Here is a 62237-nt window from a genome sequence, read left to right on the forward strand (position 1 = left end):
GTTTTTTAATGTTTTTTACGATTGACTCTTCAAAAATATGACGTCAGTAAATTATGTAAAACTGTGCACATGTTGATGTTTTATTTCATGTTTACAATACACGGGGAAGATTAGCCACACTCATAGGATTCAAACTGAGATGTAATTGGCCTCCTGTCAGAGTTAAGTGCCGCAGCCATGAGCACCATGGATTTGATTGGTTGTTAAAACGTCAATGGAATTCCTTTCCGTCAGTAGGAAACCCCATTTATATAACAGAGTGAAATGGTTATCGATGTGTTGAGACCCGTCAATCAATCCTCCCCAAAACAGATGGAATCCTAAACTTGTTATCAAAAAGGCATTTTACGCATTGAATAAACTTTAATAATAACAAAGAAAGAAACTTTACTCATTTCTCATTTCCAAATGTCGTCGTTGTCATAACAACATTTTCTTCTCGAGTGATTGATCAAAATAGACGAAAAGTAAACTTTTTGAGTTGGTGTTCGCGAGACTTAACCTTGAACATGATCGTAGGAGTCGTGTACTTAAATGTCTGGCATTTCCGGTGGAGCAGTCTATGTTCCATCAAAGATCCAGGCGGCTAATGGCTAGTTGGTGGGTGGGTAATATATCATTTTATGTGCCATGGAACCAAACTGATTTATATGATACAAGCACATGTATCTTCAAATGTCTTGTGATATTGTCAAATCTTGCTTAATGATTAGAATTAGTCATAACTGATATAACGTCAATATTTAAGCTCTGAAATACCAGTTCAACAACGTATTTTCTTCGACAGTTGAAAGTTACCTGAAATAGGACACATTTCGTGAAATATGATTGATACATTTGTACCTAATAAAAGGTAGGCAAAAAATGTAGCAGCCCGGCTAACGTGATCAGATGATCTAGAAGGCTAGAGGTCTCGTTTGTTTGAGCCCTCATTCTTTAACACATTGAGAGAACTATGACTTCCTCAAAGTATTTACAACTACAAATAATGATAATTCATATCAGGTTTTGTTAGAATTATATAAATTGGACAAAGACCAATTCATTTATGGTATTTTCTAATTATTGGTCACATTAATTAATGACATACGAGTGATATGGGCCAGTAAAATAGGTGAATACCACGGTTTGATGATTCTTGTACGAATGTCAAACATGTTAGAACAAGCAATTAATTCGTGCCTTTCTTATTTTTCAGTTTAATCAGAACTGCTTTTCGGTTCAAATATTATAACTAGTGCTCCACTTCAAACACATACACCTCAAATACCCAGTTAATATCCTTTTTAAATTCATTTGTAGTTAGAACTGTTGCTAGTGAGGCAGACTAATAAGCCACGCTCGGACAAATCAGGCCTTTTAATTAGTAATAACTCCATAAAAAGGGGACATTGCAGAACCCTATATAGCGTTTACTCAACTTCCCTTTATGTCGGGATTCCGTGAACCAAATTTGTCAAAATGTGTCTGGTAGTTTAGCAGGAGTTCGCCGGACGAAGTTGTGTCTGCCGCTCGGGGTAATTAGTAATACATCCATTAAACATTGCAGATCCCTTTATAGTTTACTCAACTCCTAATCATATCAGGGATCTGTGTACCGAGTTTTATTAAAATCTGTCGGGTAGTTTAGGAGGAGTTTGCTGGACAAAGTTGTGTCTACCGAAGGGCTACCCAATTCCAGTAAACCCTGTTAACTTCCTTGCCATGGGAGGGGGAGGGGGTATTGTGTAATTTGGAACACAACAACAAAATCCCCCAAAAATAAAATTACCCAAGGCCAACAAATGGATAATTGCTGTCGATAAAATCTAAGTGCAAACAGAATCATTTAGCATTATGGCATTCGTCATTCATCAGCTCAGCTATAAACTAACCCGAAATGTCAAATTCAATAATGAAATGAACTTTATCAATGTATTTTTGTATATAGCACGCGGGTATATGGGTTATATCTGACCGATATTATCAAGAAATAGTTTGAATACCTAAACTATCTATATTCATTTCCGCCATTAATATAGCCCTGTCGTTCAGTGGAAGTAGTAGCAAGCTGATAGTTCGACAGTTACAGTAATTTGTGGCATTCCTAGCGTCAATCAACATTAGCGAAATACCTTCCCGTGTGATTTTGATATGTATATGTTAAGCTGTGTACATTTATCTGAGTCACTTGTGTATCGGTTGGGCAATTCTCTTTGTGATTCCTCATGAGGTCGGAATGGATAGTGTAAACAACCATTTAAACTGTAGCCCTCATTCATTCAATTTGGCAGTAACTATGTGAATTTCATATCTATGCAATAACTTATGTAACCCATATTAATTTCAGCGCTTTCTAGTTATAGCGTTAATATGTTCATAAAAAATATTGTTAATTAGTTTAAACCTGTATGCTATCAATGCCGTCGCAGTGGTCTATCAGTTAAGGTTGATTGTACAAGCAATCAAACAAATAGCTCACATTTATAGTAGCCACGGATTTCAATTAGCAACAAAACATTACAAATATCATTGTCATTTTTTTTCCATAACGATTTCGGGGACAAAACGTCGTTTACTGCCCGTAGGTCGGTGGCCATCCCCAACATAAACCTGATCTAACCTTAAATAATATCGATGTGTTACGAGACTCAAACACAACAATGCTCAGACAGAATGATCCAGTGAGATGGCATTATAAAAAACGAAAAGAGGTTACCTATTACAACATCACAACTCGAACGTTTCGTTTGGTTTATAATATTAATACCTAATTACCAGACAGTGTCATTAAAGGACACGGCCTCCCTTGTATGTGGTGTCTTTCATGTGTGAAGTGCGAAGTACGTATTTTGGGTAACTAAGGTGTGTTCGTGATGTATTTTCATGTATAGGGGAACGTTTGTTCTTTTAATAGTGCTATATCATGAAAGCAAGACGCCCCACGTGGTCACATTATAATGTCAACAGGCGAATCAGTCGTCCAATACCCTTATTGCTGAGCTCTGAGCAGGAACAGAAACTACAACTTGTATAGACTTTGGTGTCTCGATCAGGGGACAGAGCCTACATCACAGGGGCGAGTGCTCAACCGAAGGCGAAGGCCAAAATGTAGGTGATGCAAAGGGATAGGTAAGTAAGAATAAGGACGACAACACCAACATACCACAGTCTCCCACAACACGCAACGCATTGAAGTCTTTACATACACGAGGCCGTCCTTAATCGACCCCGAATGTTAAAAGAACGCTAAACCTTATAAATCAAATAAACAAGATTTTCTAAGAATAAATAAGGTTACTTTTTAGGGATGGAATGTGATGGTTTGACAATATTCTGGTTGGGAACCACGAAGAATTAGTCCAAGAAGAAGGACACTTGAACTTGAGAGTGATTCACATTAACCAATATTGAAATAGCCTTCTAACATATGTACATATAAGGTGTGTTCTAAAGTTGTCACCGGAACCGTCTATAAAAAGTTCCATCGTAAAAACTGTGATGCTACGCTTTTTACTCACGAGATCATTACGCGTGTTGCCTATCACGATCGGTTTTATAATCAGTAATGAAGAAGTTAATATTTAGCAAAGAAACATCACGATATTGTAGTTGTGCGTAGTCTTAGGGTATCCAAGATTTATCTATTTCAAAGAAGGTTTAATTGTTTTTTTTTTTACTATTTCGCGTAAATTATAATTGGTAGCTAAAACTTCATTTGCAAAATATAACACTAAAAATGTACTCTCAAGGCGATCGCGTTGTCATTCATTGAAGTTTGCCAAGATATTAATTTTAAGAAATTTACAAGATACTTTCTGTAATAATAGCCATCTCTGTTTATTACTGATATCAATAATGATTGAAAATTGACCACCTTTCTTTTATTTTGGATTGGGGTTTTTTGGGAGACAGATTTCATTTTTTTTTGTTTTTATGTTACAGTATGCACTTTAAGGACGATACATGAACAAAACATAGCACAGATATCGCCAAACAGTACATCGTAACCAGGACAACCGTGGACGGCCAGCCAAGGCATTGAGTTGTGATTTGATTCAATGATTTGTCGTAATGAGTTTTCTATGTTTTACAGCACTATAAAAAGGACACGCGTTACTTCACAATAAGACACAACATGAATATACCACGGTCTCCCAACCACACACCTCGCACTTCACACACGCAAGACACCACATACACGGGAGACCGTCCTGAATTGACAAGTGCTGTTGAGAGGGCGTAAATGTAATAAACTAAACAAGTTTTAAATTCTGCCGATCCTGTACATTGTTCAATTATCATGGTGCACCCATTATTTTGTAAAATGAGACACAGATCGGTAACTTAAATAGTCATTCCACAACGTAAAAAAATATTACCAAATATTTTAACACACTTATAGTGTTTGAATAGCAGGACAGAACAGTAAGACTGGCGATTTGGCAATGGCTTCTGCATAGACATGACAAAGCAGCAGAGTTAAGACACACTTCCCTGCCATAGAAGCAGTTATATTGAAAGGGACGTAACTCTTTATTCCTTGACTGTCCGCACCATCAATTTGTACTGTCGTTGAAACGATAATACAATTATTAAGGTATTACCAGGACGTTACAAGGGATCCCTTATGATCTTACTCATACCATCGAATTATTTATATGATAAAACAGAACAAATTATAACTTCTCTGCGTCCCCTATATATGAACCCCCGTACGTGAAACTACAAGCGAAATCTATATCAACAGCGGAATTCAAAATTACTATTAAGTGTATTATCTTGCATCTTTGATGAATTCATTAATAGTAGCTGATTATCTAAAACCTATGATGTTTACAATAAAATTTTAATATCAAAAGAAGGGGTGTCGATTTGGAGCATCCAGTGGCAATGACCAATAATTTCAGGATTTTTGGTTTGTAGATATTTGTTGATTAGGTGAGAATATGACATCAATCTCAAGGAGCATCTAAAGATATGATATTCATATGGCTATTGTTGATTTCATTACATTGAGTAGATTTTAAAATATAGAATATACTAACCTCAAATTTAAACAAGAAATCCTAAAGGGATCTTTTGGAGCACATCTAAGAATGGGGAACCTGTGTATGAAATCGGAAGCAGATATCTCCTATACTTTTTAGGTCAACTGAGACCTTTTCTAATCGCCTTTTATCAGGCGTCGTCCGACGAAAAAAACAGGGGGTCAAGTTTACTAAAGTTTATATAGGAAACACACTTTTAAGCATTATTTGGTCATTTGTAATAGGAAATGAGTCAATTTATTGTGAAGTTTTAGTTGGGATTATTTCCCTTGGATTATACCCCTTTGGTTTGTGTATGTACTGGTAAGGTGAGTCTATATGAGATTGTGTTGTGGGGGTCAGTCTATTGTCGGTGATAATTATATGAAGTTGTCGCTAATTAACAATAGGAGAGATAAGAGTTCATGTAGTGTCCTCAGTATTAATTAGTTGACGCTATAAGTGTTATCAGTAGGTCTGACTGTTATCTTAGACTTTGTTGATTAATGTGTGTATGGGAAGTAAATATATAATTGTCTTTTGTGTATTAGAACATGATATATAGTCTGGGGGACTGTAGTGTATAAACAAATATGAGATCATTGTTAGTGAGTTAGAGTGTCGGGTTCTGATCTAGGCTTAGTTGGTCAAGTTCCCACGGTCTCAACTTTTGGTTTCAAAATAGGTATGAGGTCATTTGTGGAGGGGGTAGTTTGTTGTGTTGGTCATTTCCAGGAAAGGTTCTATATCAAGCATATAATGTCATTCTAAACTTAGAATTCTGTGGTACCTACATATGTATATCTATGGTGTAGCTAAAAGTAGTAAGTGATGTCATAAGTCCAAAATCGGCGATATAAAAAGGGCTGTTGGGCCTTATTTGGGGCTTTTCTCTTGTTAGTAATGTGGAAGTTGTGTCGGGAGTTGTGAACCGGGAGGCTTTTAAGTTGTTGTTAGAGAGATTAGAAGTTTAGTGTAGTGCTTGGATTTTGGATATTATTCGAAACTGTGTTGTGTATAGTTTTGTGTATAGTTATAGTTTAGTTACTGATTTTGTATGAAATCTTATGATTACTGGATATAACCCCATACTTTGATTTTACTTTACTTCAGCTTTTCGGGATTTACATTGAGGAAATGTACAAAATAGTTATTATTCGGAATATATTGGAAATATTACTTGAATTCAAACTCCCGGATTACATACCGGCATTTCGGATTTAGATTGGAATATATTATTTGTGGCAAGAATTGTGAAATAAATCTGTGATTACACTTAATAAAACTTAATTGAATTTTATATTTCTGTGCATGTTGTTTTGTTAAGAATAAGCCGCCTGACAACGAAATACCTGACGACAGAATAATTTTATTTTACAAAGCTGAGAGTAACAAAAACCTTACATTAGTATGAGATGGCGATTGATTTATTTTCCTTGACTGACCCCCAGGGGCCTGAGGAGTTGGGTTGAAAAAGCTAACACTTCAACAATCTTGTTATGAAATTCCGGAACTGATAGAACTGACAATCTTCATAGATGGAAAGGTCTTAAGGTTTTCTTACAAAAAATGTGAATAATATGACCCTTGGGTCTCATGGTTCCCCTGGGGAGGGAATCAAGTTTACTATAGTTTATAAAGGGAAAACACATTTTAAGAATTATTCGATGTTGTCAGTATCAGTATGAGATGGCAGTTGAACCCACAAAAATTCTCTGACCGACACCCAAGGGTCCGAGGGCCGGCACCAAAAAGGGCCAAATAGGTTTTACATTAACCTTTACGTTTAAACTTCAAAAATCTTCTTAAATTCAGGAAACGGTTTAAACAAATACTCTTCATTAATAAAAGGTCTTATGATCCTTCACAGAAAGTGCTTAATATATAACACCAGGGTTCAGTGTTGGCAATAAGGAGGGGATCGAGCATATAATTATAGTTTATGTAGGGAAAACATACCTAAGGTCAAATGTATTATGTGTATCCCTATGCAAGAAGACGCAACATGAATATACCGCAGTCTCCCAAAACACGCAACACATCGCATACATGGGAGGCTGGGGCCGCGGTGGCCGAGTGGTTAAGATGTCCCGACATATTACCACAAGCCCTCCACCTCTGGGATGCGGGTTCGAATCCCATGTGGGGCAGTTGCCAGGTACTGACCGCTGGCCGGTGGTTTTTCTCCGGGTACTCCGGCTTTCCTCCACCAACAAACCTGGCACGTCCTTACATGACCCTGGCTGTTAATAGGACGTAAAACTAAACAAGCATACATGGGAGGCTGTCCTTACATGACCATAGCTGTTAACAGGACGTTTAAATAATCAAACAAACAAAAATATGTGTATTTCCGATATAAAGGAAATCTAATTTTGGTTAATTTTTGTCGCCTCACTCCCTTAATGCTGAGCACCAAGCAGGAACAGAAACTACTTCTCTTTCATAGAATATGATTTGTCTCTGTCAGGTAGACAGAAGCCAGAGCCTACCTCACTGCGAGGCGGAATCAAGGGAGATGTTAGGAAGACGAAAGTTAGTGCCTAGGAAGAAGAAAGAAGATATAATCCTAATTTTAGTCGCCTTTTATCATTAACATGTACAAATTCTACACCCTTCCAGCAGGCAATCATTCCGAATTTGTCTGTGTGGGCGAATATCACGTTACATGAGTGCGTCTAATATCACCGTAACGTTATGACAAGACGAAGGCGTTCAATATCAATATATCACCAACTAATTTCGATTTAATCTATATATTTTTTTTTAATTTTACCATCAATGTTGTCAAAACAAAATGAATTAATTGCTTCTTTATGAACGTAATGCTTGAGTGTCTGTTTTCGCGTCAGCCAAATTAATGAAATGTCATTTCAATGCCAAATCGCGCCTTTCAAACTTATTTGAAGATAAATAATCATTACGAAACAATATAAAATACAATGAACTTTCACTTTACCTTTTAATGGTAGGTTTCATCCAATGAAATATGATGACAACTACATTAAATTTTACCCTCTACATATGAATTTTATCTCCAATTTTCAATGCATTCAACGAACAATATAGGGTGGTCAGTTGTCCAGCTTGACTTGGAAAATACTCCTCTAAAAATAGAGCAACATTTTCTAATACAAGGCCGTATCCGTGCTATCTCCGCATCTTTTGCTGTATGTCACCTCTTAATTGTATTTCCTAGCGACATCCTACGTTGCCGCCGGCTGCATTCCAATAAATTCTTCTTTGTTGCCGATTCTGATACAACTTTTGTGACTTACACGCATTCACTCAGCCACTTTGTTTAGTTCTAGTATTCAACAATGCGCATGCACGCAACTTCGAAAACAGAAACCATCGCAGCTTCATTTGCCTACATCTCAGTCCTCACTTTTGGCCTTGAGTTGAGCGTTCGCCCCTGTGAGGAAGGCTCTGGGCTCTGTCCCCTGGCCGAGACACACCAAAGTCTATAATAGTGGTAGTTTCTGCTCCTGCTTTAGTGGGTCGACCGGTTCGCCCGTTGTCAATATAATGTGACCGGGTGGGGTGTATTGCTTGGAGTCTTCGGCGGCATGCTTAAGTGATATAGTACTATAAATACAATGGTTCCACTATAGAAGAAGACATAACACAAACATACCGCAGTCTCCCAAAACACGCACCTCGTACTATATACACGCAATACACAGCATCCATGGGGAGCCGTCCTTACATCACCCTAGCTGTTATTAGGACGTTAATTGAATTAAACAAACAATGATTTAAAAAGTCAAATTTACAAAACCCCTGACTGATTTCAAGGGCCTGATGGACCAATATATAGTGTCTATATGTCTTTGTTTCATTATGTATCCGAACTCAAATGACCGATAAGGCCCATGGGCCTTTTGTTTTAAATCTCATACGCATTCAGAGAATGAAATGTGGTATTTTTAATATATTTTTAACTTTTTTCTTCATTTATCAGGTTTTACAAAACATATTTATTAATTTGGGCGAAATCTATCTTTAAACCTGTTTGGGTAGTAACGAATCATTATCAAACGATATGAAATATAAACATCGATACTCTTTTGCTTTTAATAACTATAACATTTTCTATTTAATTGTCTTCTATCTGATGGGATAGATAACACAGTATTCGAAAACACGTTACCAATAGCAACATGTAACAGATTATGTACAAAGGAGGTCATCCTAAAATTACCTTAACCGTTAAGGAACGTTACGCCTAATCCAACACCTAACCAAAATAATACTGATTAGTTTTGATAATGGTTATATATGATTGTATTTGCGTTATGACATACGACATAATAATGACACTGTAACGAAGTATGTATTCGTACCAAGGAGAATAAAAAAACATGGGCGCTGTCCATCCACGAGCCACAACTTAGTTTAAACAACGGCTGTTTCATCCTTATTGGCAGAACATGTTTGTCTTTTGGTTCTGTCGTCTATCCGGGACCATTTGTGTATATTTAAACTTGCTAGGCTTGTTCACTATACGCAAGTACTAGCCGATTTGGTTTACCATGGTACTGCATGGTAACATTGAACTTAGAACTCGCGTATGAAAATGTTCTATGTAACGTAAAGGGGCTACTTTTTAAGAAACTGATGGCTTTGTTTACATTTTGACGCAACATTACATGTATATTGTTGTTTTTCATAGAATTTTGGAAAAATGTAAACAATACATATGTTTTATATTTATATATGATAGTAACATTTTTTTTAAATGAACAATGGTATAAAGAAACGGGAAAAATATCCCGACCGGGGCAACGTGCATTGCTTTTATTTTTGTAAAAATTATGCATGGATGTCAAATGTAAACATTACATCTGTGTCTGTATTCGACCTACGATCGAGTCTTTGGGGTGGACGAGCGTGAGACCTTCTGACAGAGGTCAGTTATAAATATATCCTCTCGTTTTTGTTCTTTGAGAATTTAATCGTGTGTATTATAAACATGCGCTGCTAGTAATCCACGTGTTTGCCATGTTTATTTTACACTAAATTATTGAACTTTTTTATCGTCGCGGATGAATAATTATATCTTACGTGACGAGTCATTATTCGCTGTTCAATTGAGTAAGCTCCTCCCACTTTTGGCCGACTTTTATTGAATAATTACGTCATTTTCAAATGACGATTTTATTGCATAAAATATAAATGTAATAAAAGTCGGTCGTGTGAGTGTAAATATAGGGATTGGATTTCGCTTTTATGTTAACCATGCTTGTAATGAGCAATTCACCATAAAAGCGAAATCCAATCCCTATGTGTGTGTTTTTATTTATGAACGTCCTATTAATAGCCAATGCCAAGTAAGGACGGCCACTTATTGTATGCGGCGTGTAGCGTGTGAAATTTGAGGTGCATAATTTGGGAGACTGCGGTATGTTTTTGTTCTGTCTTCAGGTATAGTGGAAGGGTTGCCCTTTTTATAGCACTATTAACACTGAATCATGTTGCCCGAGGACACCCCAACCGGCTATATTATACTGACAACGGGCGAAACCAGTCTTCCTACTCCCTTGGGGGCTAAGCATGAGCAGAAACACCACTTTTAAAGATTCTGGAGCATCCATACAAAAGACGATTGTACATGTGCTAACCCCTTTGGCAGTAAACGACCCACTGAGGTATGTGGTACTACCCTGTATTTTTGTGATACAACTCATTATTTTACATACTTTTATTCTGAAATGAAATAAAAAGCTCCAACCTTTCAACAAGTACGTATATGAGAAGGATAAGTCACACTGGGTTCTGGGGAAGTCCAAGGCAGGCGCTTTTGTGTTTGTGCACTGACCGTGACGTTGGGTGACGACTGATTTTCCTTCGATATCCGCCGGCGCAGCCTTTGATATAGCTTGCGGGTGCGAGGGTTACCGTCTTACTTTCTGAAGCGGGCCGGTATTTCATGAGCTGTCGTATTTTTTTAACGAAAGTTTAAGACATAGCCTCTAAATCTTCCGTCCTTAAAACAAGTTATGAACGTTGTGAAATTTAATAAACTTTACATTGGTGTTTCGTTAGACTCGATTAGATAAGTATTTGTTGAGAAAAACGGTTTGTATTCGCGATTAATAGGCGTCTCGCGTGGTGTTTAGTGATGTAAAGAGACAGACACGAATCCTTCTTACTTATAAATCCTTGCTTTCAATGATGTTACATGTTTATTTGTTGCCGATGTAACACTTATCATAGTTTAAAAATTAAGTTGTTCGTCACATTCTCACCCATTAGTTGTGGATATGTTAATGCTCTCTGTTTATTTATTTAGGTATTTAATTCTCCGTAATCCTAACAAATACCCATTGCATTGCTCTCTTTATATAAAACTGACAGTACTAACATTGCATATGTAATTTGCATGACTGGTATGATTAAGGAAATCAATAAATAAGCAATATTTTCTCTTTCATAATATTGGATTAAAAGAGCAGGGTTTATTTGATATTTGTTGAGATTCCTTCTATCAGTTAAAGATTAGTATCCTGTTTACGCTGTCTGCAAATTAAAATTTCTGCAATTTTTTCCATACGGAGGTGCATGTAATTCTTGGTCATTCAGTGCGGTTGTTCTTGCGTTATCGAATTTCATGACAGAGCTGTCCTTAGCTTACGACGTAATAATTGTACACGACGATGTGTACTGGTATGATCGAATAAGACAATACAATGTCGTTGTAATGTGAGTGGGTGAGATGTGCTGTTTAGTATTTTGATTTTGGCAGCACGCTACTTTTGAAAACAACTATCAAATGGGAATGAGTCCCTAATATCTCAATGAAATATAAACCAAATCTCACAAAACACGAGCAAACATCACAATCAGCAAATTGATGGCGCACTAATATGTTTGCGTCGAATTCCTGATTCGATTAGAAAGATAATGTTGTTGATTGGTATACGATGCATAAAACAATTTGCATAATCCTGTTTTGCACAGGCAAAATGCATATTCGTCGACTATAAACTAGAATAAATATCTGCCTTATATGAATGTAAATGGTGATATTTACCTGTACAGAAGTAAACAGTTCACCCCAGATCTTTATACTTTTTAGTTAAGTAGCAGCTAACGAAGAAAATATGATGATAGATGTAGACGTTCAGCAGAGATACTTCTTCAATACAAATTTTCATTCTATGTATGTTTAAATGCCAAGGTAATATTGACAAATTGTTAACTTGTTCAATTCGTATTTTTGAAATTTCAAAATGTATAGCTATACGATAATTAGTAGATACGATAAATACGCTATACCCATATCCGAGACGGTGTCACATAAGTTAAAAATAGTCAACAACGTGCTAAAAAAGCGCTTTTCAGACATGATCGTACACCTAATAATGTTAACATGCTACTGTAATAGAAGTTCTAACCCAAAGATGCTTTACTCCACAGGCGCGGGTCAAGGTTCAGCATATATGACGTCGAGCCACAATGTGTAATGGCAGACAGCAAGCGAGTCTGAACAGTTTACAAACTGTGACCACAGTGGACATTGTTGGCATATTGCAGGGATGCAAACTATCTCAGCTGTTATTAACTGGTTTGTTTGGTCGTGCTTTTCATGCACTCCTAGACTGAATTATCCATTTGATATCCCCAAGACAATAACGGGGTGACCATGACTTTGATGAAGGTACAGGTGACCTTAGACAACAGTGCGTATTATGAAAAGAAGTCTTTACGAGACAAACGCGTCGGTATCGTTGGAGGGATTAAGATAAGAGGTCACGTCACCATCGTACTTCTCGTTTACACCAAGTGACCCTGCGGTTACATGTTTCATAAGGTTAGGATTACTAATTGGTCTTAGTAGTATTTACTTTGTCCTTTTCCATGTTCACAGCCATAAATATGTTACTTTTGGGAAAGTTGATATCCAAATTATTAAGATATAATTATTTCTCATTCTGTAGCTATATATGGGACCAATATAAAATCGTAGCGAGTACACACCTTCTTCCTGAAATTTAGTTACTTAAAGGAAAAAAAGCTCTCCAGTACATATTTTTTCCTATATCACGAATTAACCCCATTGCGGGGTATTTTCAACATATCGTTTACGGCTGTGTTGGATGGATCTGACATGTTTTACATAATAGTGTTGTTTGTATGACACACTTATTGATTTTTGTCAAAATCTAGAGCGGCGGCAGCCTGATATCACGGGACAAAATACCCCAGTCTCGGGGTTATGAGCCCTTGGAAATGATAGTGGCCGAGCAACAGAAGCGTTGTGTCACAATCTTAGATAAGAGAGACCACAGCTGCATTACCCCGACAATTACACTGACTTACTGTCCCAGAACGGGTAGTCCTGCCCTCGAAACCTAGACCAAGAAGACAAAATGAAGTCCTTTATTCTTGTTTTGGTCTTCGTAAGCCTGTGTGTAGCACAGACACCGGAACCATGTGTGAAGGAAGCGTGCTTGCTACCGGATTGCCGGTGTTTCTCGGATTCGGAGATTCCGGGAGGTCTTACAACTCAGGAAACTCCACAAATCGTCACCATTACGATGGACTACACCCTGAATAGCGAGTACGAGCCTCTCTACGACCAGGTAAGGAAGGTTAAACAATTCATCATCCGTACAAATTGTTGTTTAAGTCCCCATATAGATCCCCCGGTTTGCATTCTGTTCTGGCCCTTAGGGCTTCGTTATGAATTTAAAATTTACCAGAGTGGTCACTGGCAGTGCACAGCAGGGGTCGTCACTTCTTTAAATATCATATCAAAATGGTATTGTGTTATACATTGTAAATAGATCTGTTGATTAATGTATGCGAACGTCTTGTTAAGTTTCCATACAAGTAAAATCCTTCTCCAGCAATTCTGACCTCATATTTCTATGCCATTCTAATGTCGACCGTTAGTTTAGTTATTAGAATTCACGTGTAAACGTCCTCTACAGACCACAGCGGATGAACGGTTATGAGTTCCGGAAATAGCATCTTCGATGAGATAAAGTAAAAATATGTTCAGAAACGCATATGTGTGGTCACTAAAATTACACAATAGATACGACAAATTTAGTGGAGTTTGTCCCTGTAATATTTGTATCCGATACAATAAGATAATAATCTGATTATGAAAAGGATCCAGAACTGTTGACAAAGTGTCCCTGTGTTTGTTTGATTAAATGTTTGTTACCCGCCTAACTTTTGGCCTTGAGTTGAGCGTTCGCCCCTGGGAGAAAGGCTCTGGGTTCGGTCCCCTGGCCGAGACACACCAAAGTCTATAAAACTGGTAGTTTCTGCTCCTGCTTAGCGCTCAGCATACCGGGAGTGGGACGACTGGTTCGCCCGTTGTCAGTATAATGTGACCGGGTGGGGTGTTCCTTGGTGTCTTCGGCGGCATGCTTCAGTGACATAGCAATATAAAAAGCGAAAAAGTTCCACTATACAAGAAGACACAACATAATATACCGCAGTCTCCCAAAACACGCACCTCGCCCAACATACACGCAACACACCGCATACATGGCAGGCCGTCCTTACCTGACCATAGCTGTTAATAGGACGTTAATAAATCAAACCAAACCAAATTGTTACCGACAACCAGTGTCCTTTACATGCGGTCTCTGAATCCTGTGCAAACATATGTTGTTATTGTGTGTGTGGAGTACTTGCGTGTTTTGGAAGACTGTGGTATATATAGTAACTCATGTCTTTTATACAGTTCTCTTCCACTGTATAATGTGACCGGGTGGGGTGTGATGCTTGGTGTCTTCGGAGGCATGCTTCAGTGATATAGCACTATAAAAAGGGCAACTGTTCCACTATACAAGAAGACACAACATGAATATACCGCATTCTCCCAAAACACGCACCTTGCACAACATACACGCAACACACCGCATACATGGAGGCCGTCCTTACATGACCATAGTTGTTAATAGGACGTTAATAAATCAAGCAAACAAACAAACTGAAGGCACGCACACCTCACCTGGTCACATTATACTGACAGGCGAACTAGTCGCCCTATTCCTTTTATGCTGAGCGATGAGCATCAGCAGAAACTATCACTTTAACATACTATGATGTTTCTCGGTCAGAGGGCAGACCCAAGAGCCATCCTGTGTTTTTAGGAAATATACAATCCTAAATTTAGTAACCTCTTACGACCATGCAATAGGAGCTGCAGTAAAAAATAAAACGAAGAGATAAGACATACAGGTGAAGTTGATGCCTTTATTGTATATAGCTTTAAATCCCAGGGACCTGTATGGTTTCTTGCAAAAAACGATTTTTTTTGTTTCATTAATAAACGTCATTTTAAAGAGCAGGGTCATTTAATGACGACAGGCTCCCATGTATGTGGTGTGTGCTCTGGATACTGTGGTGTACTCGTGTTTTGTCTTCATGTATAGTGGAACTATTACCCTTTCTATAGTGCTGTATTACTGAAACATGCTACCGAAAGACACATCCCACCCGGTCACATCATCCTGACAACGGGCGAAGCAGTCGTCCTACTCCCTTACGCTGAGCGTAAAGCAGGAGCAGGCGGTGTCAATGGGAAACGTTAGTTAGGAAGGGAAGCGTTAGGAAGTAGAGAAAAGATAATATAAATTTAGTCGCCTTTTCCGATCATGCAATAGGGCCGGCATGTACAGTTCAAACCCCTACCTGTAGGGCAGGTGATTGATATCAACCTACCGACTAGTCGCTTTCAACCATACCATAGCATGTCCAAGACAACTATTTTAAAGTTCGACTTACATTACATATCAAGAATTGATAGTATCTTTGACTACGTGTGTTGTATCATTTATAATAATTTTATAGAGAAAAAATCAATCAAACTCTAAAGATTGCCGACAGAGCATAAATGATATTCATCAATTGAACATTAATTGGTGTTTAATCGTGTATATATATGTCTAATTAACAAAAAAATAATATAAAATAATTCATTTTGCCTTTGGTGCATGCGCACTGAGTACTTCATTCCATATAGGATATAATGCCACGGATTTTTTTCGGGATGCCATTAATTTTTTTTTTTATATTTTTAACATGAAATTAAATTAAAAGCTCAAACTTTGCAATGGTGGTAATGGTGGAATGTAAGTAATGTGACTGAAGAAAAATGCTAAATCGTCTGCTGCTGTTTTGATAGCGACAATTACCAATTGTCAGCGGTGGAGCATCTTTAAGTAAATTATATGACATCGAGAGATACGACCTAAATACACGATTATATCTAGTATCACGTGTTAGTCTTGTTGGTGGATTATTTCCAGTTGGTGTTGTTTTTGTTGCTTTCCATGACCAGCTATATTAATGATGATAATCCAAAAACCTGTCCTTTATCGCAAGTGTCATTCTCTTCAACAATCTCTTACTTCGGCAATCGCTTCTTATGGAAACAACACCCTATTTTACAACTTTGCAGCCAGTAATTCTAGCCCTTAAAGGGTGCATTCGCTGTAACGTCTATAGTGCAGTATACTACTTTCCGTTTCTTGTAAAAATTGATCAGTAAAGGTCAAACGAGAAACGTAAACGAAAGAAATTTCAAAGTTTCACAGGAAAATTAAAACATATCAATGACATTTTAATTCAAGTGCATATGACAAATGTTAAAACTTTGACGTTCTTATAACGACTGATGAGCAGTGGTCAAATTGTCCTTCCTCTTAATCTGATGCTTCTGTAATCATTGAAGAAACCGTTCTCATGCATCATATTATATAATATATATTGTTTCTTCAAATGCTCATGTTACAAATACATGTTTTTGACAGATATTTGAAGCCATTAGCAATCCAAACGGTTGTGCGTGCACCGGGACCTTTTACATTCAAGACCTCAACACGAACTACGCCTTAGTCAAGTCTTATGCCGAAAGGGGATTTGAAATTGGAGTGAGTTCCCTTGATGGCACACTTCCGACAACATCCACAGAGTGGATAGACACGATAAAAGGTGATATATAGAAATTATGATTTTGAACTTGTACGACATTTAACCTTATTTGATGTCTTCATGTCCGACCAAGACATGAAACTTTACATCCTATCTACTATTTTCGTTTATTATTAACCTAAGTTACATCTTTATGTAACGTTGTCAGAGAATAAAAAACAGAATAAATTAAAGCAAAGTAAAATTAAATCGTACAGAAATGTTGCTATTAAAACTCCTTGTGACGAAAGCCCAAAACATGTAGAAATTAACGCGAGCAAGCTTATTTTCCACTGCACAGTCTCAATAAAAAATGAATGAAAAGTATGACAGTATATCAAAGTGTTTTTGAACTTTTTTCGAATAAATACATTCCACATATTTTGTATATACACCTTACGTACCTACTGTATATCTTGATATTTTAAAATTACGTTCACTTCTATATAAACTTCTAATTATGTCATCGGTATGCTGGGAACAGATAGAGGCATTTGGTGAAATCGGAATTATTAAAGAAACTATTTGACATGTCGATTTCTAAATATTTAAACGGCCCAAAACTTGACATGTAGGCTGATTGCGGCTTGAGTCACAATTTTGATACTGTAATTACGATGTTTACGGTAATTGAGAAAGTATGTTCCAGCCGTGAAAGAAAAGATCGTAGGCGCTCCAGTGGACGAAAAACAGATATTTGGTTACCGTGCCCCTCAGCTGGCTGCAGGCGGAGACGATATGTTCATTGGTATGTGTAGCCACATCGTATTTACAAGGCTGTAACAGTAGTCTCCCTTCATCCTAAATGTAAAACGAATTTCTACTTTCACTTACACTTATAACAAGATGCTTAATGTTTAGAAACTCTTACATAATTTGCTATACTCCTTATGATTGTTTCTTTCATGACGACCAAAAGAAAACAAGTAAATGTTAAATAATTAGTGCGATTGCATTATGTATACCGAACAACGTTCAAGAATTTCTTCATTATACAATAAATTATTCGCATAGGTACATGTAAAGTATTTACGAATGAATCATGTTTTAGGAATCGCCGACCAGAACTTGTTGTACGACTCCAGTTGCTCAACCAAGGAGTACGCCTCGAAGGCCACACTTAAGTGGCCCTTTACATATGATTACGATTACGGATCATTTACCTGCACTGGTGGCCAATCAGATACTCTAAAATTCCCAGGTAAGTTTAGTGTACCTTGACTGATTAATTAATTAATTAACGTCCTATAAACAGCTATGGTCATGTACGGACGGCCTCCCATGTTTGTGATGTGTTGCGTGTATGTTGTGGGAGGTACGTGTTTTGGGAGACTGCGGTATATTTAGTGTACCGTTTCATTTTTATTTGGGTGATATAAATATCTATCAACTCGCTTAATAAAGGTCATACTCCAAAAGTTACATTTCAGTAATAACAATAACACATTTCCAATGATCACTAAAGGACTCCTTTACGATTGTGTGACAATTTGAATGACTAAATCTAAATTGTACTTCAAGGACGCTGGCAGGTACTCATTCCCGAGTTGGAATTCAACGGTCAAAAGTGTGCCACACCGCAGAGCTGTACTAATGTTATGACGAAGAAAGACGCTTTTGATATCCTCTACAACAAGTGGGTATCGTTCTGTATTCTACTAAATAAGTATTTTATCATATTACCTATGTATGAATATTTAACAATAAAACTATCTTTAAACTAAACTATTTTATAATTGGAAATGACTTTTAAATGGTTAATTTTACCTTTTGAGTAAAATCATTTCAAAATCAAAAATCATTTATGCATTGATGTAACTACTTTGTTTTCAAATTCATCAAGATATGAAAATATTGTGTTTGCAAACTGTTTGAATCCACGTAGCGGATTCTCACAAACGTTTACTAACATTATTTTCTATAACCCGATGAAATTTAAAGGACATCAATGTTTATAATGAAATATTTAATAATATAAAATGAAAAATACGATTTCTTTGGTTTTGCATGTGATTCTAAAATTTTAACAAATTAAAACGCCTATGTCTATTTTGACTTTACATCAAAGTCGAAATTTTGCGCCTTTGCCGGATATTTTTTTTTACTTCAGTATAATGAATTGACCGAATAAAAAGTCGAATTATCAGAAGTAAAAAAGAAATGAAATAAAATATCGTAACACATAGCTGATTGTGTTGCAATACGCAACGTTTTGTGACTGCTGGTTAAAAACAATATTAAATTTTATATTCTGTTTTTGCGCAATGACTGATATGAGGTGGTAGTTTTACAAACCCATAAATATTCTGGTAGTTCTATATTCCCTATACCTGTTCTATGAATATAATATGTTGTTATACATTCTCTGTCAAAGTTCTGATGAAATGGAACGTTTCATTTTCTGATTTGACATTCTTTGCCATTTTTCAACAGTTTCTATACATACAAATCAGGATTCGTCTGACGTAAATCTGCCCCGTAAACTAAAATCTTACACAAAATGCTTTATAATAAATGTACCGCGAAATGTATCCGATGCACAGCCATGTTTTTGATCAGTTATCGTCATAATTAATGTTTGTCGGTAATGCGGAACAAAACGATGCGTGTAAATTACCTAAAACAATTTCACAAACATGAAAATAGATAATTGTGAATATTAATTGTTACAGAAAACTTGTGTTATACCGATTTACATGGTTGTTTTTATTAAGTAAATTTGTAAGAAAGGCGAATCACGATTTCGCAATAGAACCAACCAGTTCAAAAACCTTTAAATCATTCGCCGCTTTCACCGAAAGAAGGATATTAATTTGGTTATGTCTGTTTGTCTGTAACGCTTGGTTTTCGTGCTTGGTCACATGGTTAAATATCAAGTTTCAAGCACTTTCGTAATTCAAGCGTCTGCTTGAAAATATCCCTTACGATGAGACTACAATGACACTATAATTATATACATTGTCTACACAAAAAAGTAGATGACACGAATTCTCTTTTGATGAAAGTTGTTTGGTAGCAATTGTGGACATTAATTTGTATTAAAATGATATATAAACGTTACCATTCACAGCTTCGTGACACACTTCGACGGCAACCGAGCCCCCTATACAGTCATTATAGATCCAGTCTGGATGAAGACCGACTACAAACTAGAGGGACTTATTGAGTTTGTAGAGTACGTGCGTGTGGCATTTGACGTAAGTTTAAATTAGAAGTCAAATCCTGTTTGTTTACCTATCAAACGCTTAAATATTTATAACTGTGGTGATTGTCTTATGTTTTGAATACAGTTTGTTAACTTTACCTTTCTTTGTTTAAGAGCCAGATTCATGTTCAGAAATCTTGTTACCATTACAGAAGCCAACAAATAACTCTGTCGTACATATATTTAAGAGACCGCTTTTAAGTTACGAAAACCTTTGCTTTAATTTAGCGCTAACTAAAATTGTCTTCACCTAAAGCTCTGGTAATTAAATAAATGTCACCAAATGCGTTTAACGCTACGTGAATGAATGAACATCCGTACTTGTTTTGTGTGGATTATTCCGTCTTTGCATATTACAGAGTTAGCTCCCTTGCGAGTAGGTCTAGATTGTTTCATCATTATTTTGTGAGCGCAATTCACGTCATTTTCACTGAAACGTATGACGTTACGCTCGCAAACACATGACGTCACAATCAATACTTACCTGCAGTTGCAGATAACTCTGTAATATAAATATTCGGAATACCCATATTAGAAATTGATCATAATAACATTATTTTTTCAGGATGTGTGGATCGTTAACCAGATTCAGGCTCTTCAGTGGATACAAAATCCTACTCCCATCGCCAACCTTACAGATTTCCAACCATGGCAGTGCTAGTTGCTTCGACGATTTCTCTATCAATTCATGTTAAGCGGTTTTCAATAAAGTGTATTTTTGTAAAAGTTCCCGTTCTGACGACATTATTCTCCACAACACAACTTGCGAATTATTCATTCCTCAACTTTTCCCCAGGATTATAGATTTGTGGTGGACGTGATTTAAACCATTTTATGGCGTTAAATAGATCTACACCTTTTTGAACGATAAATCATTATCTACCTTTCTTGGGTTTCAATTTCGCAAAAAACCACGTGTAGGGACAAATGTGTAAAACATATTTTTAATTTTCAAAACATAATTGTTTCTAGTATACAAAATATAGTATATTAATGAGGTTGATACATGGTTATATCGAATAATATTAACTTTGTTTTGTTTCAAAATTGATATTATTTTAAGTAGGAAATTTCGATAGTTAACGTCTCAATAACAATGGCAAATACATGCTTTTTTGTTTGTTTGTTTGTTTGTTTGATTTATTAACGTCCTATTAACAGCTATGGTCATGTAAGGATGGCCTCCCATGTATGCGGTGTGTTGCGTGTATGTTGTGCGAGGTGAGAGTACTGGGAGACTGCGGCATGTTCGTGTTGTGTCTTCTTGTATAGTGGAACTGTTGCCCTTTTTATAGTGCTATATCACTGAAGCATGCCGCCGAAGATACCAAGCAACACACCCCACCCGGTCACATTATACTGACAACGGACGAACCAGTCGTCCCACTCCCTGTATGCTGAACGCTAAGCAGGAGCAGAAACTACCACTTTTATAGACTTTGGTGTGTCTCGGCCAGGGGACAGAACCAGAGCCTTCTTCAAGGCCAAAAGTGAGACGATGCCAAGGGAGGCATAAGGAAAGATAAAGTCAGTTAGGAAGAAGAGAAAAGATAAGATCCTAAATTAAGTCGTCTTTTACGCTCATGCAATAGGGGCAGTACAATTCTAATTTAGGAAACATTTTTAATGTCTTTGGGAGCAGTTTCCAGTGCGAGCGTACTGTCACTATTATTCTCGTTGTCTGTGTGGAGTCTGTCTGTATATATTCCACTATGCACAAATTCCAACTCCGCATGCAATATCGGAATTCACCATCATATTGTCTATTTGACTTAAAGGTTAATATAATTTATTTTATCAAACATCATTTCATCATGGCACAAGCCAGCAGGTATTTTGTTATTGACAAGTCGTTTAATAATCTAGCCTCTCTGAAATATTGAATGAAGGTCAAAATCATTAATTGATTAATTTAACAAAGCATGGAAGCTAATGCTGCCCAACATTTAGTTGCCTATTGTACTAAAGATACAATGTTGTCCGATGTTATACATTGTTGCAAATCGAATATTCTGAAGACAGCTGATGACGTCATAGTGTTTACAGATCCCGCGTTGTATTTGCACCGGTTCACATGATGTTTTTACATATATTTTAAATGATCTACATATATAGAACATTTTGTCGCCGATTAGTTTTAGAATGAGCATTCTACAATTCTAGGTATGACACACAAAAATAAACTTTACGTCAGAATTTGACTCTCGCTTTCATTAGTTACTGTTGCTATGGTATAACACAGGAGAGTTCCGAAACAGTGGACAGCATGAACAACCTCCCTGTTCCCCTTTTCATAACACACCGATACCGTGGTAAGTAATATGAATAACAATATGGCTGCCTTCGATTGGCACCTCTCAGGTCGACAGTTTTTCCAGTATGCTTAAATACAGAAGGTGAAAGTCGCTTTCAGAACCGTTCTATTTGGAGAGCTTGATCAGAGTTAAAACGACGGAATGAGGCTGGCGTTTTCATTTATTCGGAACAACCGGTTCGGCCGTTTGTTTGTTTTTTTGTTTTTGTTTTTTTTTTATTTCAAATATAAATCATCATTGAACTGCAGCTTTTGATACAAGCTTATGAGGGCTTTGTCAAGACTCGTTTGAAAAAATATAAAATCATCAGATCCGTCTTTAATTCACAAACGAACAACTAGAGCTCCAACCAGCCTAACCATATAAACGAAAACGGTCTTACTCTCGGAGTGAAGCATTCGACTGACAGAGAGTTTGACATTTCTATAAATAACCTCACTCATACTCGAGAGTTGCAAGTCGAAGGCAGCAACTACATCCCATTAAGATTCAGTTCTGGTAACCTTTGGAAATGGCCAATCGAATTGCTGCTGCCAGAATCTTGACTGGAGACGATATTGTTGAAAAAGTTGTCAGAATTATTTTCGTGTACTTAAGCATCTCGTCCAAAAAGCACAACAAAACTAAATGTGTAATTAAACTGGGATGAAATGACGTTAATATTTCTCGTAGAAAGTTGTAGAAATGCATTTAATCTGAGGTGCAGGTGATATATGGGATGTTGTCAGATCATCTATTTAAAATAGTAGTTATTAGTGTTTGTATTTTAATCAGATTGAGAAAGTAGACCATGGGCTAGGAGGGTCCCATATGCAATCCCCTATTAACGTCCTACTAACAGTAAGGGTCATGTGAGGACGGCCGTCCGTTTATGTGGTGTCTTGCGTGTGTGAAGTGGGAGGTGCGCTTGTGGTAGCCATCGTGGATTTTGGATATACCATGAAAAAATATTAACACTTGGTAGGGACCATGTCAGGTTCAATTAAGACAAGTTTCAGCTAAATTACACTAGCAGAACATGATAAGTTTAAAATGTGATTTCAAGATGACGGCCATCTTGGATTTAGGAATGACCCAAAATATAACAACACTTTGTTAGGATTATGTCTGGAGAGGTTTAAAATGTGAATAGAAATGGACATTCTAACCCTTCAGGTTAGAAAAAAGGAGTTAAAGTGTTCTGAAATATCATCGCTTTCTCAGAATTAAAATACAAGTTCATTTACAAATACGGTACCAAACCAAACCTTAGCGATGGTATAAAAAGGACGCAAATTGTGCGCAATTACGCCCGCACCAATATTTGGGATCATATCAACAAAATACTATATTTACCATTAGATTTCCATTTCAAGCATTTAAATACACTAAGCAATATATTTTTCGAGTCTGACAATACATATCAGCACATCTCTTATTTCTATGGCTCTAATGTTGTTCAGACAGAAATATATAATGTGAATACAGTTACCTCCCACTGTTCTATAGTGGTGATAATGGGTCATTGTAAATTTAATTGCAAAGGAAATATATATATATCGATGGACTGATATACAAAGTCCCTGCAGGTAAGTTATAATTGATTTTAAAACAACATGTTTAAACATCACCACGATCTTTGACCAACCCATTCAAGGAGCGGTCATCATATCATTCAAGCAGAGCAATTATTTTATAAATATATATTCCACGAAGAGAGCAGTGTCTATAAGTACAGATATTCATAAAAAAACTCCTGATTTGAGAAAACAATGGCCGGAGGATGGATTTTGCTGGCTCTTGTTATTCAAGTGTTTTGTTTAGAGCAGACAGAAGGTGAGTTATACCAAATTCACTACAGTCCTAATGCTTCTGATTCGCTTTCATGGAAACAGGAAGTTAACTTCCAACATGTTTTATTAGAAAGTGAATTTGGTTTGTTTGTTTGATTAATTAACGTCCCATCAACAGCTTTGGTCATGTAAGGACGGCCTCCGTATGCAGTGTATAGCGCCTGTGTAGTGCGCGGTACGTGTTTTGGGAGACTGTAGTATGTTCGTGTTGTGTCTACTTGTATAGTGGAACTGTTGCCCTTTTTATAGTGCTATATCACTGAAGCATGCCGCCGAAGACACCAAACAACACACCCCACCCGGTCACATTATACTGACAACGAATGTATTTAGTTTCAAGTCAGTAATGCATTGTTAAAAAAAGGTTTAGGTCATCACTTGCCAACCTTAGAGCAATTGTTCAATTAATAGATGATTTAGTAAGATTTTCAGTAATCTATGGTGTATAGCAATCGAACAGTAAATTTCAAATCATCGTATTTGACCGATCATTAACTCATCTGATACCCAGGGGTCCGTCCGTCGGTCAGCAGTCGACTTCTTCTTCGTGATCTCTGGTTGCGTTTTAACAAAATTTGACGGGAGGCATCCTTATGGGGTACTGACTGAAAATGTATACCGTACAATGTTACACGATGTGCGGTAGGAATAGTGTGTGGGCGATAGCTATTATTGTTGATGTAAATTTAGAAATACAATTTTAGTGAGTAAACATGCGAAACGATAATGGAGTTTCATTGCTACTGTATGGATCACATGGTGAATCTAAACGTGAAATATAAAGGATATCCATTAAATAATAAACATTTTTACTTGTCAATTTAATATTTACGTACTACTTGAGCTGCTCACCAGTCTACTGTACCAACTAAATAAACTTATACGATGTTGATTTACTGCATATTTTATAAACATCTTCAAACTATGTTTGCTACTTTTCTATTGTAAACTTGGAACAATATTTTAGCTTAAAATTTGATTGAATATAAATAACTAAAACAAATCAAATTAATATTTTAATGCAGGACAGTTTTATTTAATTAAAACTCTTGTCATGTGGTCTAATAAGGATATTGCATTTAGATGTAAAACTTAACTATATGCAAAATCGTTTGAAAGAAAGAGTGTACATGTAGCTACATTTATTCTAGCTAGAGTATAGGTTTTACCAGAAATTTATATAGTATATTTAATTATCTAAACCTTTGGTTCGTTCATTCAGGTAATCACATCCTTTCTTATACTAGATCTGTTGGACTAGTACATGTATACCTGAGGCCAGGATGTTAGTTAAATTGGAGGTAAAGCAATTCATGGCTAGAGGGCAGAATTAGTATTAAGAGATACACATATGATAAATAGTTAGCTATATAGGTAGGTTTGGGGTAGAGCTGATGTATGAAATATTATAATGTAATAATACATGTATAGAAATACACGTTTAAACAGAAATTAAGTCTTTCATTAAAATGACAATGCATGCAAATTACTAATTAGACACATAAAAATAGTCCGTTTATGGAATGATTTATCAAATTTGATTGACCGATCGTCCAAATTGCACAGCAGTGCGGTACCGATCGCCTTGCGGACGATGTGTGCACGCAGGTTTTGGTACGTCGGCGGTCAAACAACTGTACAAATGATTAGGCTGGCCACCGGGGGCATTAGGGAAGGGGCATAAAGGGATGAATCCGGCTGCTTTCATATAAACGATTTTTTCTCTGAAAATAAGCATTGGATAAGACTCATATTGCAATGGTAACATCATTATGGGATGGGGGATTCAAAATAGTACAAATGGTGTGGCTGACCTCCTGAGGGACGGGGCCAAAAGCTTCTATTTCCACATTGGTGAGAAGGACCTTAAAACAAATTTCCTAAGAGACTTTAATAAAAATCTCAGATAAATTGAACACAAATTTTATATACTTTTATCGTATCACTAGAACAGCCTACATTTCGAGAAATAGCAAGTCAAACATATCCCGCTATCCTTGAAATCCAGTTATCCTGACGTCATGTCATTTTTTTCTGACGATAGTGTATTATTATTGTCATGACAACACGGTGAATTCCTAGCCAATGAAAATTGGTCCAGGTCATATTTTACTAGTGGCGTATGCAAGAACATTACACATACAACCACTGCAAATCAGACGGATTATGTGAGAACAGAATATAGCACACTGTCTCCAAAGTACCCTCAGTTTCAAGATCAAGAGCTGATAGCACAAGTTTTAAACACGCAAGTGACTAAATCTTACATTACCAACCTATTATTCAATTTTTCCAAAACATCTCAAAACATTTTGAAGTGTATGGCCATAAAGATTTATAAGAAATTGGAGATCTTGATTATCAAATCACTTCGAATGCAATCGCTGGATCAAACTTATACCACTATGTTATAGTTTCACATGTTTACTTGGTACATGTATATTACGATCTTATTTAATTAACAATTAGTATTTTGATTCTTTTGTGATATACCAAATTTCGCCATTTTTCACCATTTATTTACGACCTTATACCCAATGTTACCCTCGTTAAACTAACTAGGAAGAACTGCACCAGTACCCAGGATAACTGAAGGTAATGCAGCGGGTGAAGAGTCGTGGCCATGGCAGGTACTTATCCTATACAAGAATAAACAAGTGTGCGGAGGAACCCTTCTGTGTGCTGATACAGTTCTGACTTCGGCCTATTGTGTGAGGTATTCCACGTAAGTCGTAATATTCAAATTATTTGTACCCTCCCAAATACTTAAATTACTTAAATATCTATAATTAGTTAAATTTTGACTATTTAAAGGCCATGACAGCCATCTTGGATGCTGGTGAGAAAGAATGGAACCGGTTGCATGTCACCAGGAGTATTTGCAATAAAAGAATTATACATAAATCAATATAAAAATAAATAACAGAAATAAAAATGGACCTAAAACAGCTCCTTAAGGAACTCTAGGTGATCCGGGTTTGCAATTTTTTTCATAATTCAGGTACTGTTAATGGTACTATGCAATGGCGTAGCGCCCGTGCATGCTTGCATGCTCAAGCATGCAAAAAATAATTTGACTTACACTTTTATACAGTCAGAACAAACACAACATTTGAATACACGTTACGCTGCTGAATATAAATTACGTATAATTACATATGATATGTCCAACTGTATGCCTGACAAAACTTTGTGCACATTTGACAGACTGGAAGATTGGCCATTCTGGAAATTTATTAGAATAGTCTATATATTTCCGGTTACCACGTGCATTTAGTTGTTAAATTGGATTGTTTGAATCTTGTCGAAGACAATATTAGACTTCTTCACCAAATTCCGTCAAGCAAATGTGGATTTTGAATCGGGAAACACTTACGAATACCACAATAAACAACATCACATGAAAAGTTAAAAATATTCTAAAAACATATAACTATATTAAAATGATAGCAAATCAACTGAAATAGCAATTGCAACATGTTCTTGGCCAAAGTGAATTTTTCAATTTTAGTTCACATCCGGCCCGTTAAAACGCGTGTTAATCCATGATTTTCGGTGTCTACTCACGAAATAGTTGACTTTTATTTTATAGAATATGAACAGATTGTTGATTTAGAAAATATTTTTCTGTTGTTGTAATTGTTAGAAATAGAACAGAATATGTAGAAAAATAGGTCATAAATACTATGTTTAATTTTTTTATTGAGGTGGTCGAGGACTGGTCCCTTCTTACGCAATTTACGCCATTTTGACAGTGGTCTTTGACTCGCTGTCATAAACAAACCAACACGTAAACTTAATTCAATTTTGTTTAAAAATATTCGCCATAAGTTTTTCATCAGTTGAAATTACACACAAAATTCTCCCATTGCTTACTATTTTAAAGATGCTCCACCGCTGACAAATGGTATTTTTTCACTATGAAAACAGGAGCAGACGATTTAGCATTTTTCTTCAGTTACAAAAGTTACTTACTTTACACCATTACCACCATTGAAAAGTTTGAGCTTCTAATTTTACTTCAAGTTAAAAATATGAAAAATAATTAATTGCATCCCGAAAAAATTCCGTGACACTATATCCTATATGGAATGAAGTACTGATTGCGCATGCACCAAAGGCGAAATAAATTATTTTATATTATTTTTTGTGTTAATTAAGCATATATATACACGATTAAACACCAATTATTGTTCAAATGATGAATATCATTTATGCTCTGTCGGCGGTGGAGCATCTTTAATTTTTACAGACAAAAATCCGTGTTTTTTGTTCGAGCACTTGTCAAGGGAGTCTAGTATAGTACGATTATATGTATATAAAAAAAATCACCATTGTTCTGATTTTGTGTAAAGTTTTGAATGGTTATCACTTAAATATCGTGACCTCCATTTAACCATTGGTATATACGTTAAAAGTTACCACAGCAGTAAAATGGTTACTACATTGTAACAATGTCCCGTCAGCTTCTGGGAGGCTTCGCCCCCCATACCCCCTACCGGGGCTTCGCCCCTGGACCCTGAGCAAGGGGCTGTCGCACCCTGCACCCCCAGGCATGCAGACCTATCCATAATTCAGGTACTGTTAATGGTACTATGGCGGTCATCTTGGATGCTGATCTGATAGGTTTCGAGAAAATGGTCGGACAAAGTCGCGCCGGAGAAAGAAGAAACGGGGCAAACACAAAAATTTCCCACTCCGTTGGGGGAACTTAAAGGGACAATTCAGTCTAAGAGAACATTAAAATTTGTACATACATGTATATCGGGAAAACCTCAGTTCTTATGGGGGCTCGTAGAGTAATGCAACTTTTGTCTAGAACTGCTCAAATCGCTCTGACGGTAGTGTGTTTACCTTATTAGGTGAATTACCTTGCCTCAAAATCATTTTATCACCTCCTCAGTGGTTATATAGTTCTTTTGTTTAACGTGCGTGACTTTGGCTCGGGTATGAGTACAGCGTACATATTGTACCTACTTAATAGTATTGATCAACGATTTGTAATTACAACGGTATCAATTAAAATACTAAATATTGACGTGGAATTTGTCAATATTTTGTGTTATATGTTTCATAAGAAATGTAGAACAATACATTTATGCCATAGTTTGCTTCTTGGTTATTTAAAAGAATTAACCTGAGTGAATTGTCTCTTTGATAATAACTCTATATGTATGCTTTTGTAAAATCGAAACCGCACAAACAAGCGTTCCTGGTACCTACTATACACACTAATAAACATAGCGGCATTGGTATTTGGTGACAGTGAAAGTGGAATTTAATTTTGGCGCAATTGATTTTGAATTTTTTTTACACCCCTGAAATTTTTACCAATTTTTTCCGAATTCAGAGTTATTTTCCCAATTGAAAAAGTATAGGCTGTTGAAAATAGTCAGTGAAAAAAACACTGAGATATTTCTCTGTAAGTACAAAAGGGAACGGTCTCAAATTTTATATGTAAATTTCCCCCTAGAATTCTAGCTGGCATATTCCATTTCGTGACCGATTGGTCAATAAGAATTTCTAGAATTTGTGCAAAGTTTGTTACCGCTATTTCTCAGAAAATACTAAAGGGATCAGTCTCAAATTTCATGTGTAGGTGGCCCTGGGGTCCAAGTTGTACATTGTGAATTTTGGGATCGATCGATTGTCAAGACGGTCGTTAGGCCACCATCTTAGATTCTGATAATTGAAGTTTGGTACCGCTATTTCTCAGCAAGTACTCGAGGGATCGGTCTCAAATTTCATTTGTATGTTCCCCCTAGGGCCCTAGTTGAGCATAATGTATTTTGGGACCGGTCGATTGTCAAGACGGTCGACAAGCCACCATCTTGGATTTTGATAATTGAAGTTAGGTACCGCTATTTCGCAGAAAATACTGAAGGAATCGAACTCAAATTTCATATGTTGGATCCCCTCGGATCCGAGTTGTGCATATCACATTTAAGAAGTGATTGGTCAACAGCATGTCCGACAGGCCTCCATCTCAACGTTTGTTAACACTATTTCTCAAATAGTTCGATAGGGATCTATCTTGCTTTTATGTAGGTTCCTCTAGAGCCCTAGTTGTTTATATTGCATTTGGGGACTGATTGACCGTCAAAATGGCCGGCCGGCCGCCATCTTGCATTTTGATAGTCGAAGTTATATTTCTCAGAAGGCACTGAAGCCATTGAGGGCTCAATTTCAAATTTCATATATGTATAAAGGCTCCACATAGTTTAAGTTTGTAGAAATTCAATTATCACATTTATATATATCATTTTTGGTGGGCGCCAAGATCCTTCTTGGATCTCTTGTTTTGTTTATTTTGTCACGATTTACAACATTATACAATTTACGACTCATTAGTAAAGTACGCAAAGTTTAAGCCATAACCAGGCCTACGATGTCATACAAAATCAAAGAGGAGAAATACAATCATAAAAATTCACAACCACCAACTTTCATTTCACGGATGACGAACTGCGAATAACTTATTCCTAATATATTTATTATAGGCTTGAAGGAATAGGTATTAACGCACTAAATCCACTAATGACAATTATTTTATCCCAAAATCATGTCTGTATTCTTGCAGGGGACCATTGTGGATACGAGTTGTAGTTGGGATGTACAACAGAAGAAAAAACGAAAAAATCACAAGAGGTCAAAAAAGGTTCCAAGTGAAAAAAATTATACTGGTATGAGCTTATACAATTTGATTGTTTGATTGATTAATAGCCATGGTCAACCATGTAAGGACGAGCGTCCATGTATGTTGTAGAACGGAACTTGCCCATTTTATAGTGCTTTATCACTGAAGCATGTTGCCGAAGAAACCGAGCAACATACACACGTACCCCGCCTGTTCACAATATACTGACAACGGGCGAATCAGTCGTCCTACTCACTGTTTGCTGAAAGCTAAGTAGGAGCAGGAACTGCCACTTTTGTAGAATTTGGTGTCTCGGCCAGGGGGCAGAACCCAGAGCCTTCTACATAGTAGAGAGCGCTCAATAGAGGGCCAAACTTGAGGCGGTGACAAGGGTGTAACGGTGTTAGGATGAACAATTATACTGTCGCATTATACTGAAAAAGGGCGAACAAATCTTTCCACAACCTTCGTGCCTTCGTTTCAACTAAGCTTTAATTTTTTCTCAGCAATACCCGATTAAATTTAAACTGTTATAATTGAGTACTGTTTCAGCATCCGGACTATGACGTTTATGCAAATGACATAGCGATCATCAAACTCACTAGACGTGTAAAATTCAACAAATACATTCAACCAATACCGCGGCTGGCGGACGACACTATGGATTTCCTGAACAAAACCTGTTACACCACAGGATGGGGGATTTTTCTCAGTAGTAAGTCATAGCTTAAAGTCGATAGTGATAATTTTATTAAAAATACTATTGAAAAATGTTTTGATTGACCATGCTGTACAAACTACTACTAAAGGTCAATGGCAGTTTACGATGTCAATACATATTCAATTAATATATGTTACACGTTGATAAAACGGTAGTATTATCCACGTTACTAGTAAGTTTAGACCGCTAAACCTGCCTATATTACTGTTTTTTATTCATTTGTTTTCCTAATATATAGTCAGCTCACGATACCTCTTAAAAACGTGAAATCGTAACACAAATTTAGTCTACGCTACGTCAGAGGCATATTTCTAATACATCGTCCATGAAATGCCGGGAAAACGTACACATACCTATTCATTGGGATCTTATGTACTCAACTGGCCACATGTTACATACCAAATATGAAATTAAACAATTCTGCACAATGAACTCCATCCGAGACCCTTCTATTTCACACATTTGTAATGGCCGCCGATTACACTTTTATTTGAGTAAACGGCAGCCAATCACCATCGCTTCCGGTTTTATTATAAAAAAGCTAGCCACATGTAGGCCTGTAGGCCTGTAGTGGGCTACATGCATACATCCCGCGACGTTCGTGTTCAACTTTAATATTTGACAAAATGTTGTGTATTTCGACCATGATTCCACTATAACAACTCTGGATGGCTAGCACGAGACAGAGAGTAATCATATCCGATGAAATTTCATGGATTATTTGTTTTAATGTAATTTATTTGTATTTTATTGTTAGCTCTGAAAAAAACACTTTGTATTCGAAGCGTATCTTTTATATGGGTACCGCTATCGTGGAAAATTCGAAACGCAGGACAATTAATCATATCAATATCGATAGTTATTTTGACATTCTTTTCATAAACCGTTCATTATATTTTCTGTTTTCCAATAGTGGGGAACTTCAAACGGCCGAATGTTCTACAAGAAGTTCAGACGCCTGTAGTTCCAAACGCTATGTGTCAACCGTTGTTTGATCCATTTAACATCGCATTGGGTGATGATACGATATGTACCAAGGACATCCCTAAAGGTGCATGTACTGTAAGTAATAACATTTATGTCATGATCCACATGATCAATTTTCATAACAATGAAACAGTGATTTCAACCTCAATTATATCATTTGCTCATTTCCGTGCATAATGTTTATCCTTGACTTGTCATTTTTAAAATGATTCTGGTTAGAATTTCTACCCGCTCTTACAGTTGGAGGCTATATAGTTTCGTCGCATATACCTTCACCTCTGCGGCAAGTCGGATATTTACCTCAGAGTCGGTATGCATCGGTATACCAACCTCGGCACGTGCAGTGTGAATCCCTCGTCGATTGGCGGCTCAGGATACACATCCTGCACGTGCACAGGTTGGTGTACTGATGCATACTCCCACTTCGGTTAATATCCATAACTAGGCATTCAGCTAAGCTGTTCATGTTTTTTCTCACTAAACATTTACTGTTATGGAATGAAATGTGTTTTAATTTCCAGGGCGACGAGGGTGGTCCTCTCCAGTGCCTTGTTAACAAGAAGTGGGTACACGCAGGAGTCACGTCATTTAATACAGGCAGATGTGGCGAAGTAACCATTTATTCCAGGACCTCCTTCCACAGGCAATGGATCTTGGAAAATATGAAGTAACATTATTCGTTGTTGATATGTTACCTTACTATTAAAGTTAGAAACGTGACTGTACAAATTATCTATTGCGGTGATCCTAGGCTCATTGTGTGAAATTACAAATCTGGTATAATTTGGTCATATAATGTATGCTCTAATACTATTAAAATCACGTACATATACCTACCCTAATGCTATTGTAGCTGAAGGGACTGATATTGTCTATTCGTTCTAAATGGTATTGTAATTTCCTTTCTGGATTTATGAAACAACTTTATCTGACAGTTTCAATTTAAATGTCAATTTAAATAAAACCAATATTATGGAATTTGTCAGTATTTGTTGGTTTTATTCAAAACCACATTATCCATCAACAATTTACTTAAATGACTTCATGAAAAACACTCGGAATTTCACCAATTGTGGCTGATAAATATGTAACATTCTCACTGGGTAGGGGTTCACATCTCATTGGGCTTACTCCGGGGGAGTGGGGTCAAAATGGTGTCAATTTCATCATATTATCAAAAAATATTTCAATGAAAGTCACAAATGGATATCACTTATATGTTAAGTTGGGCAATTAGATCTTACAAATGGTTTGGCCGATCGCGAATTTCCAATTAGTTTGGATATCGCATTGGGGTCACAGAGCTGTGGCCAAAAGGGATACGCCATATTGCTTTTAGGAGACTGCGATATATTCGTGCTGTGTCTTCTTACATAGTAGAACTCTTGCCCTTACAGACAGTTTCTTGTTAATCTAATTCATAAGTACAATACAACTATGCCTTATCTCAGAAGCCTGTTGTCAGAACAATGTCACCGGGTGGGGTGTGTTAATTGGTGTGTTTGGTGACATGCTTCAGTGATATATCACTATGAAAACGGCAAGAGTTCCACAATACAATAAGACACAATACAAACCTCGCACTTCACACACGCATGACTGCATACACGGGAGGTCGTCTTTGACAGTCCCTGGCTGCTAATAAGTCGTAACTACGGGAGACCTCTTCCACAGTCGCTGGCTGCTAACAAGTCGTAACTACGGGAGACCTCTTCCACAGTCCCTGGCTGCTAATAAGTCGTAACTACGGGAGACCTCTTCCACAGTCCCTGGCTGCTAATAAGTCGTAACTACGGGAGACCTCTTTGACAGTCTCTGGCTGTTAATAAGACGTAACTACGGGAGACATCTTTGACAGTCCCTGGCTGCTAATAAGTCGTAACTACGGGAGACCTCTTTGACAGTCCCTGGCTGCTAATAAGTCGTAACTACGGGAGACCTCTTTGACAGTCCCTGGCTGTTAATAAGACGTAACTACGGGAGACCTCTTTGACAGTTCCTGGCTGCTAATAAGTCGTAACTACGGGAGACCTCTTTGACAGTCCCTGGCTGTTAATAAGACGTACCTATAATAAACCAAACCAAGGTAACAATCTTTCATGTCAATGATGACGATGCATGGAGAATAATGGAATACACTAGAGTCGAATCAAGCAGGGAGGGCCAAAACTGATCCACCATATCATACTCGATATGCAAGCTTTTTAAAATGTGTTTATCTAAATAGTAGGAAATGCATAGTAAATTTGACGTTATCAAACATCTGGTGAAAGGTAATAACTTTTTCGCTTCATTTAAATCCCGACACAAGCTCCTCGCATTGTCTTTCAGCACCGATCCGGGTCATATCTACGCCCATCTTCATTTGTCCTGCATGTAGGGTGTGTGGCACCGTACTTAAGGAACTTACATCTGGCATAACCGATTTTTACGTTTTGTTAAAATGATACCAATTGAATCAATATAAAACAACAGGTTCTCTTAGTACTTACGGAGCATGCGCCTTGGTAATTTGCGTTTGTGCAAATCATGTCATGTGTGATACTAAATAATATTTGCATCATCTGCTGGCACTGCGGGGGCGTCATAACAGGTACCTCAAGTTCTTGGAGAATTCGCATGTTTTTTTCTCTCCTTCTGTATAAAAAGATTTAGAGGTTATTATATGATACTTTTTGCTAGCCCCCGACAGCCATATCAGCCTAAGGGCGGCAGGTTTTTCTGTCACATTTTGGAAAAAACGTAATAATTTAATGTAAAAAATAAGATTTCAAGCGCAAAAATGGTAATTTTCCAGCAAATTTTTCATATTTGGATTGACGCAGCAAAAATTTTCCCAAAAAATATTACTGATCGTAATCAATTATTTGATCTCTTGTCAATCAGCAAAAACAAAACATAAATATAGAGAAATTCAAACGAGAATTATTGTTATACCATCATTTGGTTTACAAAACATTAACGTTTGCGTATATAGGACATATGATTGTTATTTTTTCCCAAACCGCCGACACTACAGTTTCTTGGTGTCTCAGAATTTCCTGAATATAACATTGGCTATTGAAAATTGAAATCTCAACAAATTTTGATTTAAAGAATCAATAATTCTCTTTTGCATTTCTATATATTTTTGTTTTGTTGGTGTTTCAACTGATTAATAAGAGATAACTGATAACGAATAATAATTTGTTGTTGGGAAACAAGTTTTGCTGCGTCAATCCAAATACGACTGGTTCGCCCGTTGTCAGTATAATGTGACAGGGTGGGGTGTGTTGCTTGGTGTCTTCGGCGGCATGCTTCAGTGATATAGCACTATAAAAAAGACAACAGTTCCACTATACAAGAAGACAAAACATGAATATACCGCAGTCTCCCAAAACACGAACCTCGCACAACATATCGCATACATAGGAGACCGTCCTTACATGACCATAGTTGTTAATAGGACGTTAACTAATCAAACAGACACACAATCCAAATATGAGAAAAAAATTGCTGAAAAATCACCATTTTTGAGTTAGATATCTAGTTTGTTTTTCATTTCCTGCGTACGAATTGCTGCACATATTGGATTATTTGGTCCTGATATGTATTTGTTGTTCTATTGTGAACATTTTGGATACCTCATTTGTCTACTTCGGTTGAAAAATGTCGATGCTATGACTATTTTTCAGTTTTTAGTGAAATTCGAGATGGCGGCCATCTTGATAACGTGATAACCGGAAGTTCATCTCAACTTATGCAATGTTAACATTTTGATTTGTGATCAGTGGGTCATAAGGGTTAGGAAACGTATTGGTTCGAAGGGGTTTTTTGGTTTTTTTTGGGGGGGGGGTGCATGTGGGACCCTCCTAGCCCATGGTCTATATATTTCCATCTTTTCTATCTTATTAACAGTGACCTTTTTTCCGGTGTCTGTTCAGTTGTTACGCCAGTAGGTATTAATTAAAGTCAATTCTATTTCATATCTGTAAGGGTTTTTTGTCAATACATTTTCTCTACAATAATAAGACAGCTAAAATCACAACTGAATAACTCCGGGTCATCAATGCACTCGTATTTATCCGACTTTAGAATAGCTGACCACAACATTATTATAGCATCTGCGATTGGTAATTTTAAGTTGGTCTCAATGTCAAATTCTAATTTTTACACTTCCATTGATTGACAAAAATATTTGCGTGAAATGATTAAGTTAGTATAATCATAGAACAATTTATTGAGCTTCAATTTAACAGACCGTAAAAATCACTTACAGAATAAATAACAAATAGACAATATCCAATGCTTTTGTTTGATTAATTGACGTCCTATTAACAGCTATGGTCATGTAAGGACGGTCTCCCATGTATGTGGTGTGTTGCGTGTATGTTGTGCGAGTGTTTTGGGAGACTGTGGTATATTCATGTTGTGTCTTCTTGTATAGTGGAACTGTTGCCCTTTTTATAGCGCTATATCACTGAAGCATGCCGCCGAAGACACCAAGCAACACACCCCACCCGGTCACATTATACTGACAACGGGCGAACCAGTCGTCCAACTCCCTGTATGCTGAGCGCTAAGCAGGAAAAGAAACTACCAGTTTTATAGACTTTGGTGTGTCTCGACCAGGGGACAGAACCCAAAGCCTTCCTCACAGGGGCGAACGCTCAACTCAAGGCCAAAAGTGAGGCGTTGCCAAGGGAAGCATTAGGAAAGACAAAGTCAGTTAGGAAGAATAGAAAAGATAATACCCCAAATCTAGTCGCCTTTTACGGTCATGCAATAGGGGCAGCAGGTACAATTTAACGTCCTACCTGCAGGTCCGCTAATAACTTTATATCACTTCTTCTCAAGAACCAGAAGGCCCAGGGTACTGATATTTGGCATGTAGAATGTTTGGATGAAGTGTTCAAATGAATTACCTTGACCTTCATTCAAGGTCACACAGACCAAAAAGGCTAAAATCTTTAAAAGACTTCTTCTAAAGAACTGAAAAGCTCATGTTATTCATATTGGGCCTGCAGCATGCTTGGATGTAGGACTACCAAGTCTGTTCAAATGAATTACCTTGACACTCATTAAAGGTCACAAGGGTCAACTAGGCTAAAATCCGTTTAACGACTTCTTCTCAGGAACCGAAAGGCCAAGGATACTCATACTCAGCATGCTTGGATAATGGGCTATCAAGTTTGTTCAAAGCATTGACCTTGACATTCATTCAAGGTCAGAGGGGTCAAATAGGCTAAAATCTTTAAATGACTTCTTCTAAAGAACCGAAATGTCCAGGGTACTCATATTGGGCCTTCAGCATGCTTGGATAAAGGGCTATCAAGTTTGTTCGAATGAATGACCTTGACCTTCATCAAAAGCCACACGGGTCTAATAGGATTAAATCTTGATATATCTTCTTGTGAATAACTAAGAGGCCTAGAGACCTGATATTGGTATTGGGCCTGTGACATGCTTGGATGAACGGCTACCATATTTGTTAAAAAATGACCTTGATCTGCATTTAAGATCACTGGGGTCAAAATGGCTAAAAATTTTGAATGGCTTCTTGTAAACAACTAAGAGGCCTTGAGACCTGATATTGGGCGCCAACATTGACATGCTGGGATGAAGGGCTACCAACTTTGTTGAAATGAATGAACTTTATCTTAATTCAAGGTCACACAAGTGAATTAGGCTTAAATATTTTAACCGATTGTGTTGTATTGTGCCAATTATCAGGTGACCGTTAAGGCCAATGAGCCTGTTTTTATTTTTTATCGGTATGTTTACTTCTATTTCGAAAGGTGCCTGATACTGCTGTATCTGTGTATCTACATTTTGTTCTGTGGTTGTTATTACAGAAAAATATAGTGTCATGCAGTTATCACTTACTCTGTTATAGTGGTGATCATGGGTCATCATTGCCATTTAAATAGGAGATGTGTATCGACAAAGTCCCTGCAGGTAAATTATAATATGATAATGAAATCAGGCGATATTTAAACAACACCGTGACATTTGACCAAACCACTCAAGAAGCGTCATCATATCGCACAAGCAGAGCTATTGGTTCATAAAATAAGTTATTCCTTTAAGAGAGCATTGTCTGTAAGTACAGGTATCCAACTGCTGATTGGAGAAAGCAATGGCTGGCGGATGGATTTTGCTGGCTCTTGTTGTTATAAAAGGGCTTTGTTTAGAGCAGACAGAAGGTAAGTTATACCCAATTCACTGTTTGATAAAACATGTTGATATTAACATTCTGTTTCCGTGAAAGCGATTCAGGACTGTCATATACACAAGTACTGTATGTGTTTTATTTCAAGTCAGTAATGCATTGTTCAACAAGAGATCCATGGGCCTTAACGATCACCTGATATTTGATACAAATTAGTTATGTCATTTACTAGACAACTGATTCTTTTGTTCACAAAATAGGAACATAGATCTAATAGCTCTACATACAAAATTTCATTTAACTTGGTGCGTATTCATTAACATTTTCGTGTTGACAATGTTCAATAATTATTATTGCAAAGGGCGATAACTCCGTAATTAAGTTAGTGTCGATTCCAGCTGATTTTCGAACTCAGTGGAATTATTTCCAATATTAGTTTACATACAAAGTTTTAATTAATCTGGATGCATATTTACTCAAGTTATCGTGTTCACAAGGTCTAGTCATAATTTTTGGTGCAAAGGGCAATAACTCCGTGAATTACAGACGAATCAAGCTGATTTTCAAACTTGTTCGAAATTTTTCTTATACTAGTCTTCATACAAATTTTTATTAAGCTCTGTTCATATTTACGCAAGTTATCATGTTCACGAGGTTCAATAATAATTATACGGCAATGGGCAAAAACTCTGTAAATAACTGTCGAATCAAGCTGATTCTCAAACTCTTTCGAGATCTTTCAAAGTTTCATTAAGCTCAGTTTATATTCAAATTATCGCGTTCACAAGGAACTGTTAACGCACGACGACGTACAAAAGACTATCGCAATAGGTCACCATGACCTATAGTCAGGTGACCTAAAATACGTTTACTTGCCAGCCTTAGATCGTTTGTTCATATGTATAACATTTAAATATGATTTGGTTAGAGTTCTAGTAGTCTTAAGTATGTATAATCGAACAGTTAATTTCAAATCAACGTATTGGTCGTAATATTTGTCTTTGTCTTCTTTCACAATTCTTTACATTTTGAAATATTTATTTGAAGTATTATCATAAATTGGGGTATATTAGTTATAAGTTTTAATTGCAGTTATTGGGACTTGTGGAAAACAACACATCAATTTTAACTACTTATGGACAAATAATGTTTTAAACAGAGGTTCCCAAACTCTACTAGCTACTTTCAGCAAGTGTCCTTTTATTCGAAAGCCAATTGGGATCATTCTGGTAGAAGAAGAAAAAATGAATTTCGCGTAAAGAAACGTTACGCGCAACTATCGCGTTATAACGCGAAACTTTTGGCGTTATTACGCGAAACTTTTAGCCAATTAATATTTATTTTATGATGTTATGTTATATTCAACCGGGGCAGTATTAAAGGATAGGGATATTCTACCCGAGGGTCACAAAATGTAGTACAAGAGATCCCAGAGGGATCTTGGCGCCCACGAAAGAATGATCTACATGTATGTCTGACAATGGAAAGAGGGATCGTTTCTCTGCTTTTCAAACTTTTGCAAACATACTACATATAAAATTTAAGACAGATCGCTTCAGTACTTTCTGACAAATAGCAGTAACAAACTTCAACTATCAAAATCCAATATGGCTCCTTGACGGCCATCTTGTTTATCGATCGGCATCAAATCAAAATCTGCACAACTAGAGCCCTAGGGGAACCTACATATGAAATTTGAGAAAGATCCCTTCAGTACTTTGTGAGAAATAACGATAACAATCTTTAACTATCAAAATCCAAGATGGCTGCCTGACCGCAATTTTGTTGACCGATCGATCCAAAAACACATTATGCACAACTAGAGCCCTAGGGGTACCTACATATGGAATTTGAGAAAGATCACTTCAGTACTTTCTGAGAAATAGCGATAACAAACTTTGACTATCAAAATCCAAGATGACTTTGTTGACCGATTGGTCCCAAAATGCAATATGCGTAATTAGGGCCCTAGTGATACTTACATATGAAATTTGAGACAGATCCCTTCAGTACTTTATGAGAAATAGCGATAACAAACTTTAAGTATCAAAATCCAAGATTGCTGCCTGGCGGCCATCTTGTTGACCGATTGGTCCCAAAATGCAATATGCACAACTAGTGCCCTAGGGAAACCTACATATGAAATGTGAGACAGATCGATCCCTTCAGTACTTTCTGAGAAATAGCGATAACAAGAATTGTTAACGGACGGACCACGGACAAAAAGCGATTTGAATAGCCCACCATCTGATGATGGTGGGCTAAAAACCCGAATCTTGTCGAGAGTTTACAACATTTTGTGATCCCGCGGGTAGAATATCCCTATCCTTCATATCAACTTATGAAAGAGTCTTATAATACTGCCCCGGTAGAATATAACATAACATTTTTCATATTTTATTGTAATTTTACAACTATAATATCCCGCTATTTTGATATGAATTCGAAGAAATCCACGGCTGAAAGTCAATTTTTCATACATAATATTACGTGATATTTTCAACAAAAATTCCGTTGTTTGCATCTTTTATAGTAAAACCAGTCAAGTTTGTGTAAAAATGTTAAAATTTTACCGAGGAAATAGAAATTTTGTTGACGCCGTGACGTCACGAGGCTTTATTGCATGAGTAACCATGCAATACAGCCTCAGGCGACATGAGTGTATGGCCCTAGACCAGCCAGTATTCCACCCGTAGGTATGAAAGAAAACACCATATGAATATTAACCGAATCAAAGGCATCTAATTTGTATTAGATAAGAATTTTCTTTGAGAAAATGTCAATATGGTTATTTGGGGAGCTTGTTACTAACAAGAAAAAGGATGGCCATAAGACACTACCCTGATGAACTCAATGTTTGAATAGTTTAATTTAAAAGTCTCATATCGAAGCAACTATGACGTCACAACACTAACATTAAATTGATGTTTCTAAAAAGGAAAATGACCTCCACGTGGCCATGGATTGAAATGTTTGTGTATTAATTTCATTAAGTTCCGCATAATAAAACAAAAAATTTCGCGAAATCAATTTATTTTTCTTCCACCAAATTTGAGCCCAATCTTTTTGTACTTTAAAAATCGGAAAATTAACTATCGAGAGGTTAGATAAACAGGATAAACAACATTGACGTGTTAGGAAATTGTTTATCCCATAACTTTGTATGTATGCATACCTTTGTGATTATGTGTTTCCTGTCTAAATTCAGGAAATCTTACCACCATAAAGTGCCAAATAGAGGGCCAGTGTCATTTTTTATTCCGTATACCTACTCCGTTCATTACAGAATATCATAAGGGGGTCACGTTCGGATGACCTTTATACCACTTCAGATTTAATGCATTTCTGCACTGTTCTATATCAACTGTAGACGCCATTACGTCCCAGAATACTTTGTTTGATTAATTAACGTCCTATCAATACCTATGGTCATGTAAGGATGGCCTCCCATGTATGCGGTGTGTTGTGTGTATGTTATGCGAGGTGTGTGTTTTGGGAGACTGCGGTATATTCATGTTTTGTCTTCTTGTATAGTGGAACTGTTGTCCTTTTTATAGTGCTATATCACTGAAGCATGCCGCCGAAGACACCAAGCAACACACCCCACCCGGTCACATTATACTGACAACGGGCGAACCAGTCGTCTCACTCCCTGTATGCTGAGCGCTAAGCAGGAGCAGAAACTACCACTTTTATAGACTTTGATGTGTCTCGGCCTTTACATTGTATCATTAGTTTTATTGTGCTTTTTGGAGAGATGATTACGTACATTTCGTATTTTCAAACAATTTCGTGCCCGGTCAAGATTTTGGCAGCAGCAACATGATAGGCCATATCAGGTCACCATAACGTAACTCCTAATGGGATGTTGGCAGGTCATTGTTAGTTCAGTTATTCCGTCTTTGCATATTACAGAGTAAGCTCCCTTGTGGGTAGGTATCGATTGTTACGGCATTATTTTGAGAGCGCAATTCACGACGTTATCTCCGAAACGTATGACGTTACGCTCGCAAACACATGACGTCAATTAATACCTACCCGCAAGTGGAGATAACTCTGTAATATGAACGCTTCATAAGTTGTTTTTTATATTTTTTTACTTGCTTTAGCGAGAAGGCGCGCAAAAACAGATGTCAGAGACAGATTAAAATTTCATATAAACTTTTTATCACATCATTACCACAACCCACATTTCAAGGAATTGCCGTCCTCCAAATCCAGTTATCCTGACATAGCATTATTTTTGACGACAGTGTATTGTTTCTGCCATGACTTCAACCAATAAAAATCTGGCCATGTCATGCAATACTAGTGGTGTATGCAAGAATAGTACACATACAATCACTGAATATCAGGCGGATTATCTGATAACATTGGAACAAAGCACGCGGTCTCGAAATTAACAAGCATTTTGAAGATTATGAGCTGATGGCATAGGTTTAAAATAAACAGGTGGATGAACATTGCTTTGACATTCTATTATTCATGTTATCCGAAACATCTCAAAACATTTTAAAGTGTATGGCCATTGAGATTTATAAGAAATCGGAGGTCTTGATTTTTCAATCACTTAGAATGTAACTGCTGGATCAAACTTATTTTTCTACCTGTGTTAAAGTTTCACGTGTTTACTTGGTACATGTATATTACAATCTGATATAATTTACAATTAGTACGGGGATCAGTATTTTGATTCTTTTTGTGATATACCAAATTTCTGCCATTTTTCACCATTTATTTACTACCTTATACCCAATTTCACCGTCAATAAACCAACTAGGTACATCCGCACCAGTACCCAGAATAGTCGGAGGTAATGATGCGGGTGAAGAGTCATGGCCATGGCAGGTACTTATCCTATACAAGAATAAACAACTATGCGCAGGAACTCTTCTATGCGACAATACAGTTCTGACTGATGGCTTTTGTGTACAGGGTAAGAGGTAAGTCATCAATATTTAGTTCATTTTTACCTCCACAAGTAAACTTTTCATGAAATTTTCACTCCAATAGATACCTACTTATTGGTGCGAAACACTTTTCCATAACCTTAATGGACACCTGAATTCTCATACATAATGTTTTTTTGTTTGTTTGAGTTTTACGTCCCATCAACAACTAAGGTCATTAAGGTTCAAACTACAAAGGAGGCAATAATATCAGGATATAAACAAAACTGTATCTTAAAAGATCAGGATAAGAAAAAGGCAAGTAAAAACTAAAACACAAATTGTAAATGTTGATTTAATAAAAAGAGTTGCATAGGATAAAACAGTTTTGGCTAAAACACATGATAAAACTTTTGCACAATGTTGATGAAACGATGAGTGTTGCGTTGATAAGATGAGAAAACGTTCAAATTTTGTTTAAAATGCCGATCTCTTTGAGTTGAAAATACGATTATGTCTCATGACATGAAACAATGTGTACATGTCGGAGACATCGTAATACTTATCTCGAATGTGTTTAAAACCAATACAGTGCACTAAAATATGTTCCACTGTGAGAGGAGAATCATATGCATGGCATGTAGGAGGATCCTACCCTCTTAATAGATAGGAATGTATAAAATATTTGTTTCCAGTTCGGAGCCGAGAGAGAACAACTTCCTCTTTGCGATATCTCCGACTGGACGGTTTCGGATTAAGTGTAGGTTGTAATTTAAAGGGTTTATTGTTTGTTTCCGTAGACCACCTTTGTTGTCAATGGCGTGTAATGGCTGACTGAATTGAAGGTTTAATGTAGGTGTAAGGTAGTTTCAAAATCTGTTTGTGCTAGGCTTAGAGCAGTCTTAGCTGCTTTATCGGCCTTTGCATTCCCCTTTATACCCACATGACTGAGAATCCAGAGATAAGTAATTTGAGTTTTAGAAGATATTCGAAATGTTCGGATCGAAAGACTTTGGATTAATGTGTTTCAAGGGTTTCTTGATTTCAAAGGCTGAAGAACAGAAAGAGAGTCGGAACAGATGATTGCCTTTTCAATGCGTTGTTCTTCGATATGGTCAAGCGCCATACCGATAGCACATATTTCCACAGAGAAAATGGAGGCAACATCCGGGAGTCGGATAGAGGAGCAGTGCTAAGATGTACAGCATGCTGCCGCAACATTATCACCATCTTTTGAGGCGTCAGTGTAGATCTGAACATGGTCAGGGAAAACCCTAATGCACTCCAGAAAGAAGGATTTGTGTTCTTTGGGTAATGCACTGGAGTTTGCCCTCTTATGTAGAGATAAATTTATATTAGGTGATTTAATGAGCCATGGTGGTTCATCTGATACGGTGTACTCGTCAATGATGTCGACATTTATATTTAGTTCCTGCAAAAATTTTGAAATTTTTGATTTTGTGTAAATATTTCTTGATGTTGTGGAGTGAATACAGGGTTAAATGCGGGAGTTTTTGGATTGATTTTCAGTTGAGCAGCATACTGTAAGGATAATTTCTTTCGTCGTTCGTCTAGAGATGGCTCATTAGCTTCCACATGGAGACTCTTCACAGGTGTTGTTCGAAAAGCTCCAAGTGCGTGACGCAGTCTCTGATTCTGAATAGGGACAAGCAAATCGATAGACAATCGAGTCGTAGTCAAGTCTAGATCTAATAAATGTCCGGTAGATACGTAGAAATATTTCACAGTCTGCACCCCAATCAGAATGGGAAAGAACACTTAGAATGTTCAGCGCCTTCGAGCTCTTATTCTTCAGATGTTTGATATGTGTAACAAAGGACAGTTACGAATCAAATATTAGTCCAAGACATTTAGTTTGTTCAACTACTGAAATGTTAATTCCATTGAGTGTGGGGTCTGGATCATTGTGTTGTTTTTGTTTTTGACGGAAGTGCATGCAGACAGTTTTTGATCTTAAAGCCATTTTCGTCAGCTCAATTTTGTAATTTGCCTAAACATTGTTGTAGTTGTCGTTCTATAGTGTGCATGTTTTTGATCTGAAACAGCTCAAGAAATCATCCACAAATGGAGACCCTTCCGTAGATTGTCAAAGACATTTGGTTATGCTGTTTATTTTTAATCCAAAAAGTGTGACAGACAGAATACCACCCTGAGAGACACCAATCTCCTGTGTTTCTGTTTCTGAATAAGTTCGAGCTTTGAATGCCTGTCAGATATAAAATTTGAAATTAACTTTGGCAAATTACCACGTATACCGATATCACAAAGATCGTTCATGATTCCATATTGACAAGTTGTATCGTATGCCTTTTCAATGTCAAAGAATACGGTCACAAGATGTTCTTTCATGGCAAAGGCTTCTCATATAAATGTTTCTGGTCAAATCAAGTGGTCTACCGTTCCTCTGCGGTTTCTAAAGCCGCTTTGCAAAGGACTTAAATATTGTTTGATTCCAGGAACCAAACTAATCTAGTAGTTATCATACGTTCTAGAGTTTTACAAATGCAGCTCGTCAATGAAATAGGACGATAGTTATTGGCATCAGTAGCGTCCTTCCCGGGCTTTGGAAGGGGTATAATAGTAGATTCCTTCCAAGACTCGGGAATTTTGCCAGAAGAATAAACTTGGTTAAATATAGTCAAACGACATTTTAGTGAAGAGTCTGGTAATTGTTAAAAAACATATATGGAATTTCGTCTGATCCAGCTGCCGAGTCCTTTGATTTCTCAAGGGACTCGAGTAATTCTGGTAACTCAAAATGCCTATTGTAACTTTCAGTTTTGGAGGATTTAGAGTTTAGACGTCTCTCTTCCTCTTCTTTTTTTAAATTTTTGCAATTGTTTTGGATGATTTTTGAAGGATGAATTTTTAGCAAAAATTTTTGGTAAAGGCGTCAGCTATTTCGGATTTTGAAGAAAATATTTTATTTTTGTTAATGAGGTAGGAGGATGGTGCTGTTTTTCTTTTCCACTGATTTTACCAATTATTTCCCAAACTTTCTTCAAAGATGTATACATAATGTAAAAAAAATATTTCAAGTTCTTTTGAACCCAATCACAAACCAACCAGTTATATGTTTAGGTATGTTTGATTCATAAACGTCCTATTAACAACCAGGGTCATGAAAGGAAGATACCCATTTATACAGTTTTGGGAATCTGTGATATATTCGTGTTGTGCCTTCTTGTATAGTATAACTTTTTCCCTTTTTATTGCACTTCATCACCGAATACACCAAGTAACATCCAAATCGTACAGATTGTCATAACGAAGGGCGAATCAGTCGTCCCACTCCCTTAAAGTCTACCTCTCAGAGTCGAGTGCTCAACAGAAAGCCAGGGAGGCGGTATCAAGGAAGGATGTTAGTAAGAAGAGAAAATATGATATCTTAAATTGAATCGCCTTTTACGATCATGCAATAGGTTCAATTCCAACGCCCTACCTGCAGGGCCATTGTAATATCATTTCCAGAATTTTAGAAGAAAATTTCTGAAGTTTTAGCCTATTTAACCTCATTTGGCCCCCAGGGGGTGGGCCAGGACCAAAATGGATATGATATTAAAATGCTATATCAGGCTAGTAATTCTAACCAAGCTTGATTCATATTCTATGAGTATCGAGCAGAAAATGCTCATAAATGTGTTTTCCCTATATAAACTATAGTAAACTTGACCCCCTCCCCAGGGGGAAACGACAGACCCAAGGGTTATATAATTCACAATTTTTGTAAAGGAACTTAAGACCTTTTTATCTATAAAGAGTGTTTTATTCCAGCACATATGTGAGAGGAGAAGATTTTTGAAATTTTACTCCATTTTACCCCTTTTGGCCCCTCCCACAGCCTCCTGGAAGGTGGAGTTATATAATTCACAATTTAGATTGGCCTTGTACCTTAGAAGGTTTGTGCAAAATTTCATTGAAATTGCTTCAGCGGTTTTGGAGAAGTCGAAAATGTAAATTGTTTATGGATACACGACGCACGACGTACAGAAAAAAAGGCGATTAGAATAAGTCACTTGAGACTTCGTCTTGACCTAAAAAATAATATCCTAAATTCAGTCGCCTTTTATGGCCATGCAATAGGCACAGCATGACCAATTCCAACGTCCTGCCTGCAGGACATGTTTACTTTTAAATTTTGTAAATGAGTGAAAGTCTAAGTTTAAAGGATATAAAAGTAACATAACGCTTCAATTCAATTTTCATCGGCAAAATCTAAATTGATAGTATGAGTGGCTTTAATACGCATTTTACTTGAAGGTTTACTTAGATTTTTGTCCAGTTAAAAAGTACTCCTCACAAAGTTTTGGCATTTGAAGCAGAGTAAGTGCTGAACAAGCAATTACTATGTCCACAGAAAAGTCCTTAGCATGCATTTATGATTAGGGCGCTTTCAGCAGGGTACACGCGTATCACCCGTTCAGGGTAAGTTTTAACCCGTAGCCTGGCTTACGATTTTGCACAAAATCAAAAGGGAATACAATCATTACAAGATGTCCAATAGGCCTTAACAGTCATCTGACTGTAAAAAGCATATATAGTAGAATTGAAATACACGGCAAGTTGTATTTTATGTTTAGATTGTAGCAGTTTTACCTTTGTGACCTTGAATGAAGGTCAATGTCATTCATTTGGACAAAAGGGATAGCCCTTCATCGCATCATGTTACAGGCGATGGACGATGGGTATCCTGTCCCTTTGGGTTGGGTCAGGTTATCAGGAAATGGACATCCATGAATTATCATTTTATAAATGCAGGTTGAGAATAATTCATTCATAATATATCATTTATACGCTTGAAGGAATAAGTATTGACGGAACGCTAACTATTAATTAAACCGCACGTGACTTTGGTTTTGTATTGTGTATGCTACGGTGTTTGCTCTGACATACATCGACTGGAAGCATGTGCGTGTGCGAGCACGAGGCGCGGCTAAATACTGCTTGGCGATCAGTCAATTAGTGTACTTATAACAGGCAATCGGTCAATTAATATATTATGACAGTTATTTTACGATGAAACCAATTGAAATAAATAATGGTTAAATTTTGTCATTTATATGTATTTGCAGGCCATGGTTTTTAAGAGTTGTAGTTGGGATGTACAACAGACGAAAAAACGAAAAAATTACCAGAGGTCAAAAAAGGTTCCAAGTGAAAAAAGTTATAAAGGTATGGACTTTAATTAAGGATTGAATGTCAATTTTGTTGCTTGCATTGGCTGATGAAGTTAATCTCGTGCAAATGAATTGGACTGCGAATCAGTTCATGTACCATCTGCACTAGATTAACTTCCTTCATCAGTCAATGCAAGCAATAAAACTGATAATCAATTCTTATATTTACGTTAACCAATTTAAAATTTCAGCTGTGGATAAAAGTCAGTCTATGTATTCGGTATAACATTATTATATAAATTTGCAACATTGTATCAGTTATCGTACATGTGTATACAGCCACAGAGCAGCCGCCAGTCAGTTCTTCTCATCACCAAGGCAACACAAAATATAGTTCCGGAAATAGCTTCAATCTTTAGACTTTATTACGATTAAATACGGTGTTTTTGTATTGTTTCCATGCGTAAAAAATATTGGATTAAAATTTTAATACAAAAGCATTCTTATCTGGCTTCAGATAGAAAACTTGCTACGCAATACTGACAGTACATGTACAATGAACGTGTGAACCAGTTGCTCGATTTAGCAGGAGTGCGGTTTCAAATAAAACGATGATTGGTGAAAATGTAGAACAGTTAGTTTCAATACATAATCAAACCTTTTAAAACTTGATTTATATGATTGTTGAATGTAACTGAATGTCGTATTTGCGTCTGATAATTATATGCAGCTGACATTTGAATATTTAGTAATTAAGCCTAGTGTGAAACCCAACCCCTGTGTCTATAGTATGCGATACTCTATAAACGTGGTTTTTATTCGCAGATCAATTGAAGACTTCTGTGCTAATGTTAAAATGTGATAAATTCATTGTCAACTGGAGTTTTAGTATTAACAATCTGAATGAAGCAAGTAGAGAAGAATCAATTTGAAATATTGGCTGTTTCCAACGACCATCCGTGGGTTTTGACACTCATGTAATCGAAAGTTTCGTTGATAATAGACGTAAGGCCTAATGTCAATGTCAGTCTGTTTATAATTTGAGTGTATTTTCATGGAACCTATCGTTTCTACACGTATGTTACCGTACAATTATCGTAACGATTGGCGTTCGATTATGCCTAGGCCTAGATGCGTGGTGAACCTCAGCATGCTTTCGGTGGCCTAGCCAACTGTTTGTTCAGCATTTTTGCCAGGGGCTTCAGCCTAAGTCAGTATTTCATCAAAGTAGACGTGTATATTAGACTACTGACAATTTCTAATATCAATGTATCAAGCGTTTCTGTCTGTGTTTCTAAATGTACAACGATATTACTAGTAGGCCTCATCGCAGAAAGTACATGCAAAACTGAAGCGGCGTAAAACTATAGGTCACAATGTAAACAATGTCAAAATGTATTCTCAATCCGGTCATTGTCAGCGCGTAACCAATCATCTTCATTCGGAACTGAAGTGATCGGAGTTTACAAGTTTCATTGAGGTGGAGCGAAGTAAAAACGTAAATATTAAGTTGTAAGTCATAGAAACAGTTATACAGCATTGGTTGTCCGCCAGTTTATTAAACACAAAATTATACAGTCTGTTGTACAGGCATGAATTACAACTACAATATTGCAAGTAATATCCAGAGAAAAACAGCTATGCATGAATTAGTTTCTAGTTGTGTTTAGGCCAGGGGACAGACCACAGACCCTACTTCACAGGGGCGAGTGCCCAACAGAAAGCCAAATGTGTATCGATGTCAAGGAAGACGTTAGGAATGATAAATCCTAAAAGTAGCCTTTTACGATATCGTGTAATAGGGACAGCAGGTACAATTCTGACGTCCTACTATTACAGCTCTGAATAAAAAAAAAAAAAAAAAAAAAAAAACGAACTGTTTCAATCATTTTCTTGAGCGCATAATTTCGAAAACAAAACCAGTATAAACCAAGGAATTGTATCGTGTGAAGACAATATTGCACCATTTTGTTTCGAGAAATTTTTAAATAGTCATTCACATATGATATGTATTTTTTTATTGTTTAATAAAACAACAGTATATTTATCTCAAAGTGTCATTTGGTGATACAAAGAAAGATATAAAATGTATCTTTACAATGCTTTTATCTAATTTGAATTCCAGCTATCAGATGATAAATAAATGAAACAATAGTAATAAAGATTTCGAATGTGCTAATTTACAGGAATCATTTTGTGAAATCATAATTTGTTTGCTGGTGTTTTACAGCTATAATATAAAAACAAGGTACCTTATCATTATCTCCCCTTTTCTTACAAAACTTATAACCACTGTCGACTGCACATATGCAAAGCGCCTTTTATGACCATGCTATTTTAATCGGCATTAGAAGTGTCTTTGTATGGACTTTAAAATTCACCAAATACATGATAGATTGCTCGTTTTAAATAAACTGCATTTTTCTCCGCTAAAATGATAATTGTATACTGTTTCAGCGTAGAGGATTAACACTAAGAATAGCGATCCTCAAACTCACTAGACGTGTAGAATTCAACAAATACATTCAACCAATACCGAAGCTGGCGGACGACAGTATGGATTTCATCAACAAAACCTGCTACAGTACAGGATGGGGAGACTTCATCAATAGTAAGTCATAGCTTAAAGACGTGAATGATAGTTTTATTAAAAATACTATTGAAAATTTTATTATGGTGAAATCATAAAAGGTCAATGACAGTCTCCTATACCGACACATAATTATATATTTACATTCTGAGTGTTTCGTCACTATATGAATCAACCAACTGACGAAACCAAACATTTGTCTATGAAAACACTATGAATACAACGATTCTCGTGCATCGATCAGCTGATTTCAAACAATACACATGTTTCATTTCAATAAAAAATAGTCCATCGCAATATTTTAATGTATAATCTTTAATGTGTTGTTTCTTGATGTAGAATCAACTAAGGTTTACTGTAATATGTCAATCGAATCTCATTTTTACTACATTTCTTTTTTATCGTTTGTAATTTGCAAAAAAAGGTCGACCGGAAGGCGGAAGCTTGAAAACGCGACGTTGTGGAATGACTTTATCACCCAGCTGTTCCATTAATCTCGTTTCTCGTCGTATATTGGTGTCATAGTTTTAACTATAATATAATAGCCTTCCAATCATTTTTATTTTCATAAATTATTATAATGTAAATATATGGATTGTATGCATTTTTCTAATTTTCATAGTGGCTATGAATAGCAGAAGCTATCTACATATCTTCCGAAGAGCGCTAACGCTTCTGCTATTCATAGCCGTTATGAAAATTAAAATTCATCCAATCCCTATATAATTACATTTACATAATATAATATAATAATAATGGAAAGTATTTTCATTGGATTGCACATTGAGTCAACTACTCACATGTGAGGGAACATATAATATACATTATTTACAGTATTTATTAGGTTAATCTATTATTAATAGAACATTTTAAATACATTATCCATAGTATTTATTAGGATAATCTATTATTAATATTACATTTCATATACATTATTTATTCGGTTAATCTATATTACATTTTGGTAAAACGGCAGCTATAATCATCCACGTCACTAGTAATTGTGGAACGTTTTACAAACATCAGTATTCAAAAGACTGCATTCATCGAAATAAGGATGTGTATTTTAATCAGATCGAATAAATTGAACCTATTTGTCACCTATTATGTTCTGTATGACTCCATAGATTAATTATATAACAAATTCGTGATTATATATTACTACTAAAGTAAGCAATTAATTTGTATTTCCTACACTATTCTATAGTAAGAATTGTCCAGTCATTTAGAATGTTTGAGCGCTAAGCAGGAGTGGAAACTACCACTTTTATAGACTTTGATGTGTCTCGGCCAGGGGACAGAACCCAGAATCTATCTCACAGGGAAGCGCTCAACAGAAGGCCAAAACACACACCTCCCACAACATACTCGCAACACACCGCATACGTGGGAGGCCGTCCTTATATGACCATAGATGTTAATAGGACGTTAATTAATCAAACAAATAATTCTAACGTCTCTTTTCTCACTGAAGCATGCCGCCGAAGACACCAAGCAAAATACCCAACCCGGTCACATTATACTGACAACGGGAAAAACCAGTCGTCCCACTCCCTATTTGCTGAGCGCTAAGCAGGAGCAGGAACTACCACTTTTTATTGACTTTGGTGTGTTTCGGCCAGGGGACAGAACCCAGAGCCCTCCTCACAGAGGCGAACGTTCAACTCAAGGCCAAAAGTGAGGCGGGGCCAAGGGAGGCATTAGGAAAGATAAAGTCAGTTAGGAAGAAGAGAAAAGATAAGATCCTAAATTTAGTCGCCTTTTACGATCATGCAATAGGAGCAGCAGGTACAATTCTAACACCCTACCTACAGGGCAATACCCAATTTTGAATTATCGTCTCGATAATTAAACTGCAGAGTCTATAAAAGTGATAGTTTTTCCCCAGCATAGCGTTCAGCATACCGGGAGTGGGACGACTGGTTCGACCGTTGTAAGTATAATGTGACCGGGTGGGGTGTGTTGCTTGGTGTCTTCGGCGACATACTTCAGTGATATAGCACTATAAAAGGGGCAACAGTTCCACTATACAAGAAGAAACAACATGAATATACCACAGTCTCCAAAAACACGCACTTCGCACAACATACACGCAACACATCGCATACATGGGAGGCCGTCCTTACATGACCCTAGCTTTTGATAGGACGTTAATTGAATCAAACAAACAAAAAATTGGGAAAGTTGACATTCTATAGGTTTTCTATACATTGACAAGCCTTTTCTGTTTTCCAGATGCGGGAAAGCTCAAAAGACCAAATGTTCTACAAGAACTGAAGACACCTGTAATTACGAATGCTGTGTGCCAACAATCGTTTGATCCTTTCAAACTCTCATTAGCTGATGATCAAATGTGTACTGATGCATCTCCCAGCGGCGCATGTTTTGTAAGTACAGTAAAACTTTCTTAAGGCGAATCTGATTACTACGAATTTCTGCTTCTTACGAAGTAAATTCGAATCCTCGGTTTTTTGGTTTGATTTTGTTTAAGTCCTATTAACAGCCAGGGTCATGTTAGCAGTGGGTAGCGTGTGGATGAAGTGCCGGTGCGTGTTTAGGGAGACTGCAGAATGTTCGTGATGTGTCTTCTTGTATAGTGGAACTGTTGCCTTTTTTATAATGCTATATCACTGGAGCATGCCGCCGAAGACACCCAAGCAACACACCCCAACCGGTCACATTATACTGATAACGGGCGAACCAGTCGTCCCACTCCCTGTATGCTGAGCGTCAAGCAGGAGCAGAAACTACCACTTTTATAGACTTTTTGTGTGTCTCGGCCAGGGGACAGAACCCAGAGTCTTCCTCACAGGGGCGAACGTTCAACTCAAGGCCAAATGTGAGGCGGTGCCAAGGGAGGCATTAGGAAAGATAAAGTCAATTAGAAAGAAGAGAAAAGATAAGATTCTAAATTTAGTCGCCTTTTACGATCATGCAATAGGGGCAGCAGGTACAATCATAATTCTCCACCTGCAAATCCTCGGTTTTGGCCCCCTTTATTTCCTTTTTCGAGAAACGTATAACGAAATACGAAGTGATTTCGTGGTCCCTTCAGACAGACACACCGTACTTGCTCTATAACTTTTTTCCAGAATTTTGTTCTGAAAGTGCTGGCTGTTTTAAAGTGAAACTATCAAACAAGTATACAAATTAATTGTCGATAATGGAAAATCAGTCAAAGAATACGTTCTTGCCGACTTGGGAATTTATGAGTTGCTTAGAAACAACTTTGATTATAGGTACAATAAGCCTTTGGCTTTAATTAACTTTTAGTTTCAGAAACTATAGCTAAACTCTTGTCTTAACGAATTATTTCTTCTGGTCCCATGGGATTCGTTATAGCAAGGCTTTACTGTAGTAAAATTTATGTCATGATCCACATGAACTACTTGGTGAATCAATTATCATAACAATGAAACAGTGATTTCAACCTCAATGATACGATTTGCTCATTTCGGGAATCAGATTCAGTTCATAGTATATTTTTTGACATGTCATTTGATGAACCTGGTTAAAAATTTCAACCCGCTACTGTCTCGAAATAAGAACAAGAAGTACATTTATCCTATTATCAAGAATTAATTTGATATCTGGTAGATGTACCGACGTATTACCACATGCCCTCCACCTCTGGGTCGCGAGTTCGAATCCCATGTGGGGCAGTCGCCAGGTACTGACCGCTGGTAGGTGGTTTTTCTCCGGGTTCTCCGGCTTTCCTCCACCAACAAACCTGGCACGTCCTTAAATGACCCTGGCTGTTAATAGGACGTTAAACTAATTAAACCAAAACAATACTCATTCACAAATACATACGCATTTAAGACAGGAAATTTATAACAAAGATGTCATGAAACAAGAGAAATGCCCCGGATCTTATTCATTGCACACAATATTACTATGATCATGTTTTTATTACATGTACATTGGCCCTGCAGGAAGGGCGTTAGAATTGTACCTGCTGCCCCTAGTGCATGGTCGTAAAAGGCAACTAAATTTAGCCTAGGATATTGTCTTTTCTCTCTTCCTACCTTACTTTCTTATTCCTAACGTTTCCCTTAACCCCACCTCACATTTGGCATGTGCTTGAACGCTCGTCTCTGTGAGGAAGGCTCTGGGGTCTGTCCCCTGACCGAGACACACCATAATTCTTAATGATTGTTTATATTCATGCTTAACATTCGGTGAGTGGGACGACTGGTTCGCCAGTTGTCAGTATAATGTGATCGGGTGTAGCGTGATGCGTGCTGTCTTCGACAGCATGTTGTTGTGATATAGCACTATAAAAAGGGCAACAGTTCCACTATAAATCTCCCATTCATGGGCCTATCAGGATTATTACATGACCATGAAAGGGGCTGAACATGTGTCAGTCAAATATGATAACAAATGCTGGAAGAGAGTGGAGATAATCATATCTCACCTCACATAGCACTATAAAAAGGGCAACAGCAATAAGAAAATCACATTAAATGCACATCAAAAAGCTTCATTAATTATTATTCCAATTAATTATTATATGATAGCAACTTCGTAATTTAAGGAAAAGTTCTCATTCCTCATGAACCTTTTTATCAACAAATGATGCCTTAGTATTAATGTATAAGCGTTTTATCGATTGAAAGCACAGATATGGAATTAATTTCAAATGAAATTTACTTACATTTAAAGTTTCCGACAATTTCTTTTTTTCATTTACTGATTTTTCTTGCAATCGCTGAACAGAGCTTGATAATAATCCAATTGTTTCATACTGTACATATCTCCTAATAACCTCTTATACTGAAAAGTGCTCACAAGCATAACAGGTACAGGTAAATCAAAACAGAGAACAATCAGCTGACAATGGGAGAGTGGGGGTATAGGGATTTCAAAGTAAATTATCATGTCCAAGCCTTACAAATATCAGTTTTTGCCACTAATAGTCAAATTTCAAAGTAAATTATCATTCTAAAGTAAAATTTCTGAGTGGATTTGCCTAATATAACCATTGACTTATCAATCTTTAACACTCGAATCATCTCATATCATCGAGAGGTTTTACCGCTGCAGTACTTTCAGTACTTTGATTTTATAAATGACCCTGATTCTATCCCAAGGGACAGAGGGGCGGGCCCAAAATAGTGAACAGAACATTCTTAACATTTTCATAAAAATGAACCCTTATTTAAAGTGAAACATCGGTAGGAGGAGGGCAATCATACCCAGGGGGAGATGGACGGGGCCTCAAATAGGGAACATTTGAGGAGTAGTCATATTTTATAGAAATGAGCCTAGTCCGATTCCGAGGAGCAGAGGGGCGCGCGTGGTGCCTCAAATAGGGAACATTGCTACAATTTTGCTTAAAATGGTCTTCTTTCTTTACCAATGAGTGGATTATACCGGGATTCGGTGTGAGGCATTATTTGAGGAGTACAATCATAATTTACAGAAATGAGCCTGGTCCGACTCCATGGAGCAGAGTGGCGGGGCCTCAAATAGGATCATTGCTACAATTTTGCTTAAAATTGCCTTCTTTCTTTACCAATGAGAGGATTATACCGGGATTTGGTGTGAGACATTATGTAAGGTACAATCATAATTTACAGAAATGAGCCTGGTTCGACTCCCACAAGCATAGGGGCGGGGCCTCAAATAGGGAACATTGCTACAATTTTGCTTAAAATGGCCTTCTTTCTTTACTAATCTGTGGATTATACCGGGATTTGGTGTGAGGCATTATTTGAGGAGTACAGAAATCAGCCTGGTCCGACTCCCAGGAGCAGAGGGGCGGGGCCTTAACTAGTGAAAGTTGCTTAAATTTTGTTTAAACGTCCAACTCCTTTTTAACTTTAGAGTGGATTACAATCAGATTTGGTGTAAAATATAATTGGGAAAGCAAAATCAAATTTCAGATAATAATCAAGAAAGATGGTACCTAATGGTGAGGAGAGGGAGAGGCGGGATCATTTACTATGAAATCATGTAACCTCTCTTTTCGTCTTTAGTAAAATAATTTTTGTCAGATGACCGTTAAGGCCCCTTGGCCTCTTGTAAACAATTACTATGTTTTAATTTCCAGGGTGACGGCGGCGGTCCTCTCCAGTGCCTTGTGAACAAGAAGTGGGTACACGCAGGAATTACGGCATTTGGTACAGGCAAATGTGGCAACGTTAACGGTTATATCAGGACCTCCTTCCACAGGCAATGGATCTTGGAAAATATGAAGTAACATCATCCGTTGTTACGTTACCATTCAAGTTAAAAGCGTGACTTTGTTCAAACTATCTATTGCGGTGATCCTGGGATCATCAAACTATCTATTGCGGTGATCCTAGGATCATCAAACTATCTATTGCGGTGATCCTAGGATCATCAAACTATCTATTGCGGTGATCCTAGGATTATCAAACTATCTATTGCAGTGATCCTAGGATCATACAACTATCTATTGCGGTGATCCTAGGATCATCAAAATATATATTGCTGTGATCCTAGGATCATTGTGTGAAATTTCAAATCTAATATTAATACAATCTGGTCATATAATGTGTGTTAATACGAGAATGATGAATTTAGAAAGGTAATATTGTTCCTCCTGACTTGGATAATAAGAATTTTGCAAATTTTGATAATACGAAAGATCGTTATATTACTTTACACGAGAATTATATATAAATGCATCTATAAGCATGGCACAGTTGGAAAACTTTCAAAAGCATAGAATTGTTTGCCCCAGTGCTCCACTAGCACACATAGCGGACCGGGTACGTACATAGTATATTCGTTCTAAATGGTGTTGTATTTCCCTTTCTAACTACATGATCCTTTCTCAAAAACAACTTTCTCTAATAGTTTCAGTAATATCAAATAAAATAAAGACTAACACTATGAAATCATTCCGTACTTTTTGTTTATTTTTGAAGACAACCACTTTGCATGGTACACTGGCCCTGCCGTAAGAATTGTATCTAACTATTCATCTTATCTTTTCTCTTCTTCTAACTGAAATGATTTCGCCTGTGAGGAAGGCTCTGGTTCTGTCCCCTGGCCGAGAACACCAAAGTCTATAAAGTGGAGTTCTGCTCCTTTAGCGCTCAGCATACAATGGGACGATGGTTCGCCGTTGTCATATAATTTAAATGACCATAGCTGTTAATAGGACGTTAATTATTCAAACAAACAAACAAATTGCTGGTACATATGTTACATTCTAATGGAGAAGGGATTCACAACTGATTGGGCTGATCATCTTGGATGGTTAATTAAATCGGACAATAGTTGGGCTGACCCTCTTTAGGGCCAAACGCGTGGTCAAATTGTTAAAGATGACCGGTACTCTGAAATGTGTGAATACATATTGCTCATTAATATGCACCATACATACACAATGGTGATTTCAAATTAGCTATCTTCTGTGAGTCATAGAGGTAGGAATAGGCAATATTGCAACATAAACGACTTTTCTTCCTAAAATCATCAACTCATTTCTCTCCTATGTATTTCAACTTCATTTGCTTTATATTTAGCGCACCATCATCGGATGATTTATAAAACATTGCAAAAACCTTCTAAGGTAAATGACAAAACAACAGGATGCTGTGGAAGGTGCCATTCAGTCTTTGCATATTCGCGGTTATGATAGGGTAGGTATCGACTGAATGTTTTTTCTTACAAAATCAATATTTTTAAACAACAAATTATATAAATTCAATCATTATAAAAACCATTTAGTACATTACGTTTGTCGCGGTATGATAGGGTTTTAGAAAGGGTATGAAGGATGGCGGGGTCTACTTTTTATAAATATGCATTATATGTATGTACATGTAGCATATGTAGTGTCATTATTGTTTTGGTCCATTTTCTTGTAAACTTATATTTCTTCTTGTTGATATAAATTTAAAGTGTATGTTTAGAGTTTTAATTTACAGACAAAAGTCAACCGCAACCTCCTCGAACCTGAGTTGACACACACGTGCATGATGTCAAATGACTTTTGACCTAAAGAACATAACAATTTTATAGCCCAGAACATAACGATTAGAATGAGTAAACGATCGTTTTCATTATATCAGGGTATGTTATAGATTGTATATTATATATACGGATACATTTCCACTTATCAATATAGCAACTACATGTAGCGCGACTGTTTTAAATATCTATAATCGCCAATACCGCAACACTGCCCCATTGCCCCGGCTGTTTGTCTCAGATGACGTCACGAATCTACGGCCACCTGCGATAAGCGATGCAATCGTTCTAGACAAGGGTCGTTGTGGACTTCGTTTCAAGCACATTTTATTGAAATTACGTCAAATACAACCTGTATTTTTTGTTGGAAATCATAAAGTGCACCACAATAAACAAATATCAACATAAAAATAGCATATTTAAAATCTGTTTATATCACCTTTTAATGTATATACATAATGTGGGTTTAAGTTATGTAAACGCTTAATTCATCATTCTAATCGTGCTCATCTAATATCACGGACATATAACTAATATCATATACTTGAAATTGTATATTTATCAATAAACAACACGATGATATCTCCCAACTTAAATAAACATGAGTGTGACATGTAGCGATGTATGTGCAACCGGGAAAATATCCAAGTGACTCAAGTCTTCAGTTGAGGAGGTAAAGAGGTATTGTTGTCGATATAGACCGAAGATCAGGCAAATCAGGTTAATAATTTATACAACAGAGTTTTTAATTGGTAAGTTACGAAGTTTCACCTTTGCGTAAAGGTATCTATGATAACGATAATTTCCGTCGTTACAGTTTTGACAAAACCTCTTATTCATATAAAATGCCATGAAGCAATATTCAGTTTATTACTTTAAAATTGGATTAAAACGTGAAAAGTAATAATATTTGAAGGTTTACTAACAATTTGACGTCTATCTGAAGAGAATCCCAGCTCAACACTTCTTAAGTGAATGTACAAATAAATACATGGGGCGCTTTGTTTGCTTATTAGCTTTCTAAGTTAACAACGCTTTCACATTCGACCTTATTCTGGCTAATACTCATCATGTCGACAGGATGTTTAGTCAAGTTCGCAATGTATAGTTAGCATATAGTAAGAGTGAATAACTGGTACAAAATAGAGAAGCACGGAACGAATTTTCGATGAGCTGTCTATACAAGTTGAATATGTTCAGTTATATACATCTGTGACAAAAAAAAAAGACAATTTTCCAGCCACAGTGGTATATATTCATTAACAATTTCACACTGAGAGAGATCATGTGCCTTGTAAATAAAAGCTGAGGATGCCGTAAGATAGTGTGTTGTGATAATATACCTAATTACGAAGCGAGATGATACCAATTACATATGAATCACACAACTAAAAAAATCCCTGGACAAATCTTTGGGACAAAGCCTTAACTTCCGGTCCAAAATATGATTAGGGTTGGAATTTTGTGTCAATCCTACCCTGTGGTTGAGTTTAACGCCAGTTGTGACAGAAAATGGTTACAATATAAGGTGTACAAAGGTTTATGGCTGAAAACTAGTCGGATGTACCGATTTGGATACGGGGACGCAGTCTGAGAGGGAATCCGTGGAATACCCTCTATAGTCCAACAGTGAGTTACACACTACAAGAGAAGACTACCCGTATGGGGGTCGCATCTGCCATTATCAGACGTCGGATAAGAGCGTGTATCTGTAGAATGGATTCTAGAGTACGGTGAGAATTTATTTCTTTTCAATTTACTGTTCTGAGTTTTTTTGATTATTTCTTTTGATAAAATGATCAGCAAATATTTCAGATAAACGTTTCCTATTTCACGTAAATAAACAAAAAAAACCAACATATCTAGTTAGTTACCGGTTTATCGCTTACATACATAACTCCGCCTATAAATTCGCTAAGTCTCGTCCACAAAAGTTTTATATTAAAATTAACGAGAACATTGAACTGTGCATTAGTTCTACATGGGTTGAAATGCAAGTTTTGTAAATAATAATAATTTATTTTTTAAAAATCCAGAGTCATTTTTAACATCATGTAAAATAACTTCCGATGAATTTGGGAACTAAAAAATTTGACATTGCTCGGTATAGTATATATAGCAAGTACAGTACCATTTCAGTGTGAACATTTTTGTCATTAGACAGCGGCGTAGCTAGGTCTGTACGGGAAATTGTTTCAATTTAGTAACCATTTTACTTCTTTGGTAACTTTTAACGTATATACCAATGGTTAAATGGAAGTCACAATATTTAGGTGATAACCATGCAAAACTATATACATTGTATACATACTAGACTCCCGTGACAAGTGCTCGAACAAAAAACACGGATTTGGGTGTAAATATTAAATTAGTAAGTAATGGAAGAATTTTGAGTTATTTTAACTGGTGAAAAACTTATGGAGACTATTTTAAACAAAATTATAATTAAGTTTACGTGTTGGTTTGTTTATGACAGCGAGTCAAAGACCACTGTCAAAATGGTGGAAATTGCGTAAGAAGGGACCAGTCCTCGACCACCTCAATAAAAAAAATTGTATTAATGACCTATTTTTCTACTTATTCTGTTCTATTTCTAACAATTACAACAACAAAAATTCTTTTCTAAATCAAAAATCTGTTCATATTCGACAAAATAAAAGTCAACTATTTCGTGACACCAGAAATCACGGATTAACACGCGTTTTAACGGGGCGGGAAGTGAACCAAATTTGATCAATTCACTTTTTCGTTACTAAGGTCAAGAACATGTTGCAATTGCTTTAATTAAGTTGTTTTGCTATCATTTTTAAGATAATTATATGTTTTTAGAATATTTCTTTTCATGCGATGTTGTTTATTTTGGTATTCGT

The 62237-nt window shown here is 36.7% G+C and overlaps 3 protein-coding genes across 4 annotated transcripts; all 3 read left to right on the forward strand.

Moving 5' to 3' along the window:
* The first annotated feature begins 13266 nt into the window (after nt 1-13266).
* LOC138317409 (chitin deacetylase 1-like) lies at nt 13267-20880 on the forward strand. Its single transcript, XM_069259046.1, has 7 exons — nt 13267-13597; nt 16790-16970; nt 17599-17697; nt 18001-18150; nt 18471-18585; nt 20020-20146; nt 20720-20880. Exons 1-7 carry the CDS (start codon nt 13385-13387, stop codon nt 20813-20815), a joined length of 981 nt encoding a protein of 326 aa, XP_069115147.1. The 5' UTR covers nt 13267-13384; the 3' UTR covers nt 20816-20880.
* Nucleotides 20881-22364: 1484 nt separating this feature from the next.
* LOC138317410 (testisin-like) lies at nt 22365-33624 on the forward strand. 2 transcript variants are annotated; one of them, XM_069259049.1, is made up of 6 exons: nt 22365-22466; nt 26864-27026; nt 30882-30984; nt 31491-31653; nt 32573-32721; nt 33168-33624. In XM_069259049.1, exons 1-6 carry the CDS (start codon nt 22421-22423, stop codon nt 33315-33317), a joined length of 774 nt encoding a protein of 257 aa, XP_069115150.1. In that variant the 5' UTR covers nt 22365-22420; the 3' UTR covers nt 33318-33624. The 2 variants fall into 2 exon arrangements, with proteins under 2 accessions (XP_069115150.1, XP_069115148.1); XM_069259047.1 differs by lacking the exon at nt 22365-22466 and adding an exon at nt 24105-24284.
* A 5043-nt stretch (nt 33625-38667) lies between these two features.
* Nucleotides 38668-58201, forward strand: LOC138319884 (testisin-like). Its single transcript, XM_069263006.1, has 6 exons — nt 38668-38831; nt 43578-43740; nt 48780-48879; nt 51282-51435; nt 53650-53801; nt 57473-58201. The coding sequence occupies exons 1-6, from the start codon at nt 38765-38767 to the stop codon at nt 57620-57622; spliced, it is 786 nt and encodes a 261-aa protein (XP_069119107.1). The 5' UTR covers nt 38668-38764; the 3' UTR covers nt 57623-58201.
* The last annotated feature ends 4036 nt before the right edge of the window (nt 58202-62237 follow it).

The sequence above is a fragment of the Argopecten irradians genome, chromosome 3 (genome assembly GCF_041381155.1).
Source record: "Argopecten irradians isolate NY chromosome 3, Ai_NY, whole genome shotgun sequence".
NCBI lineage: Eukaryota > Metazoa > Mollusca > Bivalvia > Pectinida > Pectinidae > Argopecten > Argopecten irradians.

Excerpts from the sequence above, each read along its gene's own strand:
- LOC138317409 (XM_069259046.1), top strand. The coding sequence starts at position 13,385 with ATGAAGTCCTTTATTCTTGTTTTGGTCTTCGTAAGCCTGTGTGTAGCA. Across the intron at positions 13,598-16,789 it reads ACGAGCCTCTCTACGACCAG|ATATTTGAAGCCATTAGCAA; the intron begins GTAAGGAAGGTT and ends TGTTTTTGACAG. Across the intron at positions 16,971-17,598 it reads GTGGATAGACACGATAAAAG|CCGTGAAAGAAAAGATCGTA; the intron begins GTGATATATAGA and ends AGTATGTTCCAG.
- LOC138319884 (XM_069263006.1), top strand. The coding sequence starts at position 38,765 with ATGGCTGGCGGATGGATTTTGCTGGCTCTTGTTGTTATAAAAGGGCTT. Across the intron at positions 38,832-43,577 it reads TTGTTTAGAGCAGACAGAAG|GTACATCCGCACCAGTACCC; the intron begins GTAAGTTATACC and ends TAAACCAACTAG. Across the intron at positions 43,741-48,779 it reads TTTTGTGTACAGGGTAAGAG|GCCATGGTTTTTAAGAGTTG; the intron begins GTAAGTCATCAA and ends ATGTATTTGCAG.
- LOC138317410 (XM_069259047.1), top strand. The coding sequence starts at position 24,221 with ATGGCCGGAGGATGGATTTTGCTGGCTCTTGTTATTCAAGTGTTTTGT. Across the intron at positions 30,985-31,490 it reads AAGTGAAAAAAATTATACTG|CATCCGGACTATGACGTTTA; the intron begins GTATGAGCTTAT and ends GTACTGTTTCAG. Across the intron at positions 31,654-32,572 it reads ATGGGGGATTTTTCTCAGTA|TGGGGAACTTCAAACGGCCG; the intron begins GTAAGTCATAGC and ends GTTTTCCAATAG.